This window comes from Brienomyrus brachyistius, chromosome 15, assembly GCF_023856365.1.
Source record: "Brienomyrus brachyistius isolate T26 chromosome 15, BBRACH_0.4, whole genome shotgun sequence".
In the NCBI taxonomy this organism is placed as follows: Eukaryota; Metazoa; Chordata; class Actinopteri; order Osteoglossiformes; family Mormyridae; genus Brienomyrus; species Brienomyrus brachyistius.
Window position 1 is genome coordinate 1,564,827 of NC_064547.1, and position 70,189 is coordinate 1,635,015.

Consider the following 70,189-nt stretch of genomic DNA (forward strand, 5'->3'; position numbering starts at 1 on the left):
CTTTAAAGTTTTTAAGTGTTTTTGCATTTAATGTGTAAATGCAGCTTACTAGTTGCTATTAAATATAATTAAATAATCATGTACACCTTCTTTAAAATAACAAGACTATATCCTAAATTCTTACACCCTTGCCTGATTCCACAGTTCCTACCCCCCACTTATGTGTCCCCCATCCCCCCTTCCATGACTTGTGAGATAAGGAAAAGCACATTTCCCAACCTTTGGTTGTGCGCTTGTGCGCATGCTTGGGGTTTTGCTGTGTGTGTGTGTGTGTGTGTGTGTGTGTGTGTGTGTGTGTGTGTGTGTGTGTGTGTGTGTCTATGTGTGTGTGTGTAGGTTGTTCATCTTGCGTCCAAAGTTAAGGTTATATTTTATACTACTTTAAAATAACACATTTTTGTTTGACTGTTTTACAAACACATCTAAAGTTTTTATACATGTAAACATTAACAAAAGCTGTTAATGTCTTTTCTTTAAAATTTACAAGTCTATTTTGTGTGGTTTTTCACAATAAGACTCATGAACGACTAAGTTAGCGGTCCTATACTTTCACAGACCTAAAGTTAAACTCTAAAGCCCCTGACCACCAGTGTGTGTGTGTGTGTGTGTGTGTGTGTGTGTGTGTGTGTTTGTGCACATGAGCATGAATATACATTTACTGAAAAAACATATTTATTAAAATAACTAAGGCTTTATTATGTCAATTTTTTTTTTAAAATAATTCCAGCAGATAAATGGGGTCGTTATAGTCAATCTGTAGTCTCCCTGCATAGTGGATGACTGCTGACACTGTTGAATTTGAACTATGTTTCATAACTATCAAACAATATGCAGCTCCGTTACCGTTGTCAACTTAGCATTGTACTCCAGCAAGCATCTCAGATCAAGCTTGTAGATTATATAAGCTGGGGCCGTGGGTACCTTGTAGGATGTCTTTATTAAAATAACTAAGACCTTATTCTTTAAAGTTTTTTTTTATGTGTATTTGCAGCATGGTGCTAAATGCAGCTTACTGGTTCCTATTAAATGTAATTAAATAATCATGTACACCTTCTTTAAAATAACAAGACTATATCCTAAATTCTTGCACCCCTGCCTGATTCCACAGTTCCTACCCCACACTTATGTGGCCCCCCTCCCACCCTTCCATGACTTGTGAGATAAGAAAAGCAGACTTCTGCCTGCCTGGTCGGTCATTTCTAGCTGCTATTTAGGTTCTTCCTCAAATCCTGTTGCCTAAATGACTTATATCCCACTCATATTAATTTAAAATTTCGCTATAAGAAAACAATCCTTATACATTTTAATAAAAAACGTGAACTATATATGTTTGGTGTTTTTTGATTGAGCAAACTCTCGTGTTTTTGTGTGCGTGTCCGATACAACTGTAGTTTGTATCAACTTTTTTTTAGTTTGACCTCCGGGGTGTGTGTTTGTCCGCATGCGCGTGAATAAACATTTACTGAAAAACATATTTATTAAAATAACTAAGACTTTATTCTGTCAAAGTTTTAAAAAATGTGTTTTGATGCATGTCACTAAATGCTGCTTAATAGTACCTAACCGGGGCTGCTCCCCCAGAGACAGTTGCTATGCTGCTTAATAGTACCTAACCGGGGCTGCTCCCCCAGAGACAGTTGCTAGTCCATTTATTCTTTTAAAGACTACTGATTCCAATTTGGTGCCATATGCTTTTATCTTGTAGGCCGTAGGATAGCTCCGTTTCTACCAGCTATAGGCCATGGGCGTCTGGGCTATTATGCTTAAATTCTTTATTAATTAGCGTTGGCTATGTGCTTTATAACACTGCTGATTCAGGTCTCTTGTAGATTTTCTCTTGACCGGTCAGCGCAGTCTCTCTCTCTTGTACATAGAAAAAACAGAGAATACCTATTATTAGAATGTTATTTTTAATTGAATAGCATTTTTATAACAGGAATAAAAGAAATAATATACTTACCGGGTAAGGTCTCGATGAAACTTGTGGTTCTTTGGCTGGTACAAACTTTGGTAAGGCGTTGTGCCTCTAGGAGGAGGAAAAGGCCCCCCGCTCGACGTAATACAATTTAATTGTCTCTGTCACCCCATATCTGCACGGTCATGTATGACAAACAAAACTATAAACAGAATTTACTGGCGGGGAAATTGTCAGACTTGATGTATGACCAGGTGGTACGGCCTTGACGATGCTACTCGTGCCTGTGTAAGAAAATTATCTGTAATTTGGGACGTATGTGAAAACAAAACTTTAAACAGAATTTACTGGAGGGCAAAAGTGTCAGACTCGATGTATGCCCCGCGTGGCCGGGTAGGGGGGCGCCTCGATGGCCAGGTGGCACGGCCCTGCAGAATTTACTGGCGGACAAATTGACAGACTCGATGTATGTCTCGACTTATGACCTTTACAAATTGGCGCCATACGCCGATGTGATACAAACGCTTGCGTGAGGAAAAAACACACGGTCAAAACTAGCGCCGAGCGTTTTTATTGGACGATAGACCCTGCACCTCCTCCTCTCATTCTTTGCTCCAACTTTACCATTTTATCCCACAGTCTCTCACAGTTTCTCTCAGACTCGCGCAGCAGCACGCCTCTCAGCTCTCCCGCATCGCTCTCTCCGAGGATTATCCAAAGCCGTGCGGACCTTTCCGCGCTACCGCACCAGTATGTGAATAAGTCCTTTGCTGATTCTCCGAAGCCCGGGGACCTTACCACGCTACCGCACACCGTACGCTCGCGCTCCATCAGGTAACCCAGCCACGCTCACTCCCGCCCGCGCACCACAAAATAATAATAATAATAACTTATTCAAATAACACACGCTCATAAGCACTCTCATCAATATCATTTTTAAAATAATACACACTCATAAGCACTCTCCTCAATATCATTTTAAAATAATAAACATTTAAAATAAGCATTTAAAATAATAAATAATTAAATCCAAATACCATTGCAGCACTAACACAACCAACCCAGGCCCCCTAAGCCACAATCATTTAAAATAATAAATAAATAATTAAATACAAATACCATTGCAGCAGTTACACAACCAACCCCCCCGGGGAAGAAGACAAAAAAAATATTTAAATAAATAATTAAATCCATATGCTATTGCGTCAGTTACACAACCAAGCTCAACCCACTACAACATAAGCTCCGCCCACTGAACTTTTGAACGTGACCTTTGACCCGACCTGTCAATTTGACAAAAGCGGTATCCTTCCTCTCTCTCACAGGAACCCGTCTCCAGAATTCAGAACTCCTATGTCTAGAAGAAAATCAACTTGCAATATTAAGTAATACTGAGTAAATAGTTTGTGTTACTGTCCAAATGTGTTTCTCTACACTGTAACACATCATGCATTCAGGTAGGTGATAGCCTTTGTGCTCTGTCTCATGGGGTAGGTTCCAGTCACCCTGCAACCTTGCACTGAATAAGGCAGAAGGATGGATGGATGGATGGATGGATGGATGGATGGATGGATGGATGTGAGTAACTGAGGCAAGATTTCACCAGGCTTAAAGTACCAAGGCCCTCGTTGCCACTCATCCAGGAAAAAAAAAAATCTGACAGAGCAAAATTGCACATTTTAAAATAGCCACACCAAGCATTATAAACACTGAACAAACCAAGGAAATAAAAACACTGCTTTCAGAATAACTTTGCTGCATTAAAGGAAAAAGGTCATTATGCAACTGTATATTATGCACTGTATCCAGTATCTACTCTCCTGGGGGACTTGCCTTTCATAGACAGTGATTATGCGATGGCATTGGGGCTACTTAATATGAGCCGAAAACAATGTTAAAATATGGCATTTTCCTGCAGTTTCTAGAATTAAACAACCTGCATGCGGTTTAATTAAAACTCAGCCATGCATTTAGTGTATCATCCAGCTTCTGCCGGATAACATTCTAAGAAGCAAAAACAGCATTATATTCATTCAGCAACATATTACATCCCTTATTGGATCTGACATTCCAACAGCTCTCTTAGGAAGATCCTTTTTTTTTTTAAAGCAGGTTTAGCCTAAAACGATAAAGGAAAAATTTTAATCAAGACTATCTGATTCCAGTCAAGACAAAGATTTAAGGAGACAGTGCGGCAGTCTGGCTGACTCGCCTCGGCAGGCGTGGGGTCACCTGAAAGGCAGCCGCTCACCAGCACACACACTGACCTGCTTTCATTCACTGGACACTGGTGAGAGTAGCACAGAATGCCTAACAAAGGCACAGTCTCAGAAACACATGCACACTGCAAGCAACGGCATACAGCTGGCTGCTGCCTGCCCGCCATGTTGGCACTCAGCATCATAAATCTCCCTGTTACAAAATCTGCATCTTCACAATCCAAAACTGCCATGACTGACACTACAACTCAAAGTGTGCACACTTTTCAGAATCCACTCTGCTTATTCACTAACTACCTGACAGACCCAAATGATTAAAACAGCACATTTCAACGCAGGCCCTCAGCGATGCGATTCCCAATTTGTGTTGCGATTATTCAAATATTCCAGCTTCGGTCAGCCGACACTTTCATGCTCCGACGGAAGGCAAGCTGTTGGGACGCTACATTATTCAAACTATCCTAAGGCAAGTCACATCAATAACCCACCACAGATGAAATATGAACAAAATTATAATTCACTGCTACAGGCAACAGAACTTGCCACAAAACTAAAGACAAATGAACCTGTTGAACATCAACACAACACAGACATCTTCCCAGAATGACCCTCCTTTTGCAGGACGTGTCAGCTCATGGAGAGAAGGGTTACAGCACCCCTTGTGGCCAAACCGGGGCAGTACAACTGGAAAAAAGGCATTCTGACCATGACAGGAAAGCAACTGAACGATAAAGAAAATGAACAAACAATGATTATGTCTGCACTATACCTGCATCGTTTATGAAAATGTGTGCCTGCCTGTCAGAACACTTAGGTGTCGTCATTAATTTCCTGACTGTCTGTTCTGGCGATTTTCCGAGGGGGGGTTGGATTCTCGCCTTCCTCTTGCTCCTGTTCCCTCTTCTTCACTGCATTCTGTTCCAATGGAAAGAGAGCTTAATTCCCCCCCACTTCCCAAGGTTACAATCATCACACGAAACTGCAGGAATAAACCTGAAAAACTGAAAAGGCTAATCACCACATTATTAAACTGTATTCTAAATATTTTAACACGTAATTAACTTTTAATATCATGCAAGTAATATGGCAGACTGTTCCGGAATATTTCGTGTTATCCATGTCTCTTACTTTTTTGTCCCACTGCCGATTCAAGTAGCGGAGGAGAATGTTGGTTTTCTCTGTAACAATGACTGAAAGAAAGAGGAATTCAGTATGCCGTAAACACCATATGGGTCCGTGCTATAGAAAATGCTTACTCAAAGCAGTAAGGCAGGCCACGGCCTTATTACACCTGCATTCAGGGAATTAACCGGCCCTATATTAACACTGTAGCTAATAAGCGTCCTTCATGATGAAAAAAATGCGTAGGAAAAACAAGTTATCTAGCAGAGCTGAACAGGCTGGAACAAAAGATAAAGGGAGGACGGGGGGGGGGGGTTGGGGGGGGACCTGGACCCTACGGAACGCCAGTTTGTCACACACATTCACACTACAGGTAATTAATTCTGAGGCAGCAATTAGACTAACTACATGCGTTTGGTTTATGGGGGAAACCTGGAGTGCCCAGAATAAAGCTGAATGAGGCAGGAGAAAAGGCCAAACTCCACACAGAGAGGTGGGTCTGAAGCTCACAACCCTGCAGGGGTGAGACTACAAAGCTTCACTAGGGGCAGAATGAAGGAACTACTCTACCGGCATAATTGAACTGAAATACATAATTGAAATACAGGCATTTTTAAAGCAAAGACTGCCTTAATACACATGAAATACCCATTAGATTTGATTAATCTCATTAATCACAGTCACAAGACCACTATGAAACACTGACATCCAAAATTTACAATAAATAGGAAAAACGAAAAAACTTACTTGCCTACCAGACTGAAAATTCTACCCATTCATATTAATTTAATGGACCCACGGTTGATGCAAAATTAGTTGGAAAGTAAAATGAAGGTGTAACATTAAGGAAGTTTCTACCAGATATTTCTGAAATTAGTAAAATTGCAGAAAGCTTGTCCCATTTGTAATGGAGGACTTACTCTGTTCAGAAGGGCATTCGCAGGTAGGAATGTACACTGATGGCCTCCTATTCTGTTATAACATAGAAAACCACAATAAGCAAAATGCAACTCATCCTGTGAAAACCTTAGACGCTCATTCTGTAAGAGCTATAAGGCAGCAGAATTCCACACATTACTCAAGGTGCCCCGACATTAAAAAAAAAAAAAAACATGTTTCTGTCACATGACTTCATCAAGGAGGGAATCTGAAGCACAATTCGATCAGCACTAGGGCTAGTTTGGTATCAGAGTTTTTGGTTCAGTACCTGGCATGGTAGATGGCATGGTACCAGTATGGTATCAGTTCGGGACAAATGTAAAAAATAAATATTCACACTATATTCAATAGTTTTGCAGTCCCTTGCAGTAGTTTTCCACTAATAATACTAGTACTAATAGTAACTGTACTGTGTCCACTTAAAGTACAAAAGATAAAATTTATGGACTAATAAGTATAAACCTAAACCATACAGACGTATCCATTTAAGTCTGCTTTAAGCATTAAACTGTGGGGAACAGTGCACACCATGTAATTTTGATTTATGTATCTTTGTAATTGCACTCATTAACAATTGCATGATTAGTAACGCAAAAAATACTGCGAGGGAACGCAAAACTACTTAAATTATTTTCCTACTCTGACATCTTAGGGGCTCCGTACAACTTGCAAAACCTATTTTAATACGATAACTACAGAAAGCGTACATCATATGAAAGTAACGTTTGGACTGTTGCCGACTCGTCAGAACACCGGCAATGCTCACCCAAGCTCTGCAGACAGAATCTGCATGAAATCTGCTGAAATTGTTCTTGTTGTAGACAGGAAGTCCTTTCAGAAAGTCTGCCTACACAGAGAAATCACACAATCATTTGAATAATTACTTTCAATAGTGAGGAAAACCTCAGGCCGCTATTTATCGGGCAGTTGAAATGTAAACTAATAATTCGTCTTATTACAGGATTTAGTTTCTCGAAGGTCTAAATCAGAGAATGAAAATGTTAGAGTAAGACCAGTTTATCACTGGACGTCTTTACGTTCATTGGACTCGTTGAAATAAAGACACTCAGTCAAGAATGCTTTTTCAAATGTAATTAAGTTAACCAATAGCAATGTCCTGCTGTGTGGTTGTGTAGTAACTTGCTTATTCTGATGTTTACACTTTCCAGCCGTTGCAAAACTAAACAAACCCATGTTTGTTAGATAACAAGTGGGCAAAGTAACAAGTGTTTTTCTATATTTTTGCTAATAAAGCTTCAAAAATAGTATCATTTGACATGAAGGGCGGTGTGGTAGTCAAACAAGATAACCCGCAAAGCCCTTCAGCCGACGGTACACGTAAATTAGCCAGTTTACATAATTATCATAATTTCCCAGTGATTATGAAACAGCCCTATAATATACAAACAAATACGTTAACAACCAACACAAAGAGTGACTCAGTCGCTACATCTAACTTGTTCATTTAGAGCAAACTAGTAAGCTACCGGTCAAAAACTGCCATCTACCACCAATATATTACATTATTAACGAAGTTTAGAGTTTTAAGCATAAAAAATGGCCAGACCATTAATGCTTTATCTCATCCATACTTCGTTATTTGTGCTAATCTAACATGGATAATTTAAATTAAATTCCACGTGACTTTAACCGAGATCACAGACTTAATTTCATTACCTACAGCGTTAGAGTACAGCTAGAGGAGCAGCCTCTCCGTAATTCCATATTGCCTGTTTATCGAGTTAACTAGGAGCACCTGCGTGTCTCCATCGCCATCGGAAAAATAACAGCAGCTCTACGTGGTCATGCACCACTCTTATCTGAAACCCACCATTTTTGACTCAATTCACAACCAGCTTTCGTTTTAATTTGTTGATATCCACTGGTTATCATTGGCCACCCGTGGCTTCCATACTGTCGACTAAGTACTTGGGGAACGTAAAGCGAGCCCTGGGGAACTCGCGTAACAATTGGACCGAGCTCTGCTTGTCATTCCTAACTTTTTCTAAATCTCGCGAGATTTCGGGGCGAAGGCGGCTGGTGGGTGTGTGGGAAATGTAGTTAGTAACGTCATAATCCTAGTTGTTTCCGGAATGGTCAAGCCCACGAATCCCCTATTCAACAGGTTTATTTGGTGTATTCTTTTGTCAGCCTTGCTACTTTTTACTAAAGAAAAAGGTTGTCAGTGATGTTCTAACAGTTATTATAATTCAGTGTTGCAAAGTCTGTGGGTTGGTGTCCCACCCCTGTGCTGAGTGTGAAGCTTGCATGATCTTTTGAGTACATTAATTTCCTTCCACAGGTCAAAAACATGCATACATAAATCGGCCTCCCTAAATCGCTCATGATACTGCCTTTGACGTACAGTGGAGTAGCATTCTGTCCCCCGCTTTGTGCTCTCTGTCTCTTCAATTGGCTGCGACTGAATCTAAAAGATTCAGTGGTGAACAAATGAAAGAAGCATGGATGTGACAGGTGGTATCACTCGGACGCCCAGTATCCCGATGTGACAGGTGGTATCACTCGGACGCCCAGTGTCCCGTTGTGACAGGTGGTATCACTCGGACACCCAGTGTCCCGATGTGACAGGTGGTATCACTTGGACGCCCAGTGTCCCGATGTGACAGGTGGTATCACTCGGACGCCCAGTGTGCCGATGTGACAGGTGGTATCACTCGGACGCCCAGTGTCCCGATGTGACAGGTGGTATCACTCGGACGCCCAGTGTCCCGTTGTGACAGGTGGTATCACTCGGACGCCCAGTGTCCCGTTGTGACAGGTGGTATCACTCGGACGCCCAGTATCCCGATGTGACAGGTGGTATCACTCGGACGCCCAGTATCCCGATGTGACAGATTGTATCACTCGGACGCGAAGTTCCCCGATGTGACAGGTGGTATCACTCAGACGCCCAGTGTCCCGTTGTGACAGGTGGTATCACTCGGACGCCCAGTGTCCCGTTGTGACAGGTGGTATCACTCGGACGCCCAGTGTCCCGTTGTGACAGGTGGTATCACTCGGACACCCAGTGTCCCGATGTGACAGGTGGTATCACTTGGACGCCCAGTGTCCCGATGTGACAGGTGGTATCACTCGGACGCCCAGTGTGCCGATGTGACAGGTGGTATCACTCGGACGCCCAGTGTCCCGTTGTGACAGGTGGTATCACTCGGACGCCCAGTGTCCCGATGTGACAGGTGGTATCACTTGGACGCCCAGTGTCCCGATGTGACAGGTGGTATCACTCGGACGCCCAGTGTCCCGTTGTGACAGGTGGTATCACTCGGACGCCCAGTGTCCCGATGTGACAGGTGGTATCACTTGGACGCCCAGTGTCCCGATGTGACAGGTGGTATCACTCGGACGCCCAGTGTGCCGATGTGACAGGTGGTATCACTCGGACGCCCAGTGTCCCGTTGTGACAGGTGGTATCACTCGGACGCCCAGTGTCCCGATGTGACAGGTGGTATCACTTGGACACCCAGTGTCCCGTTGTGACAGGTGGTATCACTCGGACACCCAGTGTCCCGATGTGACAGGTGGTATCACTTGGATGCCCAGTGTGCCGATGTGACAGGTGGTATCACTCGGACGCCCAGTGTCCCGTTGTGACAGGTGGTATCACTCGGACGCCCAGTGTCCCGATGTGACAGGTGGTATCACTCGGACACCCAGTGTCCCGTTGTGACAGGTGGTATCACTCGGACGCCCAGTGTGCCGATGTGACAGGTGGTATCACTCGCACGCCCAGTGTCCCGTTGTGACAGGTGGTATCACTCGGACGCCCAGTGTCCCGATGTGACAGGTGGTATCACTCGGACGCCCAGTGTGCCGATGTGACAGGTGGTATCACTCGGACGCCCAGTGTCCCGTTGTGACAGGTGGTATCACTCGGACGCCCAGTGTCCCGATGTGACAGGTGGTATCACTCAAACGCCCATTGTCCCGATGTGACAGGTGGTATCACTCGGACGCCCAGTGTGCCGATGTGACAGGTGGTATCACTCGCATGCCCAGTGTCCCGATGTGACAGGTGGTATCACTTGGACGCCCAGGGCCCCGATGTGACAGGGGGTATCACTTGGACGCCCAGTGTCCCGATGTGACAGGTGGTATCACTCGGACGCCCAGGGCCCCGATGTGACAGGGGGTATCACTCGGACGGCCAGTGTCCCGTTGTGACAGGTGGTATCACTCGGACGCCCAGTGTCCCGTTGTGACAGGTGGTATCACTCGGACGCCCAGTATCCCGATGTGACAGATTGTATCACTCGGACGCGAAGTTCCCCGATGTGACAGGTGGTATCACTTGGACGCCCAGGGCCCCGATGTGACAGGGGGTATCACTCGGACGCGAAGTTCCCCGATGTGACAGGTGGTATCACTTGGACGCCCAGGGCCCCGTTGTGACAGGTGGTATCACTCGGACACCCAGTATCCCGATGTGACAGATTGTATCACTTGGACGCGAAGTTCCCCGATGTGACAGGTGGTATCACTTGGACGCCCAGGGCCCCGATGTGACAGGGGGTATCACTCGGACGCCCAGGGCCCCGATGTGACAGGGGGTATCACTCGGACGCGAAGTTCCCCGATGTGACAGGTGGTATCACTCGGACGCCCAGTGTCCCGTTGTGACAGGTGGTATCACTCGGACGCCCAGGGCCCCGATGTGACAGGGGGTATCACTCGGACGCGAAGTTCCCCGATGTGACAGGTGGTATCACTCGGACGCCCAGTGTCCCGTTGTGACAGGTGGTATCACTCGGACGCCCAGGGCCCCGATGTGACAGATTGTATCACTCGGACGCGAAGTTCCCCGATGTGACAGGTGGTATCACTCGGACGCCCAGTGTCCCGTTGTGACAGGTGGTATCACTCGGACGCCCAGTGTCCCGATGTGACAGATTGTATCACTCGGACGCGAAGTTCCCCGATGTGACAGGTGGTATCACTCGGACGCGAAGTTCCCCGATGTGACAGGTGGTATCACTTGGACACCCAGTATCCCGATGTGACAGATTGTATCACTTGGACGCGAAGTTCCCCGATGTGACAGGTGGTATCACTTGGACGCCCAGGGCCCCGATGTGACAGGGGGTATCACTCGGACGCCCAGGGCCCCGATGTGACAGGGGGTATCACTCGGATGCCCAGTGTCCCGTTGTGACAGGTGGTATCACTCGGACGCCCAGTATCCCGATGTGACAGATTGTATCACTCGGACGTGAAGTTCCCCGATGTGACAGGTGGTATCACTTGGACGCCCAGGGCCCCGATGTGACAGGTGGTATCACTTGGACGCCCAGTGTCCCGATGTGACAGGTGGTATCACTCGGACACCCAGTGTCCCGTTGTGACAGGTGGTATCACTCGGACGCCCAGTGTCCCGTTGTGACAGGTGGTATCACTCGGACGCCCAGTGTCCCGTTGTGACAGGTGGTATCACTCGGATGCCCAGTGTCCCGATGTGACAGGTGGTATCACTCGGACGCCCAGTATCCCGATGTGACAGATTGTATCACTCGGACGCGAAGTTCCCCGATGTGACAGGTGGTATCACTTGGACGCCCAGGGCCCCGATGTGACAGGTGGTATCACTCGCACGCCCAGTGTCCCGTTGTGACAGGTAGTATCACTCGGATGCCCAGTGTCCCGACATCCCGAAAGAATCCACATGGCTGTAGGCTGAGCTAGGAAGCACCTCTGTCCCATCAACAGAGGACACCAAGGTCAATTATTAGCCCAACTGAAATCCCTACTCAAAGTACAATGTACCCATTACAGCACAAGATGGGGTCTTTAATAAGAACTGGAGAACTGGTGCCAATACATTATTTATCTCTTCTCAGTAAATAAAAATCACCAGCCCCTTATTTACAGTACAATCCATGAAATGAAAGATTATATTCAAGTAAACCATGTTAGTTCGGTGGATGCAGTGGGTATCCAAGGAAATGGTTACTTAGCAACAGAAAGAGAGCTGTTGCTGTGATAGAGAGAAGGGAAAACAAGTGAGCGTGCTTCGTAGTTTATTATAGGCAATTTGAAAATGTATCCGAATCAATATTCAGGTAAGCTTGGTAGTGTTTTAACAAAAGCTCCTTTAAGTGTTGGAAAAGCACTTTTTTACAGTTTGCCAATTGCTGCGAATTACATTTTAAATATTAAAACATATTGCCGATATAGGTTAACATGATGTGAGTGGTGTTATTTTACGATGTTTCATGCAAATACGATCTTTATAATGATGAATATCCAATTCATTCTAGGAATAGATTAGGTTTTAATAATCCAAAAAATTAAAAAAAAAATATATATATATACGACCATTCAAAAAATTCGTTTTTCAGTCATCGATCACTATTGTTTGTTTGCATGAATGCCAAGATACAGTTGCGAAGCCTTTCAGAGCTCATTCTAACTGGCCCACGTGCCTGTCAATCGAGCACCCGAGGCGGGTTTTACTGCTGCACCAGCGCAAGGACGAGGGATCAGCAGGGCGCGCTCGGGTGTGTTGGGGATGGGGGTGCGGGCAGGTACATGCATTGCACAAACATGTTCATAGGAAACTCAGTCTGTCAGTCCAAACATACCGATCTACAAATTACTTGACTGTCATCTATAGCGCAGCACAACAAATCACATCAGCATCATGTGAGACACAGATGGGGATAGAGAAGCGAGGTGCAGCAGAGACGATTCCAGTTAAATTAGATTATTGGATTGCCTGCAACAGATTAAAGCACGTCTTTTTTTCCACGACGTTTGGTTGACATAATCTAGGAAACCCTACTACCTTTCGACGTTTCTCATCTCGAAAATTAATATTCAGGTAAGCTTTGATTTATTGCGGAAAGATTTTTGTATTCTTAGTCTGTTTCGTGTGATGGTATCAGCGCTAGAAAAAATATATTGAATGAACCGAAGTCTGTCACATTACAGCCACAGTCTTTTGGGTATTATGCGTCGCGTTTATATTTACGGGATATTACAGCAGTTTTCGTAATTAAATAAATGCAGTATTTGCGCTTTGGCTCATGAAACGCTGCACTTTATATATATGATATAGTTTTTTGTCATAAACAAATGGGATGGTTGACAAAGGGTTGAAATCCCTTCTGGCGTTTGCTGCATCAATTGGTCCTTCACTCATTCATTGCACTAGCAACAATGCGGCCATTAATATCTGTTTTAATGCACTGCAGGTAAGTATATTTTACCTACTCGTTAATATTTTTAAAGGCTACACATTTCCCATCTTACTGCTCACGAATACACAAAACCACATTAGTCCTTTAAGGAAACCTGTGAATTACTGCAGTGACCCAGATCTGTATTGCGGACAACAAACCAGCACCCAGCAGAGTGAGTTAAATGGTCCCTCTGAAAAAGCGCATTTCCAGAAATGTTTATGTTCACTTAATAAACATATTGCATGTACACTAGAGAATTCCTTTTATGAGGCTCCAGTGTATAGGATGCATGTAATGGAAAATGACGGGGAATGGATTTAATCCAAATGGTCGTTTGGCTGTTTATATACATGCCCGAATAATGTATATAAGCTAAAGAAATGATAATATTTAGTTTGTTAAACTATGCTAAATAAATCCCATTGACCATGTACATAACTATTGTACATACTTTCCATGCTTTATTTTTTAAATATACGCACAGATCGACAAGCATAGGGTAATATTGCTCATCAATAACAAGTCATTAATTGTTATTTGACTATTCGTATAATTGTAGTGTCAATAATAATTCCGCTATACTAATTGGTATAGTAATAATACGTACACGATGTCATACGATGTAATGTGTGTGTAGACGTCTGCTCTTAAAAACAGAGTAGCCTATGTAACCGACAATAAATATCAAGCTATTATTCCACATAAGATAAGCTGACATCTTGTTATGTCACAAACATATTCATGTCTTTTAGTTTGAAATGCTGATGTTTTAGACATTCCATCCATAGTTACATGTCTCTGGGTGTCTTTGTATGTCCACATACCAGTAAAAAGCAAACGTTGGTAAATTGGTACGTAAATTTATTTATGATCTTCTTACATTTCAAAGAAAATTTACTGTGAAAGTTGGCTGACGCCTCAGCGTTTCTGCGGACGGGTGATTTCCGGGGTGAGGGAGCTTACTCAAAATGACAGATTGAAGTGTTTGTTGCTCCCCAAATAGTACTCTGATATCAGCAGTCCTGGTCCGATTTCTCAGCCAAACGGGTAGACTGAACACGGTGTATCCTTCAGGCACCCCGGCCACCCCACCCCTAAGCAGGCCAGAGGAATGCCGCGCGACATTTCGTCGGGGCATACGCTATGTGCGTTCCCTGCGCAGTCTGAGATGATCTCCAGGCCTGCGTATGACCACCGCCAGCTGAAGTGATTAGATGTCTGGAATTTGAGGGGTCTTCTTATATTGTCATATTACCTTTGGAGCAAAAATGATTCAAACCTCTAACCTGCGAGCAATATTATTTGCTATCTTGGAGTATTATTCACTTGCTTCTTTGCATAGAAATTGATTATTTTATAAGCGAAGCTCTTCCATCTCTTACTAACGGTGCCCAAACAACGTACAAGTTTGCGTCTCCTGACATTTAGATATTTTCTTGCTTTCTGAAGCAGATGAATTTTGGCTTTTAGATAATTTCTTTTAAGGTTTCCTCCTACTCCTGCCAGACATAAATTTGCAGAATTGGTTATAATGATTTGTTTGGAGATTATTTTGTAGTGAAATTCAATTGTTGCATTGCATTCGAAAAACAGTTTTAGAGTAAAGAATTTTCATGAAGTAGCTTCACTGAATTTTAGGTTGATTTGGACCGAAACCCAAGGCTAATTCAAACCATTCATGACATCCGCGGTAAAAGTTCATATCAGTTATTCTGCTATATGAGATGTGGTGTTTTCAGTTTGTGGTTTGTGTTTTGCCTTTAGATTGAAACCACTGCAATGTACCCACATGTTGTTTAAAGAACCATGAATTTGTTCCTTAGGTTACAAAATGGATTGACTGCAGTGGATTGTTGAACTGCTTAACGGCCGATATCCTGAAATATTTTGGCTTTGCCTCACAGTTTGCATTTCAAACTGCTACATTATCTAATGACAAAAGTTAGATATAAATTATATCCCCTCAGAATACATAGACACAACTGTTCAGGACTTTTGTCTTAATAGAGCTAATTAACAATAAATAAAAATATTTTAACAGTGTGCTAATGGTTAATAGCTCAGGATACTATAACAGCATTTTCCATAGTCTTTGAGTGATAAGGTACTGAAATAAGCTGTCAAAAAATATTTATTTTGGGTTATAGAGGTCTGTTTAGAAACCCTGCAATGCTGACAACCTGAATGGGGTCTGTTTAGAAGGCCTGCATTGCTGACAGCCTGAATGAGTTCTGTTTAGAAGGCCTGCATTGCTGACAGCCTGAATGAGTTCTGTTTAGAAGGCCTGCATTGCTGACAGCCTGAATGAGGTCTGTTTAGAAACCCTGCATTGCTGACAGCCTGAATGAGGTCTGGTTAGAAGGCCTGCATTGCTGACAGCCTGAATGAGGTCTGGTTAGAAGGCCTGCATTGCTGACAGCCTGAACGAGTTCTGTTTAGAAGACCTGCATTGCTGACAGCCTGAATGAGGTCTGGTTAGAAGGCCTGCATTGCTAACAGTCTGAATGTGGTCTGTTTAGAAGACCTGCTTTATTCGCAGCCTGAATGATGTGTAATTTTACTGCATTATGTTCTTTAAATTCTGTATCCTAATTCCACATAGACTGTGTTCAGAGAGCACCTTTAACATCTCATGAAGAATATGATCATTTACAGCAAAACTGAGTCATCTGACCATTGAGTTCACAATGGTGCCTTTCGTTGAATCAAACTGAAGAGTGCAACTAAATATGTGGAGTTTTATTTTGACTACGTGTGTAGTTTTTAAGGATTATATTCCCAAAGGCTAACAAGGAAAAAATTCGAACAATGACTGTATCCTAGTGAAATTCCCACACAAAAGCCTGTGTGTTTGTGAGATTCAAGAAGCCAGAACAGGCAAAGAGAAATGAGGGACAACCACTGAGACTGATAATAAATACAAACAAATCACTCAGCTAGCAAAGGCCACAGTAAATGTGGAGCCTATCCCAGGATTGGCTGGGGTTATTCAGCAAGTAGATCATTAAATGAAATGAAAGTATTCTCATTTCACAATAGTAGGATGATATGCACTATATGGACAAAAGTATCCGGACACCAGACTATTACACCCACAGGAACTTTTATGACATCCCATTATAAATCCATAGGCATTAATATGGAGTTGGTCCTCCCTCTGCAGGTATAACTGTCGTCACTCTTCTGGAAAGGCTTTCCACAGCATTCTGGAGTGTGTCTGTGGGAATCTTTATACATTCATCCAGAAGAGCATCTGCGAGGTCAGGCACTGATGTTGCACCTGAAGGCCTGGCTCGCAATCTCCGCTCTAGGTCACCCCAAAGGTGTTCAATGGGGTTGAGGTCAGGGCTTTGTGTGGGCCATTCAAGTTCTTCCAAACCAAACTCACCCAACCATGTCTTTATGGACCGTGATTTGTGAACCGAGGCACAGTCATGCTGGAATAGAAAAGGGCCTTTTCCAAACTGTTCCCGCACAGCCGGAAGCACATAATTGTTCAAAATGTCTTGGTATGCTGAAGCATTAAAAGTTCCCTTCCCTGGAACTAAGGGGTCTCGCCCAACCCCTGAAAAATAAACCCATACCATACCAACTCAGATTCGTCCATCAGACTGTCAGACAGAGAAGCGTCATTCATCACTGCACAGAACACATTTCCACTGCTCCGGAGTCCAGTGACGGCATGTTTCACACACTCCATCCGACGCTTGGCATCGCACTTCATGATGTGAGGCTTGCACGCAGTTGCTCGGCCATGGAAGCCTGTTACACGAAGCTCCCTGTGCAGTTTTTGAGCTGCGGTTAATGCCAGAGGAAGTTTGGAACTCTGCAGTTATGGAGCGCCGGTGACTTTTACACACTATGTGCCTCACACTCGACCAGCACATTCTGTTACTTTACATGGTATCCCACTTAGTTTCTGCTGTTCCTAAACGTGTTCACTTAGCAATAATACCACTTACAACTGACCGTGGAATATCTCGCAAGGAAGCAATTTCACAAACTGACTTATTGCAAAGGTGGCATCCTGTGACAGTACCACACTTCACTGAGCTCTTCAGAACCACCCATTCTTTCACAGATGTGTGTAAACCTGACTGCATGTCTAGGTGCTTGATTTTATACACCTGTAGCAATGGGTCTGAATGAAACTCCTGAATTCCGTGATTAAGAGGTGCGTCCCAATACTGTTGTCCATATAATGTAGTCATATTTGATATTTTTGTATACTGTGTTGGGGGAAATAAAGCTGTTTGAGATCATTAAATCATTCATGTGGGTGGGGCGGGGGGGGGGGCTAATTTGGTTACGTGGAAGCCGGTCTGATTGCGGGACATGAGCAGCTGTGTCATGAAGGTAAGACAGATGGAAATGAATCATCCTGCGGAAACCGGGATGGAGCAGAGCGGTGCCATGCGGACCAGCCGCATTTTTTTGCTGCATGCATGAAAACTGTCATTTTGCAAAACCTGAATGTGCATTGGATCACCTGCCTCCCCCCCCTCCCCAAGGGAATGGATTTCATCTATCCATCTAACTTCTGACAGCATATCTAACGCAGGGTCACAGTGAGCCTGTACTCAGACACGCTGGCCAAATGGCAGAGAATCCCTGGGTCGCATGTTAGTTAATGGCGTTCAGCTGTTAGTAAAAGTCCTTATCTGGAGACGAATTAAAATCATTGGTTGCTGTTGGGATTTGGTTGTTCTGCTGCTGAAAAAAATCAAAGATTTTTTTTATTGCTATATACGCTTCAGTAATCTCTCAGTTGTGGTCATTTTGGCTTTCAGTGAAATGTAGCTATTTTTTGACTTGCAAATGTCATAGTACTTTTTCCATCTTCACAAAGGAGAATTCTTATTTCATTCAGATAATTTCTCATTGGTTGGGTTTGTGTGAAAATGTCTTCACACCGTCACGATTCCCATAATGCATCAGCAGTGTAAGCACTCTGGGTGAACACACAGTATAGCTGGCTTTGGCCCAGTCATGTGTTATTACTGAGCCTTTCTATTAATAAGCAGGTGGCATGCTAGAGGAAGAGGCCTTTTCTATTTATATACTGTATATGCATGAAATGGACAAGCTGTGGTTAAACTCAGTCATCAGTCAAGCGCTTTGTTGTAAGTACAGGGATTCGCTTATTGCAGATTTTCTTGAGGGGGGGGGGGGCTCGTCCTTTTACTGTGTATGCTGAAATTACACAATGTAATCAATGTAGGTATAATATTTTCTTTTGCAAATCCGTAAACTCAGCAAACAGCACTGGTGGTAATGTAGGGTCTCTTCCAGTCAGTGGTGTATTTTTCCGTTCAACCTTGTTGTCGTGTTTTAATTTAGAAGCAATCCGATTTAGCCCATTAATATATTTGTGACCTTGCGGTCCAGCATGGAGCCTCTCGGGGAAGAATGCCCCAAGGACAGACGTCTTTAAATAAGTCGTGTGGCACTGATAGGTTGTACACAAAGTGTGTAATGAATCGTAAATTAAGAATTTACGACGAGGGAGATTTAACACTTGGAAAATATGTAAAACTGACGAACAATATCAGCAAGCCACTAAATCATAAAAATCCATTCATTCTTCCATCCATCTGCTGACTGTTTATGTTGCTTGGGGCTGTGAGGAACTAGGTAGCTTGGGTAAACCCTGGTCTTATGAAAATATTTTTTGTTTAGTCTAATACCGTAATAAAGCATCATGTTGTTGGATCACCTTCCAAACTATTTATGTTGTACAGGGAAATATATTTTAGGACAACGAGACCTGTTAACTTACAGTAGACTGTGCAAATACATTTAATATCTGCTTTATGTGCTTGACTGTTCCAATGTCATCGGATCGCCTAGAACCGACGTGTTTCACTGAGGAACCTTATGCCTCCTAAACCTTATTCATTAATTTATCTGTACTTTTATTGCAGTGTGTAAAAGAACTTTTAACCGTATTAGAATTTCCTGGACCTTTAATAAATTGCAATGTTTGTTGACATGAAGGATGTTTGCCCTTGATGTTACTTGGACGTCCTTCAAGTCAGTCAGTATATTTAGGCAGCAAACACCCTGCTATGGCATGATCAAGTGCTAAGCAGCATGATCACTATATCAGGAATGTTTCCGTCCGCAGGTGTCCGCCATGCTGACAAGTATCATGGACGGGATCCTCTGCTGCCTCGCTGGCAAGTCCGCCAACGTGGTTGTGCCCATCGAGACGTGCGAGCCGGCCGACGGCTTCGAGTTCGTGGAGGTGAAGCCTGGGAGGGTGCTGCGGGTGCGACACATCGTCCCTGAGCGATCGGTGGTGACGGAGCGCGCCAGTGGCCAAGGAGGCAGTGTGCACTGCAAACGTAAGATCACGGTGTATCGCAATGGGCAGCTGATCATCGAGAACCTCGGCGATGTGGTTCGCTCCGAGCTGCTGCACTGTCAGAACGGCGACCCGGAGCACAGCAGCACGCTGGAGGTGGAGCTCTCCAACTACAACAGCGCTGCTACCTCTACGGGGACCCCCGATCCCCAACCGGCTTCACTGCCGGGACAACCGCCTGTGCCCCGCCGTCGTCACCGCAAGCCCAAGCGCACAGTGCTCATCGATTGTGAGCGCAAAATATCGAGCTGTAAGGGCACCCACTCAGACGTGGCGCTCTTTTTCATGCACGGTGTGGGTGGCTCACTGGACATCTGGGGAAGTCAGCTGGATTTTTTCTCACGTTTGGGCTATGAGGTCATCGCCCCTGATCTGGCCGGGCATGGTGGCAGCTCTGCCCCGCAGATAGCTGCTGCCTACACTTTTTATGCTCTGGCGGAAGATATGCGAGCCATCTTCAAGCGATACGCCAGACGGCGGAACGTTCTCATCGGACATTCCTACGGGTCAGTGTTCAGTGTGTGTGACTTAACGAAACAATAACATATCCAACAATTCATATTTCAAACACGGAAAGGAGAAACATGCTTTTAAATCACACTTTTCCTGGGTATCACACATAATTACATTTTCACACCAAACTTATGCAGCTGGAATATTCCTTAAACCGTGAGTTAAGAGTTAGTTGGTGGTACAGTATAGGGATCCCTCACTTTATGAATGATTCCTTTATGCCACTTTGCTTTAACCGAAGACCTACATTAGCAGCTGTTTTCGCTCAATAAAAAAACTAAACAAAATCCCCATCACTTTTTACAGAATAGTAATGAAAATAGTGGTTAGCATTTGTTTATCAGCAAGCAAATTATAGATATAGAGTCAGGTGCCACATAATGACGTTTTGGTTAATAATGGACCGCAAATGTAATGGTGGAGTATAACAGCTGAAAAATTGCTATAACGTTGAGACAGAGTGGTAGGCATTAGCCTTTTTATCAGTATTTAGGCAATACCATGTTGCCTAGCTGTGTAGTAGGCTATACCGTCTGAGTAAGAACGCTCTCAGTCTCAGAACAACGAAATGACCTAAGGATGCATTTTTCAGAACACATCAGCGTCGTTAAGCGACTTACGACTGTTGATTCCGGAGACGACACTGACACATTTCGTTAACTTTTACACAGGCTGTATTTGTCGTGCATTCCTGCTTTTAATATATGTCAGTGTTATTTTAGGTTTTATCTGTCGAACGTCCTCATGTCCTTTACGCCATTATGGCTTACGGAAGCCTTCATAAAGCAGCTCCATTTCTGTACAGCCTGGGACGCCTGTATTTACAGTAACTGTGATAGCGTGAATGTCTCTAGGTTTTTTTTCTTCAATTACATTAAATACATTCTGCTCAGGGTGTTCAGGGTGGTCGGCTCCGGACCCTCGCGGTTACAGAAATCGGACGTTTGGACGGTTGGTTGGTTGGTTTTCAGGGTGTTGCCTGTCCTCACTATGATTCCTCCTTTTCGCCTGACGTTATTCAGGGTGTCGTTCTGCACCTTCCTGGCCCATGAGTACCCAGAGCAGGTGCATAAGGTGGTGATGATCAACGGAGGGGGGCCCACAGCCCTGGAGCCCAGCCTCTGCTCCATCTTCAACCTGCCCGCCTGTGTGCTACACTGCCTGACACCCTGTCTGGCCTGGAGCTTCCTCAAGTACGTCCAAAGGCAGATGAGCCTCTGCTTCTTCACTTAGTGCGAGTCGCACCCTGACTGCCACCCATTGTGACTTATGAAAACTCATTAAAAAGTGGTATTTCAGTCCCCCGTATTTTATGATTATGATTATGTAATCTAGCTGAAAAGCTTTAAAATGCAATGATATGAAAATGGCCAAAATCTCTCCCGTGTGGTTCCGCTCACTTCAGAGCTGGGTTTGCCCGGCAAGGAGCCAAGGAGAAGCAGCTTCTGAAGGAGGGCAATGCCTTCAACGTGTCGTCCTTCGTCCTGAGGGCCATGATGAGCGGACAGTACTGGCCGGAAGGGGACGAGGTGTACCATGCGGAGATCGCCGTGCCCGTCCTGCTGGTGCATGGCATGCACGACAAGTTTGTGCCAGTTGAGGAAGACCAGCACATGGCAGAGGTACTCAGTGGCTCAGCAATGGCGTGAACCCCATAGAAGCCAGTAACGTACGGAGGCTGCTTTATCCTATAGTTAGACGATTTTGTTTAGGATTTGGGGAAGTTAGGATGTAACATGTCCCCACAGAACAAAGACAAAACGCAGTTACATAAATGCGGAATTCAGTCGACAGATCTGAGATTAATCTTGTGACTTGGTTTGCAATACAACCAATCAGATGTAACTGAGTTTGATGAGGGTCTTTGACATATAACTTTAATGGTTGTTGCCATCATTTAAATTGTAATTTAAACAATCATTTAAATAGCAATTTAGATTATAAAAAATTATTTTTATTAATAATAATGTAATAACTGGCCAATAAAGTAATTACACTAACTGTAGATTATCAGCAAAAAGTTCATATATTTTCTGAACCAATAACGTAACAAATTTTGCCCATAATGTCATCTACAATTAATTATTGGGCAGTTATTATATTATCAACTTATTACATTAAGAAGCAAGAAATTTGTACAGTTTTTGGCATATTATTACATTATGGGCTGCTGCAAAACCCCCATTAACAGCTGAATCCCACCCCTGTATCATATGGAGGGGGTTCAAAGGACTCACATGAAACTGGCTTTTTCCTGCCGTGTACAGGAGGAATGCAGCCCAGGCGGAAACACCGCGACTTAAATGGGGAAAATCGTGGGATCATGCGTAGTGCAAAATGGCCATGGATTCCGTTTGTGGGATGGTTAATCGTCGTATAAAATGAGATTAAGCCTGGATCTGATCCCCTCTCCTTACAGATTCTGCTCCTAGCCTTCCTGAAGGTCATCGATGAAGGCAGCCACATGGTGATGATGGAGTGTCCAGAAACAGTCAACACTCTTCTTCATGAATTCTTCCTCTGGGAGCCTGATAATTCATCCAAACCCAAACAAGAAACCATCGAGTCCACTACACACAAGATTCATCCAGCCAATGGGGAAGCTCAGCTGGCGGCAGATAATGAGCCCTGAAGCACGCAAGCGGGTTTGGCTCACTCTTTCCAGAATGACGCGGACCGGTCCGATGGCTTGGCCCATGCTTGCCTGCGTTGGGCATTCCTGCTCACTGGCTAAAAGGTGGTTTTAATGGCTCCAGAGCATGAGGAAGACATGCAGGGATGATGCAAGCAGCTCCAGGTTTGAGCTGGATGCAACAGTCAGACATTCCACAGCAGAAGAAAAGACGCAAACGAAGACTATGGGAAGGGAAGTAGGAGCGACAGCAAGCGAGGGAGTAGGGAGGGAGTTTACTGTTAAGCAGCAGTGACCCTCAGACATCTTTGTGGCTCTGCCATTGTGTTTGAAACCCAAAAGAGGGGTCTCATGCACTGGGAGGAGTTCAACACGCACTTAGAGATTCCAGCTGGTAAGTACAGTAGTGGTGAGCCAAAGAGGGCTCCATCTCAGAGATTCACTGTGGCAGAGGTAAATCTCTGCTTTTGGCTGTTACTGTTAATTAGTGATGATGTACGCTGTCGTGTCTGAATGGCTAGTCGCAATCATGAAAGGAACTATAAAATATATGATATATCAATTTAATTTTAAATTGCTGGGTTACGAAGCTGAAAATTGCCCATATAAACACATCAGGGCTTAATCCGAATGTCTGGTTCTCGCCACTGTATAGCATTTTTTGAAAATGTGACTTCATTCTGCTTAGTTATTGGTTTTGCATAATTTACAAAATATACATATAATTCCACCTTCTGTTTCTATAATTAAAATGGAACTCCAGGGACTGTGCACTGATGTACACTGAGGTTCATCTTCATCTTTTCTAACTCTCTGCATCATTGAGGAGTCAAGCAGTACCTGGGCTAGTACTGTGGGCTTAAATCTCTCTTAAATCTGACAATAGGTGGAAAAGTACATGCAATGTGCGTAGTACTACGCTGATTATGGCTGAAGACCTCAGTGACTGTGGTTTGGGATTGAATTATGTTATCGGCACCTTAAGAAAGTGATAAAGCTGAACAAAACGCTGAATGAAATATATTACATAACAATGTACTGTATGTTTTCAAGATTTTAATTGATAGTCGGTCATATCAATGCAGGCCTTACCTGCAAACAAATCTACAGCAAGATCCTCTGTAGAGACAGATTAGTCTCTGGTCACTTTCTAATACATTCAACTGAAGTGATGGATTGTCGAGAAGGAATTTGTGTAACTGAGTTTGTGTTTTCATAGCTGAAAGCTACACCTGACAATCTGAAACGTAAGGCACATAGTATGCTACATCGGCTGAATGAAGCTGATTTTACTGGAACATTAAGCGTTTCCTTATTTCATTGTTTATAACTCCGTATGGGACATAGCTGTCCAACCCCCAGGCAGGACCCCCCCCCCCCAGTGTCTGAAACAGTTGATTCATTCCCCCCTCACATCATGTCCAGTAATACAGAGCATAGAATCCTGGTAAGAGGAGAAGCTGCTGAAAAGGCCTTATGTACAGCGGCCTGAGGAGTGCTTTAGGAAGGGCTGTCATGGCTGCCCCCTACAGGCCAATGAGTGGCATTTTTTTCCCAGCACTCTGAAACTAGCAAGCAAAGTCTACAGACAACTCAGACTCTAAATATGGTCTGGTTTCATGAAGTTTTGAGTGCATATGGGATTTGGAACAGGATCGTATTTCTGCTGATGTACAACCACAACAAATCCTCTCGTGTATTATATTTTCCAAAAGGACCTAATTGCAACCATAGTACCTATGAGTGAACTACTTACGTGTGTATTGAATTTGTGATTCAATTGTTTTATATTAAGAACAGATATATAATAAAAATATATATTAAACATAATATTTAATTTGGATTCATAAAAATGTAGGGAAATATGGTATTATCCAAGCGGCAGAATATGAAACTATAATAGTAACACAACATATATTACTCATGTATTACATTAAATGTATTTTTTTAAACATCACAGCCCAGCTGAAAGCTGAGAACGCCCTTAAAATGGGCCAGTGAGCTGGTTCTGATGGCAAATGCAGCCTGCAGTGACATGCAGGAAAGCACGTTAACCGACACTTTAATAGGTGGTACATCTATTTCCGGTGCCTGTGTGTGTCTGGAGGTCACTGTAACCAATGTGCGTGCAGTGCACTGTATGACACTTTGCTTATTCCTACGGGGTTTATTTTGGGAGCGGGCTTCCACAGGACAGGGAGATACCAGCTAATCTCCCGTCTGTCACGACTGTTATGTGTGCGCAGGTGTGGCAAGTTTGGGGGGGAAAAACCTGCCACAGACCATGTCCGCATACTTAGGGAAGTCCACGTCATACAAAAATTAAAAGGTTTACAATCCTTAACAAAGACGGCATTGCCTGTTTGCTGTAGTTCAAAGTTGTAATACGATGCAATAAAAAAGAGCGGAGATGCGCTCTGCTTGTTCTGGTCTGCAGCTCCATTCTCGTCCTTCTGCTTTTAAATGCATAGAGTGCAGTAACGTGTGCAACTGAAGCGCTGACTACTCACAAATCGGTGTTGGAATAGGAGACTTAAGTAAAAGAATAATGCTTAAGTACTCACCGTTTTAATATGTTGAATTCCTTGGTGCTAGGAAGAGTAATTCCTAAAGAATGCCCTTCACGTTGAAATTCTGAGAACATTGTCACAATCCAAACTATGCTGCTGATGTAGGCTGTGTGACTAGCTGCTGTAAAATGTAACCTGTAAGTCACAATAGAAATATCAACTTAAATGTATGTTACTCAAGTTGTCACGTCTTAGAGTAGAAGTATGGTACTTCTGCACTCTGTTACCCGATTTGTGGCCCCCGTCCCCCCGACACGCCCCTTCATCCATGTACGCTGGATTCGTATTACAGCTCAATACTGTCATTTTAGAGTTAAGTGATTGATTGTTAAAATGTCAGACTGAATGCGTTTGCTGAAAGACTGTACAACTTAAAATGCAATTAAAGAAAAACAAATGCTGAGAGAGAATGTGTATATTAATAATTGCAGATATTAAAAAAAAAATCAATTACTTCTGCGATTCTGCTTTTGAGCAGATATTACTGGCAGTTTTGTACATGTTACTTCAAACACCCTTAATATCTGACCTGCCATACTGCTGTATGTAGCCGTAGCATCACAGGTTATTTGTAAACCAATAGAATCGATTTGGCCTAAATGTGATCCAACTTAATCCAGCATGCAGGGAAGCGAGGAGGGACCGGTGCCGTTGCCGGCGGAGGCCTGTGCTGTACATGTCATTAACGGATACAAATGGCGTCCTTCAATGCTGTACAAAGAGGTTGTGAGGATGGGGGGTAATGGAAATGTGTGATGTATTTGCTGAAGGAGGAAATCCGTACATGCATTTCAGGGGCTGGTAAAGACGACGACAAACCCAAATACAGCTCATTTATACTTTTTAATTACCTACAAAAATATCTGAACAGATGTGTGTCTAATGCTTATCCATGCGACTGCAAATAAAGGCAGTAATGTCTACTGAGAGTTGTAATCATATTGTGATCATTTCCACACCTGTGATGATCATTAATTATGGTTTATCTGAATGATTTACACTCTATCTGATCATCTTAAACCCTGAACAAAGTGTAACATGATTACTTGCTGCAGACAGTGACTCCAACACAACATGAATGTTAAACATAAACGAAAGCTGACATGACTTCCTGCTTGCCACAGCAAAAGATGTGTCTTCTTTATCCAGTGCATTCTATAGTGTGACACTTTGGCCAATATCCAGTAACTATAGTAACTATGGTAACACCCCCCCCCCACACACACACACACACACACACACACACACACACACACACACACACACACACACACACACACACACACACACACACACACACACACACACACACACACACACACACACACACACCAGGTTATAAAAAGGTGTTATTGTGAAACATTTTTTTAGCTTTGGGGCAAATTAACCTACTTTTTTTCCACAAGCTGAACTCAGATCTTCAAACCACTTTGCAACAAATATGTAACTATATACAGAATACTAAATGCAAGGTACTGCCATTTCAGTGACCACTACTTCCAAATAGTGACAACAGGAAGCGTTACAGAGAGAAAATAAAAAAAGCACAATTCCCAAGATTTAAGATTCCAGTTTAACCCTATAAGATTACAGTGCTCTGCAAGCTTTTAATGCCATTTCATTTGCAACTTTTTTTCTGTAGCTATGTGAAATACTTTCCCATTGTTAAAAATGATTCAGTAATTAAAACTGGATTAAAATGACTACAAAAGTAAACGATAAGAATATATTGAACACTCATCGCCTGTGCATGGAAGTGAATGAAGTACCCTGGTCTGTTCCTGCTGCTCGCAGTTTTTCCTTTTAACATAATTACTGGCAGACGCCTTTATCCGAAGCTACAGTTTTATCTACTGGGGTGATTAGAGATGTGATGCAGTAAAGTGTTCTGCAGCTCCCCTTGTGGTGTTTGAGTGGAATCTGTAATTTAGGTAAAAAAAATAAAATAAATCAATGTCAATATCATCACCATGATTATAAGTTTTTTAGAATAAAGGCTATTAACTGAGTCCAGAGGACAGATCAAGGATTGTCCATAACTGCTGCCAGGGTCACCTCACTCACGCACGGTCCTAATGGTGGTCACTTAGATATCTGCCGGTCGCAACTGCCGCTCTCCCTCAGCCAGGAAGATCTGCATGGCGCGATAGAGCAGGTGAACACCCAGCTCGCGCCGCCTTTTCAACGGCCAAGTGGACACCACGCCATAGTAATCCCCACGCTTTTGGTTGGTGAGCATCTTTAGGCCTTGTACCAGACAACAAACAACAGGAGAGAGAGAAGACAATCAGGATGGAGGAGGAGTGCAGGTTTCCCAACATACCGTTGGCTACATTCATTATCATGCCGAGCCCTTGAGACCGTGACACGTGACTGCAGTACATCAGCCCTGTGGCATCAGCTCCCACATTAACGAGGAAAATAAAGTACAGCCCTAAACTGACACCACAACCTTGTAAAGGAGCCTTTTGACTTGGAGTGTGACATCAACACACACATACACGATACAGTAGTACCTTATGCTATATCCTAAACCCCAAATACCCTATTTTACCTATAAGGTCATTTTTATGCACTGAAAATGTTGTTATCCAACTACTAACATTCAATGACACCAAAATAAACACAGTCAAAACACAGTTTAAAGACCTTAGGCCTGTTCAAAGGGGCAAGAATGTAGGGACAACTATAGAGTTGGGTTACATCGATGTCATCTTTGCCTTCAAAAAAGCCCCCAGAGGAATATAAGAACATTAAAAAATTAAGAAATTAACTAATGAGGAGGTCATTCAGCCCATCAGGCTCGTTTTGGGGAGAACTCAACCAATAGCTAAGAGTTGTTAAAATCGTATCTAGCTCCGATTTAAAGGGACCCAAGGTTTTAGCTTGAACTACACTAACAGGAAGACTATTCCATACTCTAAGAAGTGTTTTCTCAAATCCAGTTTAAAATGTTCTCCTGCTCATTTCCACCTATGACCAGAAGTTCTTGTTTTTGAACAAATATCGAAGTAACTTTGTGGTTGAACAGAATCCAGACCTGTTGGAATCTTATATACCTGGATCATGTCCCCCTTAGTCTCCTTTGCTCGAGACTAAACAGATTCAGTCCAGCTAACCTCTCCTCATAAGACATTCCGCGAAGACTATTGAACTATATCATTCTCGTAGCCCTACGTTGCACCCTTTCCAGGGCAGCAATGTCCTTTTTAAAGTATGGTGACCAAACCTGCGTACATTATTCTAGGTGGGGTCTTACCAAGGAAGTGTATTATCTTAGCATCACCTCCCTTGACAAACTCCACACACCTAGAGATGTAACCCAACATTCTATTGGCCTTTTTTATTGCTTCCCCACACTGGCGAGAGTGGGACATGGAAGCATCAACATACACATTGAAGTTTTTCCTCATAATCAGCTACCTTTATTTCAGTGGAACCTATAAAATATCTGTGCTTTATATTTCTGCTCCCTACATGGAGTACCTTACATTTGTCTACATTAAATTTCATCTTCCAAGTATCAGCCCAGTCACTAATCAAATCAAGATCCTGTTGTAGCCTCTTTGCTGCAAGTTCAGTATCTGCTACACCACCCACTTTGATGTCTTCTGAAAATTTAACCAGTTTACTGCATATATTGGTGTTAAGGTATATTAGGCATAATAGTGGTCTTAAAACTGAACCCTGCGGTACCCCACTATGAAGAGGCCCATTAAGACATTGTGCCTCTAATAACTACCCGCTCCTAGACATTTCCACACTGTGGTCTCAGCTTACCAATGGCATCTACCATGCAAGCTTCGCGGGTGTAGGCCTCCACGGGGATGACGTTCTGGAAGCAGTGCAGGGAGATGACCCCTTGGCCTGCCCCCCACACCTGCAGGATGTGCTGCACCTTAGAGCACAGCTTCTACAGAAGGCAGAGGGAGGCACTCAGACAAACACTACATGCCAATGCAACTACATACAAGAACTCTAAAGGCAAACATGTACACCTATATATAGACATGCGCTAAGGTAACGGTAGACTTGCTAATGTTTTTGTATTAGATGGTAGTGGTGCTGCGGGGAACAGATCAGATAAGATCATTTAATCCGTTTTCCCGCTACCTATATAGAGGACGCTTTGAAGCGGGAACCATCTTCCGGTTCCTACCGCCCTAAGGTCTGAGCCCACAGACCGTGGCCACAAGAAAGTTATTGTCCTGTTCCCTCTTTCTTGCTCCCCTTTATGCACAGCAAAACCCCCCTCAACAGCAAATTTCATATAATCTCCCCTGAACCTGTCACATGGATCTGATTGCTTTTCCAGAATATTGGTGTTGATGGCACTGCAGTATTAAAGAGGCTTTTATGTGATTGATTTTTTCCTATTATATTACACTAACATTTTTTGCCATGGTCCTCGGGGACCTCCAGACAGTCCACATTTTTGCTCCCGCTGCCCTCTCCTTCTGAGTTCACTTCTAGACAGTCTATGATTTTGCTCCTTTACAGACAGTCGATGTTTTTGCTCCCTCCTATACAGTCCACATTTCGGCTCCGTTCCAAGGGATCAAAACATGGACTATCTGTGGGTCCCCAGGACCTCTTCGAGAAGCACTTGTGTAGCATTCACAGAGTATCTCACCTTTGAGGTTTTGTCCCCTCTGTGATACTCCAGCGCCTCATAGAGGTGGCTGTATGGACGGGACCGTTTCCCCTTGCCTATGTAGAAGATGGCATTGACGAAGGCGTGGAAACACTCTGTGGGTGTTATACATGAGCTACGGGATGGTAGGTTCTTCGTCACTCTGCATCAGGAGAAACAAGCATGTCATTAATTTGAAGTAAGCTACCAAACTATTGTCGAACTATTGTGAAAAAGAATAAAATCCATCTCTAATTTATATTCAATATAAGGCAACCTGGCAGCATGTTGTACCTTGGGTCAAGCAGCACATAATTAAAACTTGACTTGGTGATTCCTTCCCGCCACTTCCTGTTCTGGTCAGGTTGGTCAAACTGCTGGCACAGGGCCATCTCCTCAGCCTGGCAGTTTGGTAGGGTGAAAGTCTCCAGAGCACTGGCCAGTTCTAAACTGTAGCCTACAGAGAATGCAGCCAAATACATCAGAAATTGCATAGCTCTAAAAGAGGAATGATTAATACTGCTAAACTCAAGGAATGTATCCCTGCCTTTAATCCAATAAAGATTCAGTATGCTTAATCTGTATGTTTTATCTACAACTCATCAGCTATGGATAATTTCTACACACCTTTTACATTGGATGTTTCTCAGTACAGAGACTGCAAAGGTTGTACTTATGGTCTTGGCAAGACCAATCTTGCCAACTTGCTTCCCAAGAATGAACTTCAGGAACTTCGTTTGGTGAGGATTCAAGCAATGTATCTTTTATATTTGGGGTGCGACAAGAACGATATCAGGGGATTTTTACCGTCACCTGTACTTCTGCTCTCAAGTATTGCAATTACTCTTCGCCAATGGAAGATGACGTAAAACAGGTGAAGAACAACACAAGTACAGTCAGGTACGCATACTGAGAAACAGCCGGTGTCTGACTTTACCTGTGTTATGGGCAGCAAGCTGCTGGTTCTTGGACTTCTGAAGCAGACTATTCAATTTGTTGATGTACGCTGGGCGGGTGAACCTGCTGATGGGTCCTGGCTGCTCTCCTAATTCCTGCAACCTCCTCCTTAGCTCCCTATCTGTCAGGCCTGCTGTATCCAGGAGAATCTCCTCCTGGGGCTTCTCGTTCTCCTTTCCTTTCCCAAGACTGAGCTGCAGGGAACGCCAGTCGTACAGCACGGTGTCATCGCTTGTGGCCAGACTGGTTTCAGAACTAAGAGTGACATTGGTGGTGGGCGGCACATGGCATTCGATCAGCTCGTGTCCCTTCTCGATATCAGTGTACAGGTACTCAACGGGCTGCTCCTCACTGGGAATCAGGGGCCTCCCACCTGGGGTGTAAGACAGATCAGCCAGCCTCCGAGGCTTGTGGGAGGCAGAGAGCCTACTGATGCTGTACCGCATGGTGCGCCCAGATGCTGGCGTCACGGGTGATGTGCAACAGTACTTAGCTGTTGGTGTGTGTGGGACTACTTCCAACTGGGAGTCCCCAGTGTCCCCATCATCAGTGATCAAAGACTCTTTGTCCTTGATACCCCAAGCCGCTTCCAGCGATTCGCCCGAGCTCAACTCCTGCATGAGTCCTTTCCCTTCTGAACTGGACCGATCATCCGTGAGAAACTCAGTGTCATTCATGCCATGACTATTGAGGAAGCCTAATCTTGTTGCTTGCTCATCTGCCAGGGAGTTTGTTGCACTTTCTCCACAGACTTTCTCCAGGATGACTGTGTCAGCTGCACTATCAGAGATGATCAGTGTGTCTGCCTGGCTTTCAGATGGAAGAGTTCTGGTCTGAGTTTCCTGGAAACAATGAACCATGGTGTCCTTCGTTGTGGTTGCCCGTCTCATTAAACGTGCTGGACTGCTGCACTGGCTATTTGCTGCGATGCTGGGCATCCTCCCACTGTTGGGCGTTCTGGTTTGGCGGAGCTGCAGTCGGCTCGGCGTAGGCAAGGAGTCTTCAAAAAGCGAATGGACTGAGGAATCTGCAATGTTACTACTGACTCTGGAGGAGCTGCGACTGAGCCTGGAGCGAGTCCTCCCTGTGACAAATGGGCTCAGAGGAAGCAAGCCCCCATCTCCATCAACACTACAAGACTCACGACAGCCTTTTGAAAGATCCATAACTCCTCTCAATACTTTCCCTTTGTCTTCACACGGCCACTCAGGTTCTTCAACTGGGATGTCTGAACCTTCTTTTTTCACATTTTTCAGACCTTCTGCATTACATTTTACTGAAGGGCTCTTAGGAGACAGTACCAGGTCATTAATTAATTGAGAAAGACAGGCAGCTACTTTTGAAGTGCTCTTGTTGGCCTTATTGGGGAGAGCCGTGCCTTTTCCACTTACATCTAAGACACCTTTATACTCTTCTGAATCAACAGTATTCAACGACTTTTCAGTAATAAGCAGTAATTTTGCTGATTCAGACTGCTCTGTTGCTTCGCACACCTGTATATTTGGGGAGGCCATTCCTGGAGAACCTCGATCTTGTTGGGACATTGCCCCAGTTTCCCTATCATCATCACTAAACGATGTGTTCCTGTGAAGGATGCAAGGCCCCAGAACAGTAGTGTATGGATCACTGTCACAGCTGCTGTATTCACTGGGTCCACTGCTACCACTGGAGCTGCATACAGGTTGAATAGGCCCTTTTATCTTGGCCAAGTCACAATTGTCCTTCTCCCCCTCATCTTTTCCCTCCATTAGCCAGTTTCCAACCACAGTCTTATCCAAATCAGGACTTGCACAGTGGTTGTCTCGGGAAAAAACAAAGACATGATCAGGAGAAGTAACATCAATTCCCTGATTGTGCGAGACAGATGCCAAGCGCTCTAAATTCAGGAATTCTGGGTAGTCTGTGAAGTCAACTGTTGTGTCAGTTGAGGAGTGGTGGCTTTGATTTTCATTCTGTTTGGGTGACTCATCAGCAAACACAGGGAAGTAGTCATCCACATCCTTAAAGCTTACACTTTTGCGGCTGGCGCACCTTGAGGAGTAAAGTGGGTCCGGCTGAGGAGGAAGTTCATTTGTTGGTCTTTTGTGTATCACAGGATCGCACTGCATTTTTTGAGAGTAAACAAGGGACTCTTTCTCCTCCACCACTGGCAAAACCCCAGAATAAGACTGCTGACCAGCTGATATCCGAGTGCTGCTGAGTATGGACGGAGCTGCTAGATCCATGTTAAACTCCTGGTTCCATTCCTGAGTGCGACGCCCCTGAAGATCAGTGAAGTCTGGCAGTCCTGATAGCTGGGACCTGCCTCTCCAGGAGGGTCTGCTATTGATCCTAGACAGGTTCAGCGAGGAGGATCGTCTGGTGCTGCTGAGGGGCCCCTCACCATAGTCACTCAGCAAGGATAGGTCATGTAATCCAGCACTGCTGTCCACTGTTCCACTGTGGGGAGAAGTATCTCTGCAATCTTGACCACGGTAAAAAGCTACAAAGAAAAGCCAGAGACAGCTTGTTTTGTATATACTGCATCACCAGAGATCTCAATTTTCTCAGGATTCCCTCACGGCTCAAATTAAACTTACAGTACTGGAATTGTGGCAGATCATTGTCGTCTGTCCCCAGTGCATCCCAAGACCGATATTCCTTCAGAAGCTGGGCACATTTGCGGTTGTCTTGCTGGTTTGCCAAGTCAGTTGCTGTATTCCCATCCTGCAGGTAAGCAAAGATCAATTCTCTGAATAGCTTCGAAATCTACAAATGAAGCATCAAACAAGGTATGGTGGAACATGACTTAATTTGGTTATATTGTACTTATTTTAATTGCTCTTATGCATTATCAAGAAGCATAACGAGCATAAAAAAAATCAAGATTAAATATAACCAGCTTACCTGGTCCTCTAAATTAGGATTCCCCCCATTTTGTAAAAGCAGTTTGAGGTTCTGATAGCAACCCCACAAAGCAGCAACGTGCAAAGGGGTTAAATCCTCCACAGATCTGTCAAAAATCCAAAACCATGAAAAACAGTGATGCCTAAATACAGTTAAATACACTGCTAGATATGTTAATTTCAGAAAGGAAATGCTAAGCGGTCAGGGGTTGTTTTTGTGACGCGTTCTTCTGATTCACCTGGCGTTGGGGTCTGCACCATGCTGAAGCAGCAGCTTCAGGCAGCGGATTCGCTTCTCGGTCTCTTTACCAACAGCCAAATGCACGGCGGCGACACCTTTGCGGAGGACGAGGTTCGGATTGGCACCTTGCAAAAGCAGGGCCTCGACAGTCCTAAGTAAAGGTTCACATTGGTTAAGGGGGTTCTCCTAGATATAATACATATCATAGGAAGACAATATTATTTATATTATCATGCAACTCAAGATGCGCCAGAGTATTATTACAATCTAATCAGAGAGTTAAGGTGGAACCAGCAGCAGAGAAAACCACCGAAACTAACCACATGGTCATCTAAGGTTGTATTTCATAAAGCGATTTATTGCACACGTATATACATCCCGTAAGAGTGTTTTGGTCAAGTCTCATCCAGGCCAAGACGACTGCATACCAAAGTATTTAAAACAACAATAATGAGAATGCATTCATACCTTGGTTCGCCGTCATTAACTGCCTTACATAGCCGCAATGTTAAGTTCTTTTTATCTGAAAACATAGCTCTTAAGGTAGCCGGTTGCTAGTTAGCAGTTTCGCTATTGTTTCATGCGGATAAATCGGTGGATAGTACATGTGCACTCTGGTTTCGTATTGCAAAGTACGCAATCAGGTATTTTAATTTATTATCGAGAAAACACCACTACATAAACATTAATATTTATGATATATCCTAAACATATTAAATGCGGTTGTTTTTTTTCCTTTTTCTGTGTTAAAAATCCCTCCAAGTGTATCGCCCGCCTACAGATGACACCGATAGGTCTAATCTGCTGGGCTTGTGCGCGGAACCAATCAGCGAATAGCCTTGTGATGTCATTTCCGCAAAAATACGGAGGGCGCTCGAGGCCGTTTGAAAAGATGCGTCTGGCGGAAGCTGCGCGCCGCCGTTTGTTTTGGTTCTGTGGTGTTTATCCAACTGAAATGACCAGTTTGAGGCGATTGTATCGCTGTAACTAATATTCGTACCATAAATCACATTGTTATAGTGTGCATAATTAATAAGAAGTTATGTAAACAGCCGATATTAAAATAACATTTTAAATATTTTGACATGTTACCATTGCGCATATTTAGTACAGTCTCTGCCAATATTGTGGTTACTTACGATTGTTGGATATTTAGTAGGATGATGTTATCTTTATTTTTTTTAATCAGTTTACGATTAATTACTCACCTCAAATAATTTCTTCTAAATGCTTGCACACTGCCGTGCTACCATGCGACATGGTTTACAAAATATTCCATAAATAATTTAGACTAGTCATTTGGTGAATGTCACACGGTGGCTCGGCTGTCTGAAGTAACGTGTTGCTGAGGGGGAGGATTAGGCTTGAGATGTGTCTGCAGTAAACACGTGGATATTTTGTCATACTATATTTTGTCAGTGAAATAATTTCAAAATAATCTGAAAAATAAAAGCAGATAACTCGATCGGATCGGCGGCTTAATCTATTAGCTATGCACAATTTAAACAGAGAATACACAGTTTAAGGCTCTACCTCGCGGAAATTTAACGTAATTTTTTTCACACCACATTCTCTGGGTTATTAACCTTTAAATAAATCGCATACAGGCATAGACCCAACCAATCCAACCGTGGGACAAATGATTCTCAGATGATTCTCAGTGTAGTAATCACACACACTAGCGGCAGATTAATGGGTTCACCCAGTTCCCTCGGTTTAAAACCAAAATTAAGTATCAATCAATAAAACAACGAAGCTTCATGGATGGTTCAGCAATCAACACGCTCCCACCACCATGTTTGATGGATTGATGGTTGGATTTAGGCACTGGGGACTATACTCCTCCTTTGAGTTGCGCCACACTCTCTGATGACTATCTGATCCAAACCTGTTGAATTTGGATTCATCAGACCGTGGAACAGATTTCCAGAAGCTGATAGACTTGTCAACATGTTCTTTGGTAAATTTTAGACATTTCAGTGTGTTCTTTTTACTTATGAATGGCTTCCAAGGAACCCTGCCATGCAGCCCACGTCCGTTCAGCCTGTTCTTTATTGTTTATGTACAAACCTGAATTCTAATAGCCTTCTTGACTTGCTTTGCAATCTGTGTAGCAAACATCTTTCGGTTTTTCATAGCTCATCTCTTTGATGTACCTGTCTGTCCTTGAACTGGTCCTTCTCTTTCTCCATCTTCCCTCCAGAATAACCAATCCACCAGCCTTCTTAAATTTCTGAATGATGTAGTGCAGGGTAGTCTGCCTCATATCAAGTGTGGTGGCAATTTTTCAAACAGAAAGATCCGGACTGTGAAATTTTATGATTCTTTCCCTCAATGCATTGGGTATTTCACGATTTTAGCCATGTGGGAAAACTGAACTAACCCTGAAAATGCTTATGTGGAGAATGACCACCAAGGCTACTTGTAGAAACTAAGGGCATGCCTATTTGGGACACCTGCTGTTACACGTCGTGTTAAATAATCTATTATGGCTGAGAACTCCTCTCGTTGTCACATATTCCTCCAACTCTATGAATGGCCAGGTGTGCATATAATTATTTGAAGGCAATAAATTACATAATTTGAAAATTATTCCAGAATGTGTTGCATAAATGTTTTTGTTTCTTTACATACATAAATTGTAACAATTTAGACAGTTTTTTGTTTGTTCTTCAATATTCTCAGTTTATTTTTACTATTTCATAATGCACAAACAAATTTTTGGCTACACTGTATATTTTCTATTTTACGGATGTTAATCCTGCGATCCCAGAGACGGCATCCCAGTGAAGTACATCTATCATCAATTATAAGAAAGCTTAAATTTAGGCAGTTTCAGCAACTAACAAAATTCCCATGTAATAAAATCAGTTCATTATTCTTTTACAAACATTTATAATGATGTCAATATCAAATCATTCAAAGAAACTATGCAAAATAATATCCATTCCATTTATCCTGCACATGGTGTCAGAGAGCCTAGGAGGTATCCTAAGAAACCAAAGGGTGTCTCCTTGGATGTGATGCCAGTCCTTAGCAGAACAGACACACATTTGGTCAGACTTCATGGGCAATTTAGGGACATCAATATTCCTAACTGCAAATTTTTTGATTGGAAGGAAATAGACTTGCTAATCAACGTGCTCCAGACTGTAAAAAATGATGTGCCACACTTCACATACCTTAACACCAGTATTTATCAACCCAGTTCTCTAGAACCCCCGGAAAGTCCACATTTTTCTCCCTCCCAGTGCTTGATTGACTGTCTGTGGGTCCCCAGTGACCAGTTAACCCTTAACACTGAAAACTGGGGCTCCACGGGGTTATGGATCGGTTCTGTATTTCCTGTTTTCCAATAGCTGGTCTCTCCTCTGTATGCATTTATATTTGCAGTGCAGTCGATCAACAGCTAGAACATCCTAGAAGTATATCTCAGTGAAGACTTGCGCCAGAATGCAGTTTTACATGGTACAACAGCTGCTGTTTTTTTTATAATTTGCTAAATTAGCTAATGCCTCGATATGGCAAATATCAAATTCTCACACAAATATGTTCTCCAGTGCCACTACAAACATAGCATGCATGTTTGACCCAAATTTGGCCTCTTAACTGGTTTGCACATGGACTGCATAGTATTTGCACATCTGCAATGTGCATTAGTAAGTGTCTTCTTGTCATGTGACGGACTGTAACTTACACATGCTGCTTGGTTAGTCTGTCAATGCATAAACTCTAGTTTTGATTAACAATAAGAATATGTATGGTCATATTTTTAGAACTTGAATTACCCACTTCTGACAGAACTGGTTTAAAAGCTGTTACAATAAACTTAATTTAGGTAGTATTTACTGCAGAAAGAGAAATTATAAGAGTTAAGCAATGTTAAAACATTTAGAGATTGCTGACTGCATTACCAGTACCTCTCACGTCCCAGTCAGCAGTTCACCAGTTATTCCTGATATTTGAGATGCACCATAGTATGAAACATATGAGGTTTGCAGTCTTCCTTGTCCAACAAAATTATTCATTGTTCTTACGGTTCAGCTTTAGGTAATCACATCTCCCTAATATATTCATCGTTCAAATGAGTTAATATATTTTCCATTTGTAATTTCTTTTTTAGTCAAATGGCCTCATGAAGTTTAAGCCTGTGTTCCTAAGCCTGTTTTATAGCCTAGAAAGAGGCAGATGTAGATTCAAATGCAGACTGGATACATCTGTTTTTTTGTCATTTGGTTTTCAGTGCAATCATGAATAAACCAAAATCGATTTAAGAGAAAAACGGCAACTTATTTAACCAAAATTATAGTTATACAAATTCTTAAGTCAATGTGGAATGTGAATGAAGGCTATTCCTTCGTGGTACAAACCAATAGACGGGCTATTGCAGAACAAGTCAATGATTCTAATGAATCCCGTCAGTGATGTCACAACACACGGCATCGGGTCCTAGTGCGTGCAGCTGCAGTGCCAACGCTGACCACCAGCCAGCGTCAAGAGCACATACAGTGGGCACCAGACCATCGCACCATGGGAGGGCAGCCGGGTTGGTGTCTTTCTGTCATGTGGACTGCCAGGTCGGTGTGAAGCATGTGTGGGACCGACAAGTCCGCTCCACAGCTACGGCCAATCAGGTCAGGGTGCCACCCATGGCTTGTGGTTGGAAAGGTTACTGAACGCAGACCCATACCACAAACCAAACTAGAGAAGGTTCTGCACAGCTCATCAGACATCAGGACTGATGTCATGGTGAGGGGCACACAGGATTCCCCACGACTGACCTGACAACCTGTGAAGTGTATCCACAGCTTAAGGAGTGTGACAGCCAGTTATCCATCATGCTGGAAATAATCTGGAATATCTTTAAATGGCTTCCCTACACAAGACTATACGGTTAATAGGCAAAAAACCCATTCATTTAAAGAAAACCAGGAGACTTAGGTAAAACATTTATTGTATTATGTTGTACAAAAATGTCAATATAAATGTAAATAACTCATGGGGGAAAACACTTTTGGCATGCACTCCTACAATTCCCCTATATAATGATAAAGTTTAGGTTTTTCCCCTTAACAAAAGCTGAAGTCGAAAATTTATTCACAATTTTTTCATGGCTCGAGTAAACATGAGACATCACATTATTGCGCATCATTTTGTGCATTTCAGAGTATGAAACTGCAATCTCCTTACAGTAAGACATGATTCAGTATGCTATCATTCAGATTGGGATTTTTACAGACTCTGCTGACAATTTGATTCCCAGAACACATTGTCACATTATATTCTGAGAAACTTGAACAGAAATCTGGCAGTGTAAAATACTTTAAACCAGTGCATATTAAACAATAAAAGCTCATTTAAAAACTCTTATTAAAATGTCAGTGGTTGGCAGGCTGCTGCTGAATGTTCAAGACAGATCACTTAAAGCAGTGTACAACAATCAGTTGTTTCCAAGTGAAATCCTGCTAAGTGATCTGATATCCTCAGAACCAAATACTTAAGCTACTAAAATTTTCTACCAGTGTAATCAGCTTCAGTTTTCCAACACTTTTCAGAAATGCCAAAATGCTGTGCTAACGAGATCAATTCCTTTGAGCACATCAAACTATCTAAGCTATTTAAGCAAAGTCAATCTGCATGTTTAACCTAAACTTTACCATCTTTAAACAAACATTTGATACAAGCATGATTACTAGGTGAGTGATATAGAATCATTCAATAAAAAAATATTTTTGCAGGGCACTGCATTTGAAGAAAAAAAATTGTTTCCCAGGCAAACAATGTGTATGAAATAGCTGTGGAGACAACACAGGGCTTTAAGCTTATTTTGCACTCGAGTGCAATGATAAAAACATGGATCAACTCCGCATTTCCTTTTAGCTAAAAAGCAGCTACGAGATTGAGGTGGCTTTTTCACCAATCCAGCCCCACCCACAAAGATGCCGATGTCCTGGCTTAGAATACCAAATGTTGGCGATAACAGACAAGGCTCCTTAGTTTTCAGATCCTGAGACAGATCTCCGGATTCTGTTTCTGAAATCCATTGTCTAGAGAGACCTGTGACCGTAACTCTGCACCTTTACGGCTGCCTAAAGAATGGCGGACGACGCATTTGCACCAGTGAGCTGACTGGTGTCAGGGCCGATTTAAATCATGCATCTTTGTAGACAATGCAGACAATTATGCCATGAACACAGTACTAAGTTCAATCAGTTGAATACTGCACATTAAGACACAGGAGTATTCATTTCTTTTGAGAAGTCAATACTCCATCACAACCAAATAGTACATTCAGTGGTACGACATCATCTTATAGTTGTAGAAACCTTGCCGATAACCACCTTTACTTTTAAAAAAATATTTGCATATGTCTGAGAAACAATTTTATACTTATAAAAAGGTATATAAATTCAACATGGATTATTGCAACCGACAGTAAGCATTAATATGAACAAGGTGGACGCACGTTATATTTCCTCCCCAAAATATGTACAAATACCAAGGTAAATCACAAGGTTATCACCAAGTAAGTTTGTCGCACGCAGCGCATGCCTTGTCAATAAGGTCATAAAATCATAGCACTGACCGTTCAGACTGGAAAGTGGACAGTGAAACACGGATGGCTTCAGGTCTGGCCTTAATCCCTGAAGGCTTCTCTTATAATCACTTTTATCCACTGTATCATGATGCGATGGCCGCTAACCCTAGGACTGCTCCAGTGAAATGCATGGCTGTAAAATCTAGTGGGAACCGATTGTAAACATCTTTCAATAAGATTTCTCGGGTCAACAGGGCCAAAAATGGCAACCTTGTTAAGAAAACTGACAGTGACCCAACTGACGGAAATTCACCATGTAGTGCTGCAGAAATTGTTTTAAGTCACCTCTTATTGGGAGGCTAAATGCCCAAGATTAACACTCTTCCTGGAGAATCAGCATTTACTAAACCACTCCCCGCCCCAATTTAAAATATTTCACGATGTGACAATTGTGTCCACATCCTTGCATTCAACCATGGTTAACCACTGAACAAACTGACCATCAATCCTGCAAATTCCACCCTGTTCGCCTCTGCAAAGCCAGTCTAAGCAGCTAAATAGTGTCAGTTACTACCTACGAGTGAAATCATGCCAGTTTAAAATCTGTTCAAATGGTCACAACACTATCAGTATGGATGCCAGCTGACACGATCAGTATCTGATTCTAAATACTGAAATCTCATTTCCTGATTTCTGCCCTTAGAGCATTTCTTAGCAGGTAAGGCATATATATGCCTCTATTAAAATTAACAATAGAACCAGCCGATGGAAAACTACAGCTACTAAAATCTTCCAATTAGAGCCAGTTTCTTGTTAGTCTCGGTGGTAAAAATCTCTAACTCAGGGTCTCCCTTTTTGTCAGTCTAGATCCACCAGACCTGCTCCCAAAGGCTTTCAATCAATGAATCATAAAAACCATTAGAATGCCTCATTGATAAGGCAACCTTAATGAAATACACCCAGGACAGTGGCAGTTATAAAATAAGTTCACCAACCCCATCTCTACCCAGCTTTGGGTAGCATGGGGGGAATCCCACAATTCATAATATTTTTGGGAACAATCCTAAAACTTTAAAAGTTTAAGATTGCATATAACTATTAGGCATAATTCATGACAAAATGATTTCAAAACATATGAGGCTGACTGGTTTGGAAACTAAGAAAAGAAAAATCAACAAGACTGAAATGTACAAAAATATTTAAAGTTGCTGTGGGGGGGGGGGGGGGGGGGGACTGAAATTCTTCACATAATTAAACATTCCCTGGATGAAGCCTTTGGGTCTCCCTAGAATGAAAGGGAAAACAGACAGTAAGATCTTTGTAAAAACACCTTCCACCAGATAAAGTTCAGAAGCGTTTAGGGCAAACAGGGATCATGTACCTGTTGATGGAAGAGATCTTCTTCACCAAAGTCAGCATCCTCATCATCTTCATTCTCCACATGTACTATGATTTTGGTGACCGTTCTCTTGGCCACCTCCTGAGCAGATGAAGAAACTGCATTAATATTGTCAGGGCAGAAAACTTAAATACCAAACAAGATACAGAAATGAGAGATTTCTCAGTGCTCGCTGGAGTGAAATCCACGCGAGAAGACACACCTCGCCATTTGAGTTCACCAAAAAGGTGACAATATTGTCACCAGTGCCCCAGGAACTCTGGCTTTTCCAGAGCAGGTCAGTGGGTGGACTGTGAGACACTCCAGCATCAGCACTCCAGATCTAGGCAGGAGAGCAAATAATTCAGATGGATCACAATCCCAATCTTTTCTATTTAAGCTGATTGATTTAAAAAGAAACTACTCTATACCGTGACAGTCTGCCCTGCTTTGAGGACATATTTTGGTGTAAATTTGTAGGTTATTTCATCCCCGTCTCCAATTTTCCTTTTCAGTCTCCAGCTGCCAAGTGATTGATCCTGCGCAAAAATTAAGGCGTGACACAAGTACCACAGACCTTCCCCAATTTCACACTTCATTAGGGCCATGAGCTTCATGGCAGGTATGGTCTCAGGCAGTGCTTTACCTTCTCAGATACATTTCTGAGGGTGACACTCTTGCCCTCTAGGTCTATCTCCTCGACAGTGATGTTGCCCGAGGCCTCGGCTTCTTGGTTAATGTGGACCTTAGGCTGACTTGCGGCCCCAGACTCTTCCAGCTCGACTCGCTTTCTCTTGGCGCGAGACGAGCGTGTGGTGCTGCTGCTGGTGGTAGCAGCTCGAGACACTGTCACCCGGGAAGATGGGCTGGGAGACAGTTTTAACCTGATGGAGATGAGATTAAGTGTTCAAACCAGCACAGGTTTTATAGTGTTGGCACCCAACAGTACATTTTATAACTGTGGTTTAGAACAACCTATCACAGTTGTGTAAAGACCAAAACTAACGTCTTCTGTATAGAGCAATGCTTTGGCAGAGGCCTACACTAAAGAAAACCATATACAGTTCAATCGTTACAGAGCAGTCCATGTAAACGTGTGGCTAGCTTCACATATGACAGGCAAGATAAGTATTAGTGTTATTAACTGCTAGGGAAAGGTGTCACTAGCTCTCATATTTATATCCCTTCTAATCAGCCACTGTGGAACTCTGCTAGCAGTAAGAGGCAGCAGAAAGCTGACCTATCTTCCTCTCCCTCCAGCAGCTTCCTGTAGGCGTTGATCTCCATGTCCAGGGCCAGCTTGACGTCCAGCAGGTCTTGGTACTCATTCAGCTGCTGCTGCATGCATTCCCTCATCTCGGCCATCTCGCGCTCCTTGCCGTCCACCTGACGCCGATGCTTCTCCCGATCGCCGGCCAGGACTTCCTCCAGCTCGCGGATGCGCTCCTCAGCTGCACTGGCCTGTGTGGCGGCAGATAAAGCCAAAGGTGATGCTGCTGGCGTTGTCGGTGCTCAGCAGCTATGCATAAATACATAGAGAAATATAAAGGATACCATATGTTCTGACATGGGCCTAAAGAAAAGCTTAAAGTTCATCACATAAGCACAAACACCAAACCAAATGTTTGCTTAAAGTACAATGAACACTTCAGCAAGTTACTGCTACAGTATTAAATGGACACAAGATTCCCGGTTGGTATAACGTGATAATGCAGAGCAGACACCTGTTTCTGGAAGGCGGAGAGCTGGTAGCTGAGGCTTTCAATCCTCATGCGTGACTCCTGCAGCTCCTCTCGAGCTGCGTTTACAGCCTGGTCATTGAGGTCAGACGACACTTTGGCGTGATCCAGCTGCAAGCCAGGAAGGAGAGCGGGAGGGAGGGAATCACCCAACAGTCACACGCAGTGAATTATAATCCTTAAGTATAACTGATGAGAGCTGAAATCACTATTTCATTTATATTTCACTTCTAAACACTGATACTACAATTCTGCAAGTGGCAGAATTCTTTAAAACATGTCTAATTGCCATGGTATTACAATATCTAACATCACGAGTAACTTGCCAAAGCACTCTGTTCTTGTGGTGTACTCATTGTAGGAAAATAAGCGTCTATGGTCGCATGAGAAAGTTAAAAGATATTCAGACCGCCCAGTTTAATCGACCTCCCCAAAATATGCTCTACTAACTTGGCCACATACCTCCTAGTAAACCGCAATGCAGAATGATGGACTAACGTCCTGAGGTATATGTACAGCCCTATCGTGTCCTGTAGTAAAATACTGCATACGCTCCAAAACAAGCGTGAGCAGCCATAGCCATCAGCCCCCATAAGCCTCAGAGCCTTGCAGCTGGCGCCCATACCTTGGCCTTAAACGTGTGCTCCAGCTCCGCCCTGTAGACGGCCACCTGATCCTCGTGCTGCTTGCGCAGATCCTGCAGTGCCTGCGCCAGCTTGTAGTCATAGTCCTGCTTGTTCCCACTGTCCACCTCCACCATCCGCTTCTCGTGACGCCTGCGAGTCTCGCGCACCTCCTGCGAACGGAGCGCAGCTACAGAATCACGGTTTCCGGTTTAAATTCCCACAAATTCAATTATTTAAGGCTACATATTTAATGAAGTCCATTTAGGTACACGTCATCTTAACCACCTAAGCACTGATCATCCGTCCGTACAAGCCAGGGGCACAACAACAACACTTCCCATGAATATAAATAAATACTCTGTACGGTCATTTTAAGCAAAATCTGTACTTCATTTATTTACAGAACCCTATTATTACAACTGTGGGATGAAAGGCAGCTAAATTAAATTCAAGGGTATCGAGAGAGTAGAACAGAGGAAGTGCTTCTGGAAAACCTTTAGGAACTGATGAAGCACTTTTGGAAAAACTTCAGGAAGGGGCAAAAACGTTTGGGATACTTGAACGGATCAAAATCCACACAATACAGAAAGCAAATTGATTGGTCTAAAAGGGAGAACGACCAATCAAAAAAAAGGCCAGTCAAAGCGAACCTCATCAAACATGGTCTTCCTGAACTCCAGTTCCTCCGACACGCTCTGGCAGCGGTTCTCCAAATCCACTCTCTGCAAAGTTTCTGTTTCCAGCTGCTTCTTAGCAACTGCATGAGCATCTTCAGCCTGGGTGGGTGGGGGGGGGGCAGTTTTTTTTTTATTTCACCTTTGAGACTTAAACCATTCACAACACACATGAACAAAGCACACTTGGCAGAAAATAAAGTGTACTAATAAAAGTGACATCCCCACCAACTCCGGAGCAATGGAACACAAAGGACAAAAAAACTAAATAATTAATAAATCAAGGGAAAACTGCATTAAACAAAAAAATAAACGAAACGATAAGCAAACAAGTAAAACAACACAGAACGTGCTGACTATATGAAATAGGCATGCGCCTTAAAGCAACCATTCAGGTTACAGCATTAGTCCATATTTTCCAAAGTAAAGATGTGATTTCTCACACCCTTTGTCCAAAGTTTGGCAGGTTATCGAGTTTGAGAATTATGCAGTGCGCAACAAGACTATCAAAGGCAAATGCGTTTCCCTGAGCCTTGGTGGAAGTGGTCTCCATGTGGCAATAGGCCACATATTGCACTAAAGGAGCTTGGCATTATAGGCCGACCGCAGAGGGATGGCAGAGTTGAATACAGGAGGCCAGAAATTGACTACAAATACGCCCAAAATGTACGCCAACTAGGTAGAACTTTGCTGCATATTGCTGTAATGGATGGGTATATTTTAGCCAATTTCTCATTTGAATAATGGACTCTGAAGAATTTTAAACTGAATCAATCCATGATGTACATATGTATTTTAGATACACATTCATCCCAGGTCTGAAATAGTCTCACCAAATTCTTTGCCCCCCTTGTCTATTTTACAGTCATGCTGACTCGTGGATAGAATATCACCTTTGACTAAACTTGGGGCAGCTATGTTGTGAAAGGCATTATATAAAAATAAAGTAAAATTCACAGCCTACTAAAATAGTGGATTTACAAGCCATGTCAAACTATTGGTAAAACCTCACCCTGAGACTCTCAAATATGATTAAACACTTAGCATTTTGCCAGATGGCCCACAGTGGAGACAGTAACAAACCTTAGTGAGCTGGGATTTCAGGTCAGCAAGCTCAGCGCCGAGAGACGCATTCTCACTCGCGGCAGTGCTGAGCGCCGCTTCGCTCCTGATGTACAGTGAATCCAGCTCCTTAATGCGGGCCAGAGCTGAAGCCAGATCACCGTCCTTCTTTTTCCAACTGGAAGAGGAGGAGAAACAGGAAGCAGTGAAGGACACCTCCAAAGTCAGTACTTAGGAAGCAGTCACCACAACACATACGCCTCTAAACAGGACCATATATTTCGCATGTTAAATTGCAGTGACATTTCCTACCTAGACTTTGCATATACGAACCATTTAAAATCATGCCACTGCATGTACAAAGTAATATTCTGATTCTCTGACCAAATAAACTGCATTCCTACAAAATCTTTCATCCCGTGTCGATGTGAGTGAAGCTGGTACCCGAGAAACACTTACATATGATTTTACATGATCCAGCTTATTCTCAGAACTGTTTATGGCTCACGCACTGTCTATGAGCTTCTGTGATCTCTTGGAAAGCTCCAACAATATCTAACAATGTACACAGCCAACTCACAAATAACTAAAACCACGAGTGTAAAATTTGCAGATCTGGATGGACGGCTGTAATTGCAGCACAAATCCCTGTACCAGTGACACATTTCTTCTTCATACCCCAGAACACTGGTAAAAGGGCCAATGACCAGGCGCAACAATAACTGTTCTTAGCTACATTCATACCTCTGTGGTTCTTGAGGAACACACAGTAATTTAAAACTGAATCCTAGAGACACGCCATGTCATCTTCAGGCAACATCCCACCACCGTGTCACTTTGGTAGACAAAAAACTGCAGATTACATCACTACATACCACATCAATGCGTGGGGAATCAAAAAATGTGAAAACACATGCTACGTTAGAATTCTAAACTTCTAAGTGCGATTGCATTCATTTCTCATCAGAGCTGCATTCCTAGCTGCACTTCCTGTCTGAGTATGTTTCTAAGCAACAGAGTAAATAGTGCCAAACAGATATCACGGTCTCTATCTGCATCATTGTTTTAACAGCTATATTTCACTGGAATCCAAGTTTGTTTTAACCACAATTTGCTTTATTTAAATAAGAGCAACCATTTTCTTTGAATTGCTGTTGTGTGATGACAACACACCTGAGCTTGTACTAAGGCAGAACTCCCAACCAGACTCACATTTACGCAGGTGTAATCTGCTTACTGCTCAATATGAAGTATGAAAAACGGAATGCTATATTCTAACCATCTTTGATCAAATAAATTGCATTCCAACAAACTTCTGACCACCTGTCCCAGAACAGAACTTGACTCTCGCGTCGTATGTTGACTGAGTTTTAGTTACCATAGCTGTGCTGAAGTACTATGGAGTTCTGTTTTGCTCTGGAAGTCCACACCCCTAATGATGTGGTGCCAAACATGTTGTGACTGTGCAAAGGCATGACCAGGCAGCAGTGAAGACCCAGGACAGCCCTGGCCGTCTTACGCACACATTGCCACAAAAGGCGGTATGGCCACATATGAAGACTCACTTCTTGGTGGCCTCCTCAAGCTCAGCGTTGGCTTTGCCAAGATCGATCTGCAGCCGGGCTCTTTCACGGGCCGTTTCATCCAGGACACGCCGGGCATCTGCCAGCTCTGCTTCATACAAGGCCTTGATGCCGGTAACCTGAGGGAATTAGGGTTTGTCTAAACATGACAAGATTCCCAATATGATACCAACCCTTATTCAACACAGACCATTACTTAAAATCAGCCAGGAATTGGTCATCCAGGCATTTCAACCGTGAAAGGAAGAGTACTGGAGAATACATTGATAGTGTCTGTTACGTGAATCACTAGACTGGAATCTACAGCAACGACAAGGACAGGCAAACGATCCGATTTATATACCCTCTCTTGCATGTATATGATTTGTGCATATATTAAAATTGGATATCTCGAAAATTTATTCCACCAAACGCAGTCGCCAACTAGGCTGAATGACTTAAACATCTGCTTTAAAAAACAAAACAAAAACTCTTCATCCCTTAAAGCCACCGGTGCACAAGCAGCTCAGATCCCGCCTTTTTGCCACTCCGTAGCTGATACATTCACACATGCCTTATTCGACTGTGTCGAGCTGTTGGAAAACGGGCTGGGTCTGTTTTATAGCTTGGCGTCCATCCAGAATCCGATTCAGAGCGCCAGGACTGAGGATCCCTGAAGTTTTCGCATACCACTGCATCTTATAATCAGGGCCGACCATCACAGGCGTTTTAAAAATATACGAAGGATACTAAAAACTGACAATATTTACAAAAAAACAAATACCAAAACAAACCAGCCACTGTAAAACGAAGAAACACTCCGCCGTTAAGAAGTGTAGTCAAAAACAATCCATGCGCCATGCAAAAGCAAAGACCCGAGCGGGAAGGCGGGTCTCACACAAACATCTGCGCCGCAGATTTTCATACAACCGAAGGGATCCCACCCCCACCCACCGAACCGGGAAAACCCGAAAAGATCCAACGCAGACCCCCATAGCGTGAACGGACGAGTGCAAACAGTTTAGGTGTGACTGGCAACTAAGTTTTGGTTTGACTCAGCCGCAAAAAAGACACGAATATGAGGAAGTCACAAAAATTTTCCAGATTCCAGACAGCGCATAAATTTCTATCAGACGGTCCACGCAGACATGAGCAAGATACATAATCAGTTACATGGCAATTTACCGCGGTAAGCGTGATTAGACGGCCCGCAGCTGTCTTAACGAGCTGACCAGCAAACCCACCAGCAAATCACACTTAAAGCCAAGCCAGCAATCAAGCGGCCCGCGGAAGGCCGGTGAAAGGCTCATTACACCGGCAGGAAAGTACCGTTCAGGACCGACGGCCGCCGGCCAGCCATGTGCCGCCAGCCTGGTGCTACGTGATAATGGCTAATAACCAGAAAGTTAGCCGACGTCATTATATCGATCCGTTTAATTAAATTAATCCAGTTGAAAACGCACAGCAAATCTACATTAAGTTAACACTGCCGAAAAGGGCAGCATGTGACGCCGCGTTAGGAAGCAAAGACATGAACCTCCCGAGTGGTGACCTCCTCCTTCTCCGACACCTTCACCATAAGCCGGTCATTCTCCAGCTCCAGCGCCCGCACACGGTCGATGTAGACGGCCAGCCTATCGTTCAGGTGCTGCAGTTCCTCCTTCTCCTGCAGCCGTGAGATCCGCGTCGGGGAAAGCGGAGTGCTAGCCGACCGAGCGCTTTCGGTAGCCGTGCGGCTGGGGGTTGCAGTCGCCATCTCAAGTACAAAAAAAATCGTTCAAAACTACACTTCGGAGCCGCCGCAGTGTTTCCGAATTGCCAATACAAAATGGCAATTAACGAAAGTTATGTAATATAAGTGTATAGAATGACTTTTCTAGAAAATCTAATTCATTCGCTAGAAACCTATATACTAAGCAGTTTGGATTCTCCTCCAGCGCCGCGTACAAACCAGCCACTTTCTTTGAAAGAGCTGGCGGGGGCAAGATGGCCGACGCGCACGCAAACCGCGCCAAAATGCACGTCACGCACATCCTTGGTAGTTGTAGTTTTTACGTGCACAATTTTAAACGTCAATGAAGTTTGTATATAGGGAGGCCTACCACAATATTTTGATTATATGGCTCAGAAAACAATTTTGAGAGAATTTTGTTATGAATTGTGAATGAATTACCTTTCAGTTTAACCATAAATAAACAATAAAATCAAATGTAAAAAAAAAAAATCACAAAACAAATATTACCATTCATGATATAAGCATGGCTAACATTTTTCCTTCTAAGATATTTGTATGCCTGTAATGTCACTTCTTTCTAGCCAGCGATTTCTGGAGTTAAAACAGTCAGGTTAATGTCCTTCACCATACCAGCTTCTTGCTCATTTAATTTTTTTTATATTTTTTTTTAATTTATATGTTTGTTTGTGTGTTTGTAATAAATGTCACTACAGTGAATAGTGGTGAAACAGCATATGATGAAATATGTTTACCAGCACAAGATCATGGTGTGCCCGTCCCAGACAGCATAAGGAAGAAGTACAGTCACTCACACCTGGGTGAAGTAGATGCCAGCAGCCCAGCTCACGCCCTCTACACACTCCTGGGGGGACGTGTTACACGCAGCAGGATTTCACTATTAGTTCATGATCGTCCAATGAGACTTTAGGTGAGGAGGATTCCTATTGGACAATCGTGACTTCTAGCTTAAGTAAACCTCCCGACTGAAAAATCCTACACTGCCCTACCCTCTGGAATATGCTGCAGGTGCATTACCACTTGCGCCACCGGCTTCAGAGACTCTGCTCAAGTCATCAGGTCGCAAAATAACCAGTGGCCTGTACCTGTCCACCACGTTGCATTACGCTACTCTATTGTCAATGTACTTTTTCAGCACTTTTTATACAGTATTTTACTTAGTTTACACTTTTCACAAACCAGTATCTACACTACTTATTTCTTATTTACCGCAATGTATTTTAGTTCTTATATTGCACTGTTTTGGTTTTTTTTCCCCAAATACACGTGGCAATAAAACTATATATGAAACTATATGTGGGCCAATACGGCGAAAGTAACAAGTACATTTCTAAGGTGAAATAGTTGTTTTCGTAACAGACATGAATTTAGGTCATCTTGGCCGACTGAGGGCGCTATTTATGTTTTCTATATTTTTCCATCCTATACGCTTTGGTTACCCAGAATCCTCCGCTGAAACGGTCCTTCCGGTGTGGTCGCCATTAGTGAGAACAGGTAGGGAAATGATTGCTGAATTACAATCTTATAAAAATCTAAAGCATCCTCTTCTGTTTGTGCTGTTTAACAGTATAATTCTACCACGCGACTTATAATATTGGTAATAAGGGATATAGTTAACGTGTGTTTTATTTGTATTTGAAACAACAAGCTTGCCTCCGGGCGCCGTTTAGATGGCTAGTATACCTTCGTCTTTGAGCTGCAAAAGAGATGGGTTTCAGATGTATAGTTTGATATATTCTATTCATATTCCTAGATAAAATATGTATATTATGTGTATTACATTGACTGAAGGTTGTTTCCGTGGTTGCAACTGCGCTTTGCAAACATGTTGAGGTAACAGATTGTGTTTTTCCTCATGTTTAGAAATGGCAATCCGATATCCTATGGCCGTGGGCCTTAATAAAGGCCACCCTGTCACCAAAAACGTTTCCAAACCTAGACACAGTCGTAGGAGAGGGGTGAGTAACTTTGTAGTTTTCTTGGTTTGGAATGAAGTCTAAACGAAGTCGAGATGGTGACCTGAGTAACGCGAAGCACGCGAATCAAAAACCTTTAACTGCTTAATTACGCGGAAATATTCTTGATATAGCATTTACAGATGCTGCCGTTTGGTGACATGTTCCCAGAAGTGCCTCATCAGAAATCACCGTAATTACTGTATGACGTTTGGGGCAGATAGTTAAAGAGGCTCTATTTGTATTTCCAGCAACTGACCAAGCACACCAAGTTTGTGCGCGACATGATTCGTGAGGTGTGCGGCTTTGCTCCCTATGAGAGGCGCGCCATGGAGCTGCTGAAGGTCTCCAAAGACAAGCGTGCGCTCAAGTTCATCAAGAAGAGGGTATGTACTGTTGAAAATAGCCTTCTGGTGTAGACTGTTTTTTGTGTGGTCAATCCTGTTTCTTGTGGATGTTATCCGTGAAAGGCTGTTAGCTGTTGGTTATGGTGGCTTGCTCCCATGCACGGAGCTGTCAGGAGAGACTGAGGTGTGTTTTTCACTCATCAGGTGGGAACTCACATCCGTGCTAAAAGAAAGAGAGAGGAGCTCAGCAACGTCCTGGCTGCCATGCGCAAGGCGGCAGCCAAGAAGGAATAAGCAGCCGCTGTCTGTATCAGTCTTTCAAATAAATATTTGTAAGTCGTGACATCTGCTGGAGTCTTTTGTTGTGTGTGTGTGTGATTCCTTTCAGCTGGGAGTCATCATAGGGCAGTTCTAAGTGGTGCATTCACAGCAGTAGCTCCTTGCATTGATTGTTTACAGTGCTACCTTTCTCATGTGGATCACATGGATCCAGTGGCTTATCCTTGGGGAGGAGTCTGGGACCTGTCTCAGGCAGTACAGAGCACTGCCTTCACAAATGTACCCTCGGATGGTATGCCGGTCCATAGCAAGGCGCGCACCCGCAAACCAGAAACAGCCTAACCATGAATTTGGACCCTGGGCGGAGTCCCATTACCATAATAAGGTGCACTTTGACAAATTTTCTACAAAAAAAATAGGGAATTTTGACTAGAATAGATCCATATTTTCGGTTTTGTTTACAGAAGTGTCCTTCCAAAGCAAGCAAGTACTTTAATGTAGGAGTGGTATGGTAGGGTGAGTGGCACTGTAGCCTTACAATTGGGGCTGTGGGTTCGATACCCACAATAGCTGTGTGTGTGAGAAAGAAGTTTGCATATTCTTGTGTGTATGAGTAGTATCTCTGCAGTGCAAAAATGCAGTGAAATGCACAGGTATTTCTGGGAATCCCGTGCATGGCAGGGAAGGTACCTTAATGTGATTCCACACCACGTTTTGTCTCAACGAAAAAAAACTGCAGGACAAGGACATGATGACAGCACTGCAACATTTTTATTAAAGCCAGTATTTCATTATCAGTTTAAGCCTCATCTCATACCTCTGCCACCTTTAGAGATCATCCAACAGTGTTTCAGCAGCAGGGTTTCATTTAATATATAAACTGGAATGTAAAAAAGTTAACAGCCTTGTTTCAGTTAAGTGAAAGATACACAAAATCCCTTTGAGGGTTCCTGGGACTTCAGTCGGCAGTCAAAGCAATACTTTTCAGCATCTCTCTGTTCCCTCCCCCTTGCCTCCCCCACCAGGGGCTGCATGAGCCAATTACTTCTGAAGCAACCAGGAGCAAGGGGGAAAAATCTAAGGAAACTCTTCCCAAAACTAGCTAAAGCCTTTTACGTTCAACTTCCTCTCTTTGTAACCTTGTGAGAGTCTGTGTAGCATCACTGACTGAATTAAGGCAAGCAAATGGCAATTAAGTGGCTTGTTTTGAGTAATGAGTCTTTAAGTGTGTTCAAGTGCTTCTGTAACCATTGGACGGCGCTTATTTCCCGAGTGTAATCCATCACTTCACTTCCCAGCTACTTATATAAGGCAAGACTAATAAGAAAACATCTCTTACAATAATTCTAAGAAAATCAGCATTCTTTTTCAATTTGCTCAGTCTTTGGTGTTGTAAAAAGTGTCAATTTCAGTAATGAATTTCAAAAGCAACTTTAGTCCCGGTATTTGTACAATAAGGTATTTTTTTGGAAAGATGCGATGGACTGTTCCTGGATTACAGCTGGATAGCAGAAGGTTTGCCTGGCCGTGTAATGGCTACATTAGTCCTTGAAGCTAATACTTGCATAGGAAGTAGTGGGGACGCAACAAAGTGCCCTTTGGAATGATTATATAGTAAACTGGGATAAAAGTATTCCAGTGATAAGCCCCCACTGTGTCCTCCTTCAGAAGTGATGGATGGGGGGCAGTCAGAAAACACCTGAATAATGTGCTTTATACACTATTTAACAATGAAGAACTGCATTTAGCATCTCATTCTCAAGTACAAGATTATGTAAGGGCACGAGCCAGACGTTCAGGAGCCCACTCTCCTGCAAAGAAATTCCCAGTTTAACCATAAATAAATGACTGACTTTATGGATCACCAGAGAAGCGTTAGAACAAGGTAGCTGTCCAACGCATCAAGAAACTGGTACTAGGTAAACCAAATAACGGAGTTTGGTTCTTGACTATGTTTTAGAAAAATAGGAGGCATGTTGAAGTGTCACTTTTTCTCTACCAGATTAGGACACAGGACCAGCTTTGCATAGGCTGTGCTTTACCGAAGCAACGTCATCAGCTAAGGCAAGCCCACATGAGAGTGACGGACATTCACACGCGCACCGGGCCCATATGAGAGTGACGGACATTCACACGCGCACCGGGCCCATATGAGAGTGACGGACATTCACACGCGCACCGGGCCCATATGAGAGTGACGGACATTCACACGCGCACCGGGCCCACAGGAGAGTGACGGACATTCACACGCGCACCGGGCCCATATGAGAGTGACGGACATTCACACGCGCACCGGGCCCGCACGAGAGTGACGGACATTCACACGCGCACCGGGCCCGCACGAGAGTGACGGACATTCACACGCGCACCGGGCCCGCACGAGAGTGACGGACATTCACACGCGCACCGGGCCCGCACGAGAGTGACGGACATTCACACGCGAACCGGGCCCGCACGAGAGTGACGGACATTCACACGCGCACCGGGCCCGCACGAGAGTGACGGACATTCACACGCGCACCGGGCCCGCAGGAGAGTGACGGACATTCACACGCGCACCGGGCCCGCACGAGAGTGACGGACATTCACACGCGCACCGGGCCCGCAGGAGAGTGACGGACATTCACACGCGCACCGGGCCCATATGAGAGTGACGGACATTCACACGCGCACCGGGCCCACATGAGAGTGACGGACATTCACACGCGCACCGGGCCCACAGGAGAGTGACGGACATTCACACGCGCACCGGGCCCGCACGAGAGTGACGGACATTCACACGCGCACCGGGCCCGCACGAGAGTGACGGACATTCACACGCGCACCGGGCCCGCACGAGAGTGACGGACATTCACACGCGCACCGGGCCCGCACGAGAGTGACGGACATTCACACGCGCACCGGGCCCGCACGAGAGTGACGGACATTCACACGCGCACCGGGCCCGCACGAGAGTGACGGACATTCACACGCGCACCGGGCCCGCACGAGAGTGACGGACATTCACACGCGCACCGGGCCCGCACGAGAGTGACGGACATTCACACGCGAACCGGGCCCGCACGAGAGTGACGGACATTCACACGCGCACCGGGCCCGCACGAGAGTGACGGACATTCACACGCGCACCGGGCCCGCACGAGAGTGACGGACATTCACACGCGCACCGGGCCCGCAGGAGAGTGACGGACATTCACACGCGCACCGGGCCCATATGAGAGTGACGGACATTCACACGCGCACCGGGCCCACATGAGAGTGACGGACATTCACACGCGCACCGGGCCCACAGGAGAGTGACGGACATTCACACGCGCACCGGGCCCGCACGAGAGTGACGGACATTCACACGCGCACCGGGCCCACATGAGAGTGACGGACATTCACACACGCACCGGGCTTTGTGTGCATCTGAGACCGAGTTAATATTGCTTGTGGGTGCACAAGGGCTTGGTCCACAGCTTCACAGTTGCAAATTTAACACATTTTACAAAAACATGAAAGAAATCAAAGGACGTGCAAACCAATGTTCCTTTATGATTCTAGAAAACAGGACAATATTTAGGGATCTACTGGCTCACATTATGAAGTAATATTTACGTCCTTGCAGAACAAACATCCAAGACTGTACTGTATGGTTTGTGTGTGAAGGTTTTAAAACTGCACAAATGTCACTTGAATACCTTCACTATTCTCTTAAAATCCTACTTACAGATAAAATATATTTTAGCTGAACTTCTTGGCCACTGTGTCCACAACATTGCAATCCAATTGATTACACATCAAGTTCATTATTAAATGACTGGTAGAGAGTAAATTCCTAGTTTCGGTGATACATAAAATCATTTAAAAAAAAAAAAAAGCTATAAAACAAGCAGTACACTTATTTAACCAATTAAGTTTGCTGACCACTTACGAATGACTTTGACCCAAATTATACTGTAACAAAACCAAAATAATGGCCTTGAGTTCAGTTTTCCCAATGAATCTCTATGAAGAAGATACTTGGAAAACTTAATACAGACCTGCAAAATCTACCTCTATTTAGAGGAAAACTTACTAACCTGAAAGAAGTTCACCATCTGAAAATAAAATATGACCTATTGCATTCATCACCAATCTTCTTAGTTAGCAGTATAATTTAACTGTGATGTTAGAACACAGGCCATACTGCACCTAATATACAGGCCCTCAAGATCCTGCAAGTCACTACCTTTTTATATCTGCAGTTAGACTCTCACATTTTGAATTTTAAAAAGTACATGACTTCTGATTACTTTGTCTTGTAGTTACGATTCAATCTTTGCTTTAATATAAACTGTATCTTTGAGAAACATCACATGTAGCTCTCACGTTATGTAAAATGAATACACATTTGATTACGAAAGTCTCCTGCAAGTTTGACAGAAGCTTCATTTTTTAATCAATATTGTGGGTGAATCGTTGTTCTGGTTCAGCACATGCCCACCTTTCTGTCACCTATCATTATGTTTCTGTAGACCCCTGCCTTGCATAAATGTCTAATCAAATAAAGCAGAACACAAAAGCATCTACAGACTTTAAAGAAACGGCTCTAAAGCTTTCACTTAAAACCTCAACTCTGTTAACTTTAGTTTTTCTTCCATTTGTATTATACAGTGGTTCCAAAGATATTCTCCTCCAGGTCCTGGTCATCCATGTCATCCTCTGTGAGGGAGAAGTCCCTGTGGTTGATAACGCGCTCAGGGCTGCAGTTTGAGTCGCCGTCGGTGAGGGATAAGCTGGGCTCACCCCCCTGGAAGATGGGACCCAGGCGCTCCGCCTCGGCCATCTGCGACAGCACGCTGTCCAGCAGCGGCCGGCTCTTGCAGATGTTGTCCAGGAGCTGACAGCGGTGCCGGAGTTGGCCGATCAAGGAGTCCTTCTCTTTCACCATGTTCTGAAACTTCTGGATGATTTCCTCTGATTTGCACAGCTTTTCATGCAGGTATGCAATTTCCCTTTAAGAAAAAAATCGCGACAAAAAACACTTTCATATTGGCTAATTCCCTACAGCGACATATATAAGCTACCAAGGCCTGACCTAGAAAACTGCACATACTATAAAAATACTATAAGAATAAAAGTCAGATATTCTATTTTTTTCGCCGAAAATCTTGTTAAATTTCGGTGATAATCACAGAGCGCATCAATGCACCGTCCAACTTTGCCACCGGCACTTTGCACACATTGTGTTGCTTTGCCCTGTAACACATTTAAAACCTGAAAAAGGTGTACGCTGCACTACTCCTGCCTTCAAGTCATGTGGGAAGAATCGCAAATAGGAGATGAGAGCACATGGGCGCCACTACAAAGTCGTATTTACCAGCGTGAAACGGGGGATTGTGCTCAAGGCCCGAGTTCGAGGCGGGGGCGCGTCAGTACTGCAATCAATGAGGGCGGGGGCGCGTCAGTACGGCAATCAATGAGGGCGGGGGCGCGTCAGTACGGCAATCAATGAGGGCGGGGGCGCGTCAGTACGGCAATGAAGCGGGGGCAAGGGATGGCTTCACTGTGACAGGCAGATCATCGCGAAAGTAGTACATTTTATTTAGGCTATCACTGCAAAAGTGAATTGTCTATAATGTTGAGTAGATTAAATGGCGTGTGGTGAAATAATGTTTTTTCCATCATATTTGAAATGTAGCTCGTCAGGATTGCGGGAAGTTCAATTAAGGCTACAAATGCATTTTGGCGTTGGAGCAACGAAAAATACAGCAGAAGAAAAAGTAGTTTTCTTATTGTGCTCCGACCCAAACAGCTGGACAGGCGCGACCCCGCGTTGCGCGTTTCCTGGGTTCCGGGTCCCGAGCAGGACCTCATGGCAGCGCGCATCCCCAACAAAAATAATCATCTGCCTGTTAAGTTTCCTAAAGCAATGAATACGCCGGCAATTTAGTGAATAAGGAGAAGGTGGAGGGGAAAACACACAGAATAAAAGGGGTGATTTTGTTCCTGTTGTCTAAACTTGTCACGCATATGATGCCGTTGGCCGGAGTAAAAGTGCAGAGGACGTGTGGGTTAAGCAGCGGGCGAGGCGGCTGGCCGTACCCATCCTTGGCTTCGGCGATCTCCTGCGTGGCGGCCCGGAGCTGCTCGTCTTTTCGGATGAGACTCTCCGCCTGCTCCCGCACCGTCTTCTCTGCGGAGCCCAGCCGTCGCTCCAGCTCGGCCACCCGCCTGTGCACCGCGGCGAGGTGAGCGTTCGCCTCCTTGATCTGTACCGGAGACGGCAGCGACATGTCACCGGAGCAGCGGGCCGAGCGCCGCCGCCTTCCCCTCTCAGCCTTCGCCTCGGTCTGTTTTCGGCCCGATTGCAAAGTTTTGCTTTTGTGTCCGGCTACATTTCGGGCGCGTAGTCCGATAGGAGCGTGTCGTGTTCCGGCGGCGGCGCCGGGCGGCCGCTCATCGCCCCTCAGCACGAAGCTAACTGGCTAGCAGCAGTTACCGCACGTCATTTTAACAACATCTCCGTTCACCGTTGCCTTGGATTCCCTGCTTCATTTCGGAAACCAGCCCAGGCTGATAAAACTGATGCGGGCAGTGGCGCATTGCCAGTACCGACTGGATGAGCCAAAGCTAAAACAATATCAAACGTCACATTATAAAACAGGAGCACGGCCGTTTCCCTGAATCGCGGTCACGGTTATCGCAGTTAGTCCGTGGTACTAAACTCGGAAAAGAAAATAAGCAGAACCAACCCCTGGATCGGCGCCTACTGGTCTCCCAGTTGCCCCTTCATCACTCGCGGATCAGCGCGAGGCTGCCGCGCCGCTACCTGCATTTCCCGCGCACGGATAGTAAAGGTAAAACTTCGCGGCGCTGCCGAAACCTGTGGATCGGAGGCTCCGGAAGCGGCCGTAAGTGCCGCTGCTCTTAGATATAATAACGTAGACGCCTCCTTGTGCGCTTGTGCGAACTCGGCAACCTCGGCGAAGTTGCTGAGACACTGCGCATGCGCACCCCCGGCTGAACGAACGGCGCGGCGGCGCTGTCAGGAAGCGATGTTATCTGCGGCAAACTGGTCAACGGGGAAGTGGAAGGAGGATGGATGGATGGGTGGATGGGCAAAAATTAAATAAATGATAATCATCATCATCAACAGTCACCATCATCATATTGCTTATATTATTTGTTGGATAAATATTTAATAATCAAGATTAATAAATGTATATATAATTCTGTAACTAGATGCACATATTTTTTGTTAAAAATAAATCTTTTTTATGTAGTTTCTATAACATCTAAGTATTCACTATACCTGTAGTATATATTTCATATTTAATCGTTAACTAATCGTCTAAATTAATCGTCTATTGTCTAATCGCCTAATAGGCTGTTTTTTGCTTTGAATGCATGTAAGGTATGCCGATGATAAAATTACTTTATTTTCTAAATCCATAGTAAATAACACATTCCAAAAATTATACTTTTACTAACAAAAACTGTAAATGAAAATATAAATGGGAGCGATGCCTTACTTGACATAATCATGACAATCATTTTCCTTGGAATTACTGATGGTGTCGACACTATCGTTGGACTTTTGGCCATAACAGAGGATGACATAAAACCCAGTCTCATTAATATATTGTTCTCCTGCATCTAAGAAAAATCACATAGACAGACATAAAATCGATACCTGTGCTGTCTAACCATTTTGTATATAAAATAGGGAATTGTAAAATACACAATGCCCATACATCGATAATATAAAATTGAAAAGTTCAAACATGCATTATAATTTGATAAGTATTATTTTGGCTTAGTTTCATTCAATATGCCACCGAAATATGGTCGTAGTTTTCAAACATATAATTCACGCATGCAAACATGCTAGTATATTGGGTTTGCCGCACGGTGCTTTTATTCAGCTGAATAATTAAGCTCCCGGAACATATAAGCCTAAAATACAATACATAAAACAAACCCTTTTATGCCGGTAAAGGGAAACGATCATAATATACTTTATTTTTAGATCTTTTTATGCTTACCTAGACATATCGATCAGTGGCTCACAGATTAAATATTGGCGAAGTCCACTCAATACAAAAGGTTATTTAAGAAAAGGATTTAGTGTCCAGTAAATGACAGACAAGATAAAACTTAACCCCTTAGTCACATGATCTATGTCCGCAGTCCTTAAAATAACAAAACCCTTTTAGATGATTCCTTCTGCAAACTACATTGTCAGCTAAACCAGATCACTGCATCACAAGAAGGTTAGTATCAAAACTGGTCTATATTCGATAAGTCACAAGTAGCCTGTTCTTGGTCTACAATTCGGGGACCGCCCTGGGTGGGTGCCTGTCCCAGGTTGTACAGGGTGCGGGACGGGGGTCGCCGGCCTTCTCTCGTATGTATGCGACTTGCCCTGGGTGGGAGGGCAAACTTATACATACTGTCAAACATATCAGCCAAATTCCTTTTAAGGCGTTTGAATATGAAGGGCAGTGGGGGCTTTTATTATTAACTGACATGACTATTTAAAATGTCATAGATGGAGCTGACCTGAATGCTATTTTTGGAAAAATGAGCTAAGAAAATACTGTCTTAGAGGGATACATTATTTTGATTATGTAGACAGACAAACCTTATTCTGTCATATCTGTCTGTTATAATGATATACAGTTATGCTTATTTTTTTGTCATTTTCATTATTGTAATTCTTTTTATTAATTTTTTTGGGGATTTGGTCAAAGAAAATTGTTAAGGAATCTTAATCCATCCAGCATGCAGCGCACTGTCCAGACCAAGATGGGCGGGACCCTGGACTGGACCTCGCTTGAGTACAGGGCTCATATATCTTTACATTTAATATTATAATGTTCTTAATAAACCGATCAGCCTTAACATTAATACACTTTGCATAATATTGTGTAGGTCCCACTCATGCCACCAAAACAGTTCTGACCCGTCCAGGCCTGGATTCCTCAAGACCAGTTTACTGTGATATCTGATACAAAGACATTAGCAGCAGATGCTTTAAGTTCTGTAAATTGTGAGGTGGGGCCTCCATGGATCGGACCTGATTGTCCAGCACATCCCATAGATGCTCAATCGGATTGAGATCTGGGGAATTTGGGGGCCAAGTTAACACCTCAAACTTTTTTGTGCTCCTTAAACCATTCCGGAATAATTTTTGCGGTCAATCAATGTCTCTACCCATCTATTCACTTTGCCTGTCAGTGGTTTTAATGTTATGACTGATTGCTGTGTCCTATCATGATGACAGTGTTACCTTTTAGCAATGCAACATTTGGCACCATTTAAATGTCTACATTTGTATCAGCACTGACCCCTGACAATTTGCACATAATTGCATATTGATGTCATATTAGAGCTATTTATGGAATATATTCTTGAATGTTTTGCATGTGGTGGCCTATAGTGATCGTCTACGTACATAGTGTAATACGTGTAATATTATTACATAATCCATTTTGACCAATAAGACTTATGCAACTGAAAAAATTTGCCAAATAAGACCATTTGCGTACATGTACCAAAGCAATAGCGATTTGTGCGAAACAATTAGAAATGATTTCTTTGCTGTGTACATCTTACATTGTGGTGTAAGTATTACACTCATTGTTACGCACATATTGTCATTTGAGACACCATCGAGTAAAACTGTTGATGTGTATCAAAATAAATTGAACAAAGACAGAGTAATTGTAAGAACCATCAATTTTCATGCTTATGTTACCGTGCAGCAGTCACGAGACCGCCAGAAGAGGGCGCTGTCTCACAGTCCTTTGCAGTATATTTTAGCTTTCTAAAGGCTTTTCCGATAGTGCTTGCCCCCATAGAAAAAAACAAACTCTTTCCCAGCTTTGAATGTTTTTATGTGGTTTTGTGGATTTTAAACAGTTTAAAGTTTACTTGAATGTACTAAAGACGTGATTTATGAAAGTTACTCGATACTTCATGCATGCAACAAAATGCCTCAAATGTTTCTTTAAACTATCACTTTGTTGATCGTAGCATAAACAGACAAAGTTCTATGAGAAGAAGGCTTTAGTCTGAGGAAGACCAAGCATGCAAAGCTCGCGAAAAGTAAAACTTGAATCAGCACAGTGCTTAAATAATCAGCTCGCACCTTCTAAGTCATTTACTACCAACAGCGTAAGTAACTTTCCCATATAACAACTGACACCATATGTAAAACTAACAAGACGGTTACCATTTCATAAATCAAAAAAGGTATTTATGTTTAATTCAGTTTCTTTGCGTTTGCTGGTTCTTACCTGCCACCTCCCTAAAGCTAAGAACAGATCTTACTGTATATCTATTGTGTGCTCTAAGTTAGGATTTACAGCTCTGTTTCGATTTAGTAAAACCTCTGACATCCTGTCTGCTAAGGTGGTGGTTTTTGTATTTGGGACTCGGAAACACATTATTACTACTATGCACAAACATACCAGAATTCGCTGTGGTTTGGTGCCAAACATGAAGTGCAAGACTATATTACGCGACACTTACATACACTTCTCTGTGCAGTATACACACAACGAAAAAATACAATAGACAATACGAATTAACAGGAAACAGTGCAAAGACGCCTTAAAATAAAACAGTTTGCGTAAGAGACCCGTGTGCCAGTAACTGCAAAATGCAGTGCAAGTATTCTGCTGAGAGTGATGTGCGGATGTCACAGACGCAGACCAGTCTAATACCGCAAAAACCGCAATAACACGCGGTGCAAAGTGACGAGATTATTGTGTTGCTCGGTGAGTTTATTAAGGGGCTGGATGGCTACAGGAAAGATGCCGTGCACATGGCATGTAGTCTGGGCCGTGAGGCACTTGTAGCTCCTCCGTGATGACAGTTTGGTGAAGAGGAGACAGCCTGGGTGGGTCCAAACTATCCTCTTTTCCGTGGCAGTGAACAGGTCTTTTGGTGATTAACAACTTGGTAAGAAAACTAGCATCTCCACCAAGAGTGAAGAGTCACTTCTCAGGTGTGGTTCTCCGGTGCCATAATCCCCTGCTGAACTACATCCAGCCATCAGACTCCCTCTCCACCTTCAAGACACGTCTCTTCGAGGAATGCCTCCACTAGCACGACGCCTCTCCATGTTCCCTCAATGTTCTTACATTGCACTTTCTGGTCCTTGGATAGTCTTATTACGTTCTTGCTTTATTAGAAGGTTTTGTGTAGCTCATGCTTTGGAACTGCTTACACCTGTACCTGGGCTTTCACTGGAAGCTCAGCCTAGCTGCACCTACAGCTGGTGAGCTCCTCAACAGCAGGTATGTTTGTAATGTGTAATTTGCCTCACACATACGTCACTTGGGACAAACATGTCTGCTGAATTTACATAAATGTAAATGATGGTAGCTGACAGCTTATGATCCGCTCAGCTAAGCAGAGCGTTCGTCGTAAATTTGGATAGGGAGGAAATGGCAGGAATGCAGATTTGCCGTTCCTTTCAGAAACCGATCAGCTTGCTTGTTTATCTGACAGTTTTTATTTCCTGTGTTGATGTGGGAAATATGGTGGGGTGGTCTGGGTGGGGTTATGAGGTCAGGAGTCCCAGTCTAGCTTTACTGCTGAACTGGGAGTTTTCGTTGTGCTACAGGATTTGGCGACATCATCTTGGAAGAGTAACATGCTGTGTACTCTCAAATGATAACAGGTGCAGGGAAACGTAATCACTCTAGACCTTAGTGTATACACAAATATAAAGATAATAATGATGCATTTTTAATAAAAAACAATATAACTGGACTGAAGGCTTCTGAAAATGTACTTGGAAAGGTGTTTGCGTTTGTGTCTCAGGCATCTGCAACTATATGCTGGGAGATCAATGGACTGTGCAGTTTTTTTCATATAGTGCATTTTTTTAAAAGTTCTATCATAATTACAGAGTGCATTTAACCAGCATCACAATCTGCATAAAGAACAAATATGCAGTTAAACAAAAGTACTGTGTGAGAAAAAGAAAATATTGATATTGAAAGTATTGTATTACCTCATGAAAAGTACTAATATATCAATATGTTTCTCAGTTGTAAAAAAATGTATGAGTATTCTTAGAAGTGACGTTCAGTTATGGTAATTGTTGCTTTGGGTTTCATGACTTAAAGCATCTCGCATTTCTTATTTTATATCATTTGGGATTTGCAGGTTATTCTGGTGGAGGGAAACATTTGAATTTTGCAGAAGATCTTTGGTTTAGATCACATTTTTACATGCCTTTAAACCAGACATGATTTAGTTCAGTGGCCAGACATTTCCTTACTTTAAACATTGTCTTCTGAGACAACTTGCTCCAAAACAGATGCATCCACTGTCTCGGGTTTCACCCTGTAACGAGTTTAATGCGTGTAAGGAGGAGAACAGGGTTCAAGGTGGTAAATGAATTATCCAGTTATTGAGAAAGGCACTTCACTCACCCTTACCCATGGATGCCATTATTCAGGATCTGTATGGGAAATCTAATTAAACCAATAATTTTGGGTCTTGCTAGCTTATGAAGGTCAGCAGCCTCATTGGTCAGCTAGCTGATCTTAACGGATGAATGCCTTGAATTGGCCAGTAGTCAGATATATGAAATAAATAATGTCTTCATGCTAAATTCATCTTCAGTAAAAGATAAGGCACATTACTGCATTTGTATCCCAACCTACTGATGAATCTGGGAGTGGAATAAGTCAACTGTGTTTGACTCTCAAAGTAAAACTATTATTCATATACCAACAGACATTCTTCCTTATGATTTAAAAAAAAAACTAATTAACAACCTAAATTAACAAAATTCTCCACTGTGATAACATGTGATCTGTAACAGACCTTTGGTAAACGGGAAGTCAGGTCTTTGTACTCTGTCTATAGACCATGGAGACTGACATCTGGGCAACACTGCTTTGTAAGGGCACCATCACACCTTCTCTGGCCCAGAGACGGCAGCCATGGAGCAGTGATTGCTGAGAACTTGCTGCTGGGGGAATGTGCACATCTACATCATTTGCCGGTGCAGGGATTTTCTTGCGGTCATGTATGAACTACCAGGATCGCAACAACATTAAGATCAAGAGTTGGTGTTACCCTATTCCAGTGCTAGGATGAGTTGACTGATTTTCAGAAATATGTGCATAACCTACAACCGATTTGGGTTGGGGACTAATAAGCAATGGTGGCTGTGAACTGACCTTCAGGAAGGTCTGAAAAAGGTGGGCCGGTCTGATGAGTCTCCCTCCAACATACCAAGGACCAAAATATATCAAGGGACCCCCCCCCGATCAGTGGTAAAATATACCAAGAGGGCCAAGGGGGAACTCCTCCAATCGACAGCAAAATATACCAGCCCCCCCCCTCCCCCCCGATCGGTGGCAAAACATACCAAGGGGGACAGATTGGCAGTAAAAGAATAAGCTGGGGGCACTTGGCAGCAAATCCATGGGCCGCTATTTGTTGCCAGTCCGCCCAGAGGGCAGAGTGAACATTTCAATCAAGAGCCATTAATAATGCTGTTTAATAAGGTTCATCTCGCATGACGACTGGATGTTCACAATTACATTCACAGCTGTGAGGGTAGGTGATGTGTTTACGTTTGTTTCCTTGTATTTACCTACATTTATTCAAGCCTCTGGATATTTTTTTGAACATTTGGTTATAAATGTTTCAGCCCTTTTGGATGATGCATCCCGATGCTTTTATTGTCCTTGTCACAAACGTGACAAACTCATCTTATTATTGCTGTCTTAGTTCTCCATGAAAACAAATGAACATAAATTTACAAACGAGAGGGGGCCATTCGGCCTAGCATGTTCCCTTGGGGAAAATTCAACAAATAGCTCAGAGCTGTTAAAATCTCATCTAGTTCTGATTTAAAGGAACCCAGGGTTTTAGGTTGCACTAAAGGAAAGGTAAAGCATGGATATTTATAGGCTGCATAATCTGCCTTGAATTGTGTGTTTAAGTACCAAAGTTATAATACTAATGCATTCATTTTTAATTATCCTGGGGCAACAAGTTTGATTTTCATCTATCCAGTTATCTTCCAACTGGTTGATGCAGTACAGTAATCTCACGGCCCGGCTGGGATCACCTCAGACGGGATGCCACACAGTCTCACAATTGGTTTGATTTGATGTCACATTTAAAACCATAAGTGGATTGTTTAGTTCTAATCTGCACTGTAATTGCAATGTATTTTTAGGAAAATGTTTTGGACTGCAAAGTTTCAAATCACCCGACGACCCTCACCAGAAAAAGTGGTTAGTTGATGGATGAATGGATGGATGGATGGATCTCATTTGAAATCAAAGCCAGTATAAGCAGAGCCAAGCAGAGGCTGGTGTAAAAAATGACCAAGTCAATGCTGTGCCGGACAGAAGCATCTGTTCCTGCCTCCACCAGGACTGGAGTGATACTTCGCTCCCGTCTCGGAACAGCTCCTCACTACGGGCCGGTATTAATAGCACCCCTTGTCTAACAGATAACGGGCCAAACTGTCAGTTATCACTAGAATACATTAAGGATTGACCTCAATAGAGGGCTGTACTATTTAGGAGTTCCGTGTTTATTTAAAGCTCAACTTAATCTCTGCTAATTTCACTATACAAACTAGCACCTAACAATACAATTGCTGCCGAACAGCTCTGCCCTGGAACAGGAGACAAACATCAACAGTTATGAAGGTTTTTTTTATTAGAATTAAGCTCCTGGATGAAAAGCTAAAACCACAAACAGATGTGCATTTGGTCACGTCTATGCTGTAAGGAAGGAGTCTTTCACTACCCCTAGTGGCCTTGCAGGCTCCATCCCAGTACCTCACTAAGGCAAACATGCTCTCCCTGCAGACTCCTTGGAAGCTATTAAGTGTTGTTGTTTTGGGGGAGACTGGTAGTCAGCTCCGACATGAGATACACACTCACTTGGCCAAGCTGACTCCACAGCACTAAGAGGAAGGAAAGCCCATCGATTTTTCACTTCAGTAATACGCATTCCCCTTATGTCCGAAAGCAACCTTCTTGAATTTATTGCACGCCTGGTCTGTTGCAGAGGAAAAACTCGCATCTCCCGTCCATCCCGTTAGGAGTGGGCAGTGTGCGCTGGTGTGTTCCCCAGAATTTATCTTCTGGCCAGTGAGGAGTCTGTAGCATTATCTTGGAATGTCCCCCCTCTCCCTGAACGTCCAGGACCTTCAGACCAAAGAGGTCTCCTTCCCACAACCCCGCCCGTGATCCTGAATGGAAAAATACCAGAAAATTATTTACTCGATCATATAGTCGCAATATTTCTTTGCGTGGGACCCCCAGTTTTACCAGTCTGCAGCTGCCATTTACAGACGCAGATGGTGGAATAAGGTCCTACAGTGTCCCTCCCACTTGCTGTATTATACCCATCCGACCCCTCTGCAGTCTCTAATTAAACTGTAAGTTAAGGGTAAAATAAACCAAATGGAAACAAATCAATATAAAATGCGAAGCTGGGGCAACCCACATCTTTTCCTGCTAAGTCACTGGAAATGTCTGATGCATGAGTCAGGATTACGTGTCAGCCGCTTCTAGCTAAATTGGATTGGAAAGTCTTTAAGGGATTTTAAAATCAGCACTTAAATGCTTTTCAATCCAATCATGTTACGTCACATTCCGAGTCTGATGGAGACCAGACTGATGGAGTCCAGCTGTACCCCTATGTTTATATCATGCATTCTGGGTGAAATAAGCTCCTTTCTCCCTAAAAATAAAATGCTTGGATAAAAACAGTGGTTTCCACAAAGAGCTGGTGAACAAGTTAGTTGACCAAGGAGTGAAACGGTAATTGGCATTGATGTTATTACTTAATTTTCAACCACAGAAAGCATAAATGGTAATTATCTGTTCAAAGACACAAGCTTTCTCTTCCGCAGTGCTGAATGCATGTGGGTTAGCTGACTGCATTGAAGGTGGGTACGCTTTAATATCCGCTGTTATCAAGAAATCGTTCTGGATAAAACGGATACAACCAAGCTTCTGCCCCTGCCCAGCTGAGCCACCAAGGTTCTGCTCCTTAGTCTCATTAACCATCTTGTTAGCCACAGCGCTAAACTGCTACACTCTGCTATCCATCCTGTGCTTCTCTTTTGGCCGCTCCTGAAAATAATGATTTAATAAATCAAATAAACAATTACATAGTTTGTTGAACTGAATTTTGCGACAGTGTGGAAATAAACATAGCAAGTTGAACTTACGGGCAGAACATGAAGAGCTAACCCCCAGCACATTTACGGGAAATGCTTTTGGCCTTAAAAATTTCTTTTCATTTACTTGAGGACTAATGCTGTGTATAACTGAGCTGACCACAGTGGTTAAGGAAGCCTTGCTCTGCAGAGCTCGACCTCGACCTGGAGTCCAAACTCCAACACAGGCCACATGCAGTCACACCTGGGCCTACCTTCCACCCTTAACCTAGGCATGCATTTTTCATGTTTATGGTAACACTGCCAGATGTACTGGGTACTGTCCAAGTTGAGGTTTCATTTCCATTGTCTGCCATAGAGGGCAGTGACCTTAAGCACTGCTCACTTAAGGCTTACAAGGAAAGCTTACAGGATCGGCCGCTTATTCTCCCATCTGTTACTATTTATAGACCTGTAGATATTTTGGAAAATCACTTGGATTTAAATTTATTAGAAAGCAGATAATGCAACATATATAAAGTCAAAGTAGCAGCAGAGCTAAAAAGATTTATTTATAAGACACATTAGAAAAGCTATAACTTTATATTTACATGTTGGGTGTTTTCACAGATAGCAATGGACTTAAAGCAGATCCTGGCTGACTTTAGCAAAGCATAAAACGCGAGCATAAGACAGTAAGTAGGGTATAATTTATTTTAAAAGTCTTCGTTCACCTTTCCAAATAGAAAAAGTGAAATATAGTGGTGTCATAGTAGATAGTGTAATAGTTATATAGTATGTATTACAGGCACATATGTACAGTGGTGCATAGCAAACAGGAAACTATGTATCAGCAGGTTCTTTCAGCGTAATCACTGGAGTAATTTTCTATTATGCCATTACTCTTTCCAATCTAAATGAACAACATAGACTCCCGCATACCTAATAAAGTGGTTCAGTTAGATGATGTGACATTAGGTAGTGTGGCAGACACAGAACAGGCAGCAACTGACTCAGTAATAAGACCAAGATAGAATTATGGCATATTTATGTAATTACATTCATTAACAAATAAAGGTACACGACTCAGGAAATATACTGCACATTACTTGTATTATGGTGGAGATTCAAAGAAACAAAAAATAAATGGGTACCTGCAGAGTTGTTCCAGCACTACAGTAGATCATCCAAGAAAATTAATGAAATGTTTTCACAAAACAAACTGCCGAATCTTTGCCATGTTCAAAGTGAAGGCAAGTGGAACGGTGCCACAGTCCAAATAATCCCCAACGCTGTTGGTGAGGATCGTCAGTCACCTGAGCATTATATCTGTTAAATAAAACTGTTCTCCAGTATCCATTGTAGCAGTGGCTCTCGACTCACTTCCTCATTTTCTCCCCCCATTTGTGTTCTGCTGTTCAGCCAGCGCCAAGGCTAGCCAAGGCATGTAACAGGATACAATCTGAGCACCGATTCAAGAACACAAGACCACAGACACAAACCTGATGTCAAGAAACCTTATCTGTGGATGCTGCGTCTGCACAACATCATAACTGTGAACACAAACAGTAAAACTTATAGTACAGAAAAATTTTCGTGACATAAGGAGTGATGGAACTTTGGAATGGGCTTCCCAGTACTGTATGGGAGTACAGTATTTGGCTCGAAGTCTCGATTCCAGCAGCTTAATTCCAAATTATCCAAATAAGTCGGATTGATGGTATTTTGTTTATGAATTTTTATATAAATGTCCCATGATTTTTTTTTTGCAAAAAAAAAAAAAAAAAACGGTCCAAAAAACCCAATAAATCAAAGTATTTCAATAAATTATGAAAATATTTCTTTTTTTAAAGATGCCACCATTTAGATGTATTTAAATATGAACAGATACAACAGGCACCAGGACCGAAAACTATTTGCAGTGGTAAGAATTATGCTCTAAGCCCAGCCTCTGCTTC

The 70,189-nt window shown here is 43.3% G+C and overlaps 6 protein-coding genes and 1 long non-coding RNA gene across 13 annotated transcripts; 2 read left to right on the forward strand and 5 right to left on the reverse strand.

Annotated features, from left to right (window-relative positions):
* Positions 1–1,474: 1,474 nt before the first annotated feature.
* LOC125709185 (uncharacterized) lies at positions 1,475–2,967 on the reverse strand. The gene is made up of 2 exons (XR_007382645.1): positions 1,610–2,967; positions 1,475–1,559 (listed from the first exon to the last, which is right to left on the reverse strand). It is a non-coding gene; the product is annotated as an uncharacterized LOC125709185 (long non-coding RNA).
* A 1,661-nt stretch (positions 2,968–4,628) lies between these two features.
* On the reverse strand, positions 4,629–8,177 carry LOC125709184 (DET1- and DDB1-associated protein 1-like). 2 transcript variants are annotated; one of them, XM_048977369.1, is made up of 6 exons: positions 8,027–8,177; positions 6,962–7,042; positions 6,177–6,228; positions 5,263–5,324; positions 4,904–5,049; positions 4,629–4,818 (listed from the first exon to the last, which is right to left on the reverse strand). In XM_048977369.1, exons 1-5 carry the CDS (start codon positions 8,027–8,029, stop codon positions 4,945–4,947), a joined length of 303 nt encoding a protein of 100 aa, XP_048833326.1. In that variant the 5' UTR covers positions 8,030–8,177; the 3' UTR covers positions 4,629–4,818; positions 4,904–4,944. The 2 variants fall into 2 exon arrangements, with proteins under 2 accessions (XP_048833326.1, XP_048833325.1); XM_048977368.1 differs by having other exon boundaries at positions 4,629–5,049.
* A 4,516-nt stretch (positions 8,178–12,693) lies between these two features.
* abhd8b (abhydrolase domain containing 8b) lies at positions 12,694–26,400 on the forward strand. Of its 3 annotated transcripts, none has more exons than XM_048977376.1 (5): positions 12,694–13,030; positions 19,519–20,264; positions 21,294–21,464; positions 21,677–21,893; positions 22,691–26,400. In XM_048977376.1, exons 2-5 carry the CDS (start codon positions 19,528–19,530, stop codon positions 22,901–22,903), a joined length of 1,338 nt encoding a protein of 445 aa, XP_048833333.1. In that variant the 5' UTR covers positions 12,694–13,030; positions 19,519–19,527; the 3' UTR covers positions 22,904–26,400. The 3 variants fall into 3 exon arrangements, with proteins under 3 accessions (XP_048833333.1, XP_048833335.1, XP_048833334.1); XM_048977378.1 differs by lacking the exon at positions 12,694–13,030 and adding an exon at positions 16,644–16,651; XM_048977377.1 differs by lacking the exon at positions 12,694–13,030 and adding an exon at positions 18,341–18,514.
* ankle1 (ankyrin repeat and LEM domain containing 1) lies at positions 26,298–34,958 on the reverse strand. 4 transcript variants are annotated; one of them, XR_007382647.1, is made up of 10 exons: positions 34,658–34,958; positions 34,188–34,340; positions 33,950–34,055; positions 33,643–33,769; positions 31,044–33,545; positions 30,401–30,563; positions 30,107–30,269; positions 29,254–29,386; positions 27,479–27,720; positions 26,298–27,393 (listed from the first exon to the last, which is right to left on the reverse strand). XR_007382647.1 is itself a non-coding variant. In XM_048977375.1 (10 exons), the coding sequence occupies exons 1-9, from the start codon at positions 34,720–34,722 to the stop codon at positions 27,560–27,562; spliced, it is 3,573 nt and encodes a 1,190-aa protein (XP_048833332.1). In that variant the 5' UTR covers positions 34,723–34,958; the 3' UTR covers positions 26,298–27,393; positions 27,538–27,559. The 4 variants fall into 4 exon arrangements, 3 of the variants coding, with proteins under 3 accessions (XP_048833332.1, XP_048833331.1, XP_048833330.1); XM_048977375.1 differs by having other exon boundaries at positions 27,538–27,720; XM_048977374.1 differs by having other exon boundaries at positions 27,529–27,720.
* A 4,168-nt stretch (positions 34,959–39,126) lies between these two features.
* On the reverse strand, positions 39,127–49,753 carry lmnb2 (lamin B2). Its single transcript, XM_048976447.1, has 12 exons — positions 49,306–49,753; positions 47,772–47,908; positions 46,228–46,384; positions 45,121–45,246; positions 44,470–44,640; positions 43,830–43,955; positions 43,346–43,566; positions 42,752–42,989; positions 42,537–42,644; positions 42,329–42,448; positions 42,109–42,207; positions 39,127–42,012 (listed from the first exon to the last, which is right to left on the reverse strand). The coding sequence occupies exons 1-12, from the start codon at positions 49,522–49,524 to the stop codon at positions 41,971–41,973; spliced, it is 1,764 nt and encodes a 587-aa protein (XP_048832404.1). The 5' UTR covers positions 49,525–49,753; the 3' UTR covers positions 39,127–41,970.
* Positions 49,754–50,901: 1,148 nt separating this feature from the next.
* rpl36 (ribosomal protein L36) lies at positions 50,902–52,166 on the forward strand. Its single transcript, XM_048976838.1, has 4 exons — positions 50,902–51,015; positions 51,385–51,479; positions 51,728–51,862; positions 52,028–52,166. Exons 1-4 carry the CDS (start codon positions 50,922–50,924, stop codon positions 52,115–52,117), a joined length of 414 nt encoding a protein of 137 aa, XP_048832795.1. The 5' UTR covers positions 50,902–50,921; the 3' UTR covers positions 52,118–52,166.
* Positions 52,167–52,851: 685 nt separating this feature from the next.
* LOC125708913 (vimentin-type intermediate filament-associated coiled-coil protein-like) lies at positions 52,852–59,036 on the reverse strand. Its single transcript, XM_048976837.1, has 2 exons — positions 58,172–59,036; positions 52,852–57,081 (listed from the first exon to the last, which is right to left on the reverse strand). Exons 1-2 carry the CDS (start codon positions 58,360–58,362, stop codon positions 56,733–56,735), a joined length of 540 nt encoding a protein of 179 aa, XP_048832794.1. The 5' UTR covers positions 58,363–59,036; the 3' UTR covers positions 52,852–56,732.
* Between the last annotated feature and the right edge of the window lie 11,153 nt (positions 59,037–70,189).

Bases quoted from the DNA above. Each gene is read 5' to 3' on its own strand.
- LOC125709184 (XM_048977369.1), bottom strand. The intron at 6,229-6,961 runs GTGAGCATTGCC...ATGTTATAACAG, and splicing joins ATTCTGTCTGCAGAGCTTGG to AATAGGAGGCCATCAGTGTA. The intron at 5,050-5,262 runs GTAAGAGACATG...CCATTGGAACAG, and splicing joins ATCGGCAGTGGGACAAAAAA to AATGCAGTGAAGAAGAGGGA.
- abhd8b (XM_048977376.1), top strand. From the start codon at position 19,528: ATGCTGACAAGTATCATGGACGGGATCCTCTGCTGCCTCGCTGGCAAG. The intron at 20,265-21,293 runs GTCAGTGTTCAG...GACGTTATTCAG, and splicing joins CTCATCGGACATTCCTACGG to GGTGTCGTTCTGCACCTTCC. The intron at 21,465-21,676 runs GTACGTCCAAAG...CGCTCACTTCAG, and splicing joins CTGGCCTGGAGCTTCCTCAA to AGCTGGGTTTGCCCGGCAAG.
- ankle1 (XM_048977375.1), bottom strand. From the start codon at position 34,722: ATGTTTTCAGATAAAAAGAACTTAACATTGCGGCTATGTAAGGCAGTT. The intron at 34,341-34,657 runs GTATGAATGCAT...ACCTTTACTTAG, and splicing joins GTTAATGACGGCGAACCAAG to GACTGTCGAGGCCCTGCTTT. The intron at 33,770-33,949 runs GTAAGCTGGTTA...GCTTACCTGCAG, and splicing joins ATCCTAATTTAGAGGACCAG to GATGGGAATACAGCAACTGA.
- lmnb2 (XM_048976447.1), bottom strand. From the start codon at position 49,524: ATGGCGACTGCAACCCCCAGCCGCACGGCTACCGAAAGCGCTCGGTCG. The intron at 42,645-42,751 runs GTAAAGCACTGC...ATTTTTGCGCAG, and splicing joins TCAGAAATGTATCTGAGAAG to GATCAATCACTTGGCAGCTG. The intron at 42,449-42,536 runs GTATAGAGTAGT...TCTCCTGCCTAG, and splicing joins AAGCAGGGCAGACTGTCACG to ATCTGGAGTGCTGATGCTGG.
- rpl36 (XM_048976838.1), top strand. From the start codon at position 50,922: ATGTTTTCTATATTTTTCCATCCTATACGCTTTGGTTACCCAGAATCC. The intron at 51,016-51,384 runs GTAGGGAAATGA...CCTCATGTTTAG, and splicing joins GTCGCCATTAGTGAGAACAG to AAATGGCAATCCGATATCCT. The intron at 51,863-52,027 runs GTATGTACTGTT...TTCACTCATCAG, and splicing joins TCAAGTTCATCAAGAAGAGG to GTGGGAACTCACATCCGTGC.
- LOC125708913 (XM_048976837.1), bottom strand. From the start codon at position 58,362: ATGTCGCTGCCGTCTCCGGTACAGATCAAGGAGGCGAACGCTCACCTC. The intron at 57,082-58,171 runs GTACGGCCAGCC...TTTTTCTTAAAG, and splicing joins ATCGCCGAAGCCAAGGATGG to GGAAATTGCATACCTGCATG.